The sequence below is a fragment of the Calonectris borealis genome, chromosome 4 (assembly GCF_964195595.1).
Source record: "Calonectris borealis chromosome 4, bCalBor7.hap1.2, whole genome shotgun sequence".
In the NCBI taxonomy this organism is placed as follows: Eukaryota; Metazoa; Chordata; class Aves; order Procellariiformes; family Procellariidae; genus Calonectris; species Calonectris borealis.
The window spans coordinates 57,198,828-57,270,916 of NC_134315.1; the positions used below are offsets into that span (position 1 = coordinate 57,198,828).

Consider the following 72,089-nt stretch of genomic DNA (forward strand, 5'->3'; position numbering starts at 1 on the left):
AGCTGTTTGATAATATTTTTTAATTTCTGTAAAAGGTATAGAAGGTGCTAGCACAATTAGTCTGAGATATTGCAGAATAGATCAGTAAGCTGCAAAACTAAACTTGCAAATTATGTCTGTTAAAACCATTTACCTGAATAGTTGTTTTTGAACTTATATTTGCCGTGTCAGTGGGGGATACTACTTTCTCCTTTGGGATGTAAAGCAGCTAGGTCTCTTCCTTGGACAATGTTATGCAGCTGTAAATGCTAGTACAACCTGTAGCCAAACTGATCACGGGTATTGCCACCAGTTATCCATTTTTAGTGCAGTTTGATAAGCTGCCATGATGACTGAGAAGTCAAATGCACAACATCCTCTGACTCTGATGGTCTGTAGTTTCTCTGGTGAAAGCTTAATCCATCTTTCTGTGATGTCTGATCAGTGCTTGTGAGGAAGTGCTAAGAGGATGTTTGACCAGTGGCACCGGAGTATTTTGAGGGCTGATCTCTTTTGTGATGAGGGAACATCTATAGTCTCCTGAAACCATCCAACATTGCCAGAAGGCAGAGTGCTCTGATCACGCTATGTGAGACACTGACACAGAGCAAGCTGGGCTAAATTTTGTATTAAATAAAGGCTACCTCAAAGAAGAGTCCCCTCAGTGCCTCCTGTGTTTTGCCTCAGCATCAGACCAAAAGGAAGGGATTAGAAGCCAGGATCTTAGATTAATATGGGAAAACTATTGAGGAACCACAGGATCTGGTGGGGAAAAAAGGAGACTTATAAATGTCTGCTGTGGGGAGAAATATGTATGGTTTATGCGATACAAGTTCACAATAATTAAATATAACTATACCCAAGGTTTTCCCCGATTATTCAAGTTGTTCAGACAAGGAGAAGATATTTAGCTGTGCTTGAAACAGCAGGGTTTGAGGGTTTCACTTGTTCATTCGGCTTGCCATGTTCACCTGGAGACCAGACTGCTGTGGTGCTCTTTATATGAACCTTCTTGGGCTCAGGATGACCTGAACGCAGTGAAAGAGGAAGCATTTCACTTAAGGAGAAGTCTGGGAGAAGGCACTGTGTGAGAGAGATGTTTGCTAAAACAGTACTAGGGAGAAATGCTGGAAGTTTCTGAGAGCATGGCAGGTGGTTACACTGATTTTTTCCTTAGTATACACTAAGACAATAACCACTTTGTAATGTGGAGGTAGCTACACGTACTATGAGGGGGGTGTGTGTGATTATGGATACTAGAAATGGTCCAGCCTTGGCAACATGGGCAAGTTTACCCATGGTAATTTGGTAGTTTGGTAATTTCAAGGTAAATTTTAGCCCTCACAGAGCTCTATGTTGACATGTCTGTGCTATTTTTTGTACCTAAGCTCATCTGCTACTAGCTCCAAAGTGTCTTTACATCCTATTAGTTTTAGGGGGGTTACAAGCCTAAGAAGCTATGAAAAGTAATTTTGGACCCAAGGACAAACTGTTTGGCTTGCTGTCTCTTTCCTCTGACAGTACTGGTCCTGCTGCCCCATACATATTAGCTGTTTAGGTGACAGCAATGGCATTGGTTAGCGGCCCTGAGGGTGCTGGGGTACAGGGCATAGGGAGAGAAGTGAAGATCACTTCCTTTCTGCCTTGTTGAAGTCACTAAGCCCCAGGAAAACTGTTCCAGGTCGGTAGCTTCACCTGGCCCATCACTTCTTGGTGATACATTTGCCTAAATATTTTTAAGGTTCCAAACTCAAACAAAATGAATGAACACCGTGAACATATTAGAACACACTTCTGAATACAAAGCTTGCTTTCTCTAGTGTAAGGTCCTACTGAGTAGAGCTTCAGGCCAAGGAAAAGCAGTGCCTTTGATCTTTGAGGTGTTGCTAGCTGCCTTAAGTTTTTCAGTTAACATCCAAGAGGTAGGTTTCAGCACTGCAGACAGGAAAGAGCTGCTGGCTGGGTTGCTCTGTGAAGTTCTTTAACACTGGAACCTTTCCCTGTCCTTGGCTTGTCAGACCTCATCTGGCAGAACCTCTGCCAATCTGGAGACGCTCTGCACGAAGTTTTCCCTTGCATTCAGGAAGGAGCTTGCATGAAGTCTTGGTGTGTATAGCATCTATGGACTTGATCTGTTGCGACTGTCATCTGCATATGAATTTGTGGGCAGTGTTATAGACGAGCTGAGCATTTCAAGTGTTAACAGATTTGTAGTGTTCAGCTGGTGAATGTCTATTGATTAAATGATTAGGTTTTTTAATAATCTAAAGCATGTAAATCCAAGCAGGCTGGGCAACATGAATTTTCAAAGTGAGCGTGCTTTGGAAATACAATTCATGTGACTGATGCTGGTGTCCCTTTTTGTTTGCATCACAAATATTGCAGTGAAAAACTTACTGCTGGGAAACTTGGAAATAGTGATTCCAGAGGCTATGTTACAGAGTGCTTATAACAGGCAAGTCTGGTATTTGTAAATGTAACCATTTGCTTTGGGAAATCTGATTCCAGTTGTAACCCAATATGCATGTTTCAGTCCTGTAGATAGGAGAGAGGCAATCCAATTAGCTAATAACAGTATACCATGTGATATATGAACCCATCTGAAACAATTTGAATTTAAATACCCACAGCAACTGCTCATGGGCTGATAAAGAATTATCTTTGACTGCACTCAACCAATCGTTTTGAATTATGAACATAGAACCACTTGAATCTGCTCATGGACGGGAAGACTTAAATAGAACTGAATGCATTATTTAATACAAGGAACTCACACAACATTTGTAAACAGTGGTGTATCCTAAGCAGTACCTCCTGCGTCTTTTGTAGCATATGTGGAGGTATTCATTAACAAACAGCACATAGTAATTGGGACTCTAAATTTAAAGCTCATCTTGAATTAGAGGAAGTAGTACAGCAGATTTAAATTTCTACCTGAGCTGGGGCAACTTCAAAAGTCTTGAAATAAATGCAACAGGAACAAGTGTTTCTATAAACTCTATAGTTCCTGGAGAAAACAGCCTGAAAGGTTTTGAAATTTGTATCAGTGAAATAGGAGGTTCTTGTTTACTGCTGCAAAAGAAATTCACCGGTATTAAAGGAGAATCCATATCCAAAACACCTGAATGTTTTTATCTAGATAAAAAAAAGGCAACTTCTAAAACTTGTGGTTTGCTCTTCTTTTCTATACTAGTTCCTTTTGTATGTTATTTTTGAAAATGTATATTAGTATTGGTCAACGACCTTCCTCAGTGGACACATTTAGTTACCAGATGTAAACATGCTGCAAATAGCTCATGCCGTGCAGTTCTGCCAATGCCTCCTAACCTTGACAATACGACTTAAGTGGACTGGAAGGGAGGATGTCAAGGGATTCCTGCCAAATAGCTACAGGCTGCAATCTACAGAATGCATCTTGTATGAGTACCCTGAGCATACTCGGAGTTCATTCTTCCTTTCAACATCATGCTTTGATATGGAAGACTTGAGACAAAGGTATTATAAATCTCTATTCATGAAATGAGTTTTGAAGATCTGTGTTTAAATGTGGTCATGTTTAGCTTTTTGTCACTCTGGCTTTTTTTTTTTTTTTTTTTTTTTTTTTACAAGTTTAGCCAATGTCAAGGGAATTACAGAGAAAACTGACGCTGAACATACGGTCTCTGGAGATGTGAAAGTTAAAGCTGTCCTATACTAAGGGAACCTCACTGCAAAATGGCAGTTCAGGAAGCAATGAAGTCTTTTTCATCAGATAAACATTTTAGAGGAAGACTCCAGAAGGAGCCTGGGCTGAACTAGTAGGAAATCTTATACGTGAAAAGGACTCATGTCTCAGAAGATGTTCAAGATCAGAAGATCTTTCCTGATGCTGTTGAATTGTAGCTGTTTTAGAGTATTATTATGCCCCTCTCAGTAGGAAGCTAGCTGTCTGTTTTCCTTAACTCACCTCTCAGCAAAAGTAAAGAACGTGGATTGAAGGTTGCAGCGCAGATATGAGACTGCTACAGTGCTGCACCAGCAATCACACAGAAGCATCTGCACTGCATGCAGGCTACTACTTTGAGCAATCTTACTGGCACAAACTGAGGATGACCTGATTTCCTCTACCTTCAGTGAGGGGCGTCAGGAGGCCTACAATGAATTTTATAGTGACCAGGACAATTATGGAAAATGTTTGCACAGAAATAGTCATTCAAGTGCACAGCAAAAGCTGTGCAATTTGTTTAACTGTTTAACCCTTCATGTTTTTTGAGGCTGAGACAGAGAGATGGTTTGCACCATGTATCGTTGTAATGTTTTGTTAAAGCAATGCTGTGATTAAGAGCACAGGTTTCTTCATTTGTTGTACAGGAATATCCTGTAACTTCAGAGGAGAACTACACGAATGGTGAGGTTGTTTTTGACACTCCTACCCCACCAAAATATAGTGAGTTTATCAATGGATTACTTCTCCAGAATGTCATATCCTAAAACACTTAGTAAAGTGAAATTGTTTCACTAATTAAAGACACAGGTGTGAGGAAGACACCATTGCTTCCTCAATATTTGTCAATCTAGGATCATAAAAGTTATATGAGGATGATGTTTTGTACATTTGTGATGCTGTATTTTTATATACAGCTTTTTAAAATTTATACTCTACGTTTAAAAACAATAAATTAATCTCACTACAACCATATTGTTCAAGCTTACGTTTGTATATTGATGTTTACCAACACTGGTTTTGTAATAGCCATAGTTAGAAAAGACAGTTTATTTAACAAGTATACATTTTCTGTATGTATGTTCCTCAAAAGTTGTACATGAGCAGACAGAGGACTTTACAACATGTTTGTAATATATCACCATCAGGTTAATATGCTTAGTTCATTTTTTTGTGTGTGCGGCTATCCTGAATCTTCTCAGCAGAGTTGTTAAACACCTGTGAAAATTTTAAATTCTTAAAACAGAGTATTTCAGGGGAAAAGAGAGAAAAATATTTTTATAGGCATTGCATGACACTTGCTAGATTACTATACACTTTTTTTTTAAAGGAAAAGTGAGAGTACAACTATGGCATGATGGAAAATAGAGCTGTTTTTTCAGAATTGCAGACCGTTGAGAATCATGAACTGGCATTTAGAAGGAAAGCCATTAATGAACAGAGCTCTTTGCTTCAGTGGATTTAAGATCAGGCCTTGGATAGGAAAAGTGTGAGTCTTGGAATTGTGATACATTTTTATCATTTTTATCAGAGTACAATACTCTATGACCAAGTTCTTCAGTTATTCCACATGTGGAGGGTTTGCTGTTAAATACCAGATTTACTTATTTGAGGATATTTGACCTTACGCAGGATTTTGATTTAGCAGAATGATACAGCAATGCACTGGAATCACAATACAAATACGAATTACACTTAGCAGAATATAGCAATTGACTTTACAGATCAATCACAATACAAACATGATTCTCATTACTAGTCTCTTATGATATGCTCACCATCACAATGCTGGGCATCCCCAGTTGCTCGGAAGCAATGTGGACTAAAGCCAGCTCAAGCCTTTCTCTCTTCAAACTTCTCTTTGTTAATTGCTCAGCTTTGGTACTGTGTTGGGTTGAGCCACGTATAGACTCCCCTGTGCCATCTGGCTAACTCAGGAAGACATTCACACTCTTTTGCTTAAGTTTTGAATAACTGTTTGAGAACAAACATTCACACAACCAGTTGATCCACGCAACTGATATAGCCATTTATCTAAAAGACTGCCCTCTGGTCCCTTTTGTATTAAGTTCAGCTTTCTTTGCAACAGTTGATGGTCAGTGGATTTTGACTGAATTGGCTGGGAAAGTGTCTGTGTAATAATGCCTAACATGTTTTCAGATGCAGACAGAGGAGTATTTTTACATGCATCTAGCTACGGAAAATTTGGGACAATAGCCCAAATATTTTTTTTCCTGGTGAAGGTGTTTCATAGTGAAACACGTTACTGTATCTTCTGCAGAGAAGAGTTCATTGCCACAGTGGTATTTTTCTTATATGTGAATCTCCAGTTTAAAATCTTTTGACCTTTCTAAAGTCAATCACAAAGCTCGTGGAGGGTCACTGGAAGAAGATCTTACCCTTAGCGCTAAGATACAAAGCTATAGGACATTCATCTAAGCAATACATCCTCCTGGAAGTACACATTCCATTGGAGTCTAATGTTCACTAATATAGAAACTTTGGTAGAATTTAACTTACTCTTCTAGAGATTTTCTCCTTTTTAAAAAAATGTTTTTCATATATATTTGAAAAATTGTCCTGTTGCAGACAGAGCTGAACTTCATTCACGTGAACTTCATTTTGTCTATTTGCCTGGGAATAGGTATAAATTGTAAAACAACTGAATAGACTTGGGGCTCATTAGGTCTTCATTATAAAGAATTTTTTTTATCAGATATTATGTAATTTTGTTATTGTAGAATTAATACATTCATAATAGAAAACATTGTACATTTCAGCTTCAATAAGTAAAGGAGCCTGTTACATTTCAGTAAGTGAAACAAATGCCAGAGGTCAAATACAGCTGAAACAATGTTTTTCATGCTGTTGGCTTATTTTAGATAATCCCTACAAACATTGTCGTGTATAAGGTGCAACTGTGCTTTCGGACTGATGCATACATATGTCTTCAAATTCCTTTCTCTCCAAAGCAGAAAAGTAAGTGATGCCTGAAAGTCTCACGATATTTATAGCTAGGGTTCATCAGTGGAATTATGTTTGCTTTCCTGTGGTATGAATATTTAGTCCCAAAGCAGGAGAGCATTGTCCAGTGCTGCCCTTTTAGCAACTGTCATCATGCAATGCTTGGGAACAATCATTTACTGATGTGTGCAGTGAGCTGATGAGACTTGAGGCTGTGGAGACGGTCTTGGAATTCCTCCGTGAACAGCCATTGAAACTCGTGTCCCTCGGAGCTGCTCTTTTCTTACGGCTGGCGTGGGTGTTGTCTCCATCATTAGTGTCGAACACCACTGTCATGCTGGACTCCATTCTGGACACAGCATATAGGCTACTTTGCCGGGTGGGATGAAACCTGGCTGCCTTGAGCTGTAGCTCATCATAGCTGGACACCTCAACGAAGGGGCACCAGCGGAAAGCTCGCTTGAAGCCAGCTCGGAACCTGGGAGGAAGGATGCTCGGTGAAAGCCTGTGCTTCCGAGAGCCAGCCACAGGCCTTCATCTGAAAACATATACCATGCTGACATGACACTGACTGGGCTAATTATCTTGCCTCTAATCCTGTTTGTGGTGAAGTTAGTAGGAGTTTGCTTGACTAAAGTCTGAGTAGGGTAAAAAAGACAGTGGTAACAGCTCATTTCTGTTTCTGATTTTCTATATACTTTCCCTGCATTTTAACATTGGTATTTTCCTGATACTCAATTTCCCTTTCTTTGCCTGTGCCTAAATAAACAAACACCAGCTTTCATAGCACTGTCTTCACAGAAATTGTTTTGACTTGACCTATGATGAAATCTGCATCTATATTTTCATCTTCTCACAGCAAGAAACTTTGTAGCATTCTTTTCTCTAAAATACCATCCCAGCTTCCAGATTCCAATATTCCTTCCGTGTTTCCCTCTCTAACAGAGATGCTTGAATGGGAATGATGTAATGACTAATAATTGTTCATACAAAATATTTGGAAAATAACTTGTAATAATTAAACAAGATCCTAGAAAGTTAAACACTGAATATGAACAATGTATAAAAAGGAATATTGAGGCTTTAGCGCATTAGTGCTTGCAATATTCATACATTACTGGGTTACTTTTTATTTCAATTCAGAGGCAGAGATTTGCTATAAGGACTAGGATTACTTTTTGTGTGTATGCATTTCCAGAATAGAAGTTAAATATATTAGAAAAACAATTTGCTGTATATTTATGTGTAACCTGAAAAAGAAGACCTTTTCACCTAGACCCTAAAACTTATCAGACTTTCTCACTTGTCTTGCTTCTCTTGTTTTTGTTTCAACAATCAGCTGTGTTGTTTATTGTGTCTGTAAGCATTTTGGAGCAATGATTCAGCTGCCACAGTGATGACTACAGATAAAAATCTAGATTAAGTTTTCAGTGAAAGTTGACGGATCTCACAGAAATAACTTTCTTTTCTCCTCAGTTTTTTAAGTTTGCCACAGAGCTGTTACATGATGACAAATGAGCAGGTAGCTCACTGTTCAGCATTCCTCTGTTTAGATGCAGTCTACGTTACAAAAAATATAAAAAGAACCTTTGATGGAAATGGATTTAGTGAAGGAAGCTGTAAAACCTAAACATCTTTAGACTGTATTGTTTTTTGTCTCACCTTCTATCCTCTTTCTCATTCAAGGCATGTTTTTTTTTCGTCTTGAAATAATGCTCTCTTTATCCAGATATGTAAGTAATATCCTAATTAGCCTGGAAGATGAGGCTGGGAATAGGTGGTATAACTCTGCCTGATACTAGATCCAGCAGAGATAACAATACTGGATGAATTGATCTGACTCCCAGCAACAGGCTGTATTTTCCTACTGCATGAAAAGGAAGCAGACGTTCAGGCTTCTTGATTTCAATATGGAACTTAATTGTAAGAAAACTTTCACCAATATTTCATTCTTGCATTAAATTCTGAACAAGGTGACCTTTAGTGTGTCTCAAAATTATGAAACCTTTGTTGATTTGTATTCTTTAATCCAGACGTTTAATTTTGCAGTGTACGAGTATCAACATAGGCCACATCAGAGAGATTAATTTTTTATGAATAATGTCTTTTGTAACTCTGCCATAAAAAGTTTTTGAAGAAAATGGCAATGTTTTAGAGGGTTTATGGTAGTAATTGAGACAATATGAGGCCTGGGTCTCCCTCGCCTTTGATTTTGCAGACACTGGACACCCAGTGAAATCTGGTTTCTGTTGAAATCAATGGGAAATTTGCCATTTGAGTTAGAATTTCGTTCTGGCATACTAAAACTTTATCTCTTCTTTAAACAGTTGTAAATGATCAAAAGGGGCAGAAGGCTGTATGAAATCAGGCATTTAAAATTGACATTTTAAAAGACTATGAGTGTTAAGCATCATAAGCTATCCTCATCAAGGAGACAGAGTCCAGTGTTTTTACACCAGTAAAAACTCAGCAGGATTTGGTCACTTCATTTTTTATTAGACTCCTTTTGGCAAGTATTGCATGATCTTTACTGGGGTTTTATAAATATTTAACAAAATTGGTATAAAGCTTGTCAGCAATTAAACTTGACACTGGCTGCTCATTCAAAAGAGATTTCAAATAATATTTAAGATTACTTATTCAATACTGATTCATACTGATTGAGTTTGTGAACTAATTCATTGTTCTTGGTGGTCTTTATCCAGTAATACTAGAAGAAATACTGAAAAATAGGATGGCCAGGATGATGTTTGTTTAGATCCTGGTACTACAAGCTGAAATGAAAAACATGAGTTCATTCTGCAATCCAGTAGCCTCAAACTGCCAAATATCTGTAAAATCTCACCAAACTCAACAAGTGCAGTGCCTTTGAGATTGAGAGCATAATGCGTTGCTATCAAACAGTACTGTAATTTACTATTGAGTAATGAGAATATAAATATTCGTTTTATTAGCCTGTTACAGACCTCAGAACTCAGTAGAAATCTAATGGTGAGGTATAAAATACACAATAAATCACATTTTATATTACATCCTTCCAGCACTGCAAAACAAATTTGTGGCTACAATTAGTTAGTGAACATACAGTTTGCACTGTATATCACTCATGACTGTCTTTACTTCTTTATTTTAATGTTTTGCAAGCCAAAAATTACTAAACTGCTATAGATTTTAAATTTTGCATATGGAAATGGGAAGGGTTGGTTTCTGAATACTGAATTTTGCTCTGAAATTTTAAGTAGCACCAAAGTATTTACTGGAAGTGCACATTTGTTTTCTTTGGGATTAATTTCAAATACAAACCTAAAGGAAGTCTTTTGTTTTGTTGTGTTTCCTTTCCCACCAACTGAAAACTATTCAAGTGAAAATTCTTTGTCTTTTATCCCATTTAAACCATTTATATTCTCATTGAAGTTATGCATACCACCTGTTTCACAACCAGCTCTTACCTCTTATTAAGACAGCAGTAGATAATGGGATTGTACATTGTAGAGCTCATGGCAAGCCAAAAGCTGGCCAAATAGATTTGCTGAATGTATTTCCACCGATTTAATTGTTGATAGATCCCAGTAACTATGAAGTAAATGTGGTAGGGCAGCCAGCAGATGGCAAATGTCAGCACAACCACAATCATCATTTTTACCACCTGAAAGAAGGAAGTAATAATGCTATTTTATAATATACATTAGCCTTTTTTATTTGGACTAGCAGTTCAACATCCATTAATAATTTTCTTGCATTTGATTATTAAAGTTAGTCAAAGCAAAGATGAATATGCCTTTATATAGTTTTCCTTTTAATCTGACTTTCCTAAATTTCTGTTTATTTTTCTAAGGAAAATAACACGAAAATCTTCTCTAACTTTATTTGCATTGATTCTTCCAAGAAATGTATTTGCTTTTATTTGTATTTATATTTAGCTGTCTAAAATACTACTTTTTTCTGTACACCTAATATGGAATAAGGTTACAGGGTGTTGTATTTGGACACCTCATTTTGGCCTTTATTGACCCTGGTGTCTTTTTCTGTTGTGGTCTGCAAGTACATGCCTTGTCCTCAATTATTAGATGTGATTTGAGTAAACATTAGGTTGTAGGAAATGAGCAACTGCAGTATCCTGTTTAATTTCAGAAGCTAACAATTTCCTTGGCTGGTGATCATTATTTGTTGTTTTCTGCAGGCATCGTAACATCTGTTAGCTTCCATAGTTTCCATTAAGCACAAATGAAGAGGAGCTCTGTTTTGTGCTTGAAACGCAAGAAGAAAAGTTGCGAGTCGTAAAATTTTCACTCCTATCTTTCCCTCTTCAGCTGTGTTACGTACTAGCCCAGCTACCATTTTCAACACAATATGTCACACGTTTACATAACAGATTTTCTTTTTGTAGGTAAAATGAAACCAGACATGATAGGTCTGTGCTGAGAGGTCTCTTGTTTATTTGTACTGTGAATACTGAGGAGTAATAGGGGTTGCTATCAACAGTTCCTTTCATTTCTCTGTACAAGGCGCTGTTTCCTACTGTTTGTAGTTTTGCCAGGAAAAAAAAAAAGAGAGCTGAAATTTCCCATAGCTACATGTCTTAGATTGATATTTTTATAAAATTTCAGCTAACGTAATTAAATCATTTTACATATAAATGTCATGGCACCATCCTTAACTCATATTGCGTCTTCCAGTGGGAAACAAAAGAATTTTTCGTTTAGTATCTGGTGCAAGTTTACAAGCTTTCCTGCTGGCTGGGACTGTACTTTACAACATTTTGTTTATGAGAATGCTTATTATTACTGATACATATACCAATCATCACTTAATGATATAAAAGGGGCATCTGTCCACACGTACAACAACATAATTAATATTTGGTTCTTCTAAAGCACTTTTCATCAGTTAACTGTAAATCATTGCAGAAGGAAGATCAGTATTATAAGGGAAGGCAACACACCAAAACGTATCACTTTCACTTTTGGTGAGTGTACATCTGTATGTCTATATCTAGGCATGTGTAGATGTATATGGGACTGTGTATGAGATGTTTTTTGGGGGAGGGAAGAAGTTGTGACTGTATGTGAATAGACATTTCTGGACTAAATTATATATCTGAAATGATGCCATAAAAATATATTGTCGAATCACAGTCTATCACTACTCCTTTGGACATAACTTCCACTATTCTTCTGCTGGGGCTTTATACCTGTGCCTTGCACACATTGTGCAGGTAGAGGACTTAACTCCATAGTTTTACCACAATACTTAAGCTCTCTGTCCATTGATTTACAGGTGCACTTAGCTTGTTGCTGTGTTTTTATACCTGCCAGGAATGATAAGTATTACTTCAAGACTGTTCAGGATTTCTGTAATTTCAGAACACTTGAGAGTCTAATTACTTGCCTTGATATTTAATTAGCAAGTCTTGCAATACCAGCTGTGCTTGTGAAATTATTCCTAGAATTTTTTATCATTGGAATATCATAGGTACTAAATGGAAGGATTTGAGGCCTGATTTTTTTATCCAAATTTGCAAAGTGTAATCAGGCAAATCCATATTTATACTGAACATTTCATCTGTACAGTGCTTAAGAATTGAAACAGTGGAGCTTTCCAGCAATAAATGTAGTTTAATCTGGTTGAACATTGTGTCACTCATGCCCCAGCACTGCTAGAAATCACAGTAAGAGTGCAGGTTGCCAGTTTGGCATACTAAATTGTGTTAACAACATTTTCAAAAGAAAGTTGTTTGTCTTTTTTTCTGACATCCAAATTCTCATTGGCCAGTTTTCTGTGTTATATCGAAGGGCAAGGCACGCAGTGCTTCAGGAGTCTGCTTAAAGGTCTCCTAAAGCTAATAAACCTTCACAGGCTGTACAAATAGTAGCTTTTTGATTTCAACTGCTGCACTCAAAAATTAACACAAAATGAATCAAGTTTTGGTTTAACCCAAATGTAATACTTCAGGTTTTCTTCAGTGAAACAGAAATCCCAAAATAACTATTTACAGTATGAGCCAAAGAACATCTTCAACTAAAAATTTTTTGTCACAATTTCAGGCAATTTGATTCTTACTTTAAACCTTTTACCTTTTTTTTTTTTTTAAAGTTTTTAAATGAAAAATGCCAAATCGCCCCCAGAAAATGACATCATCTCCTGCAAGGTTACTGTTTTGTTTAAAACAAAACACTAATCTTTAAAAACCGTGAAATCAACATAAAATTTTCTTCTTGCTGTTTCTGTCTGGAAATCCATGATTAAATATTAAGTCATCATCATGATGAAAGCATAAATTTCTGAAGCAAATAGTTAAAGTAGACAAGCAAAAGATGATTTTAGGTGGCCAACGGTGTTTGATTTAATTTGTGAAGTAACAAGCCACTGGAATGACAGACAGTGAAGCATACTACATTCTTAATCATTCAGGTTTGCAGCTGTTTTTCATAAATAGCAAAAATTACCTAAAAATTTAAAGTATCATTTTCCTCTCAGATAAGGCTGTATCAGTCTGAGTTTCACTGAAGTGAATGGTAATATACTGATATATGATGTTTAGGGGGAGACATGCAATTGGGTTTCCTTATTAATGTGTGAAGTATTTTTTCCTGGAACAAAAAAGTGCTAATTTTTCCAGCAAAAAGGGACATTTAAGAAAAGTCAAGGTTGAGTTGTCATTCTTTTGAGTATTTACATAGTACAATGCACCCATTGACATATTACCTAAGGAGAAGACAAGTGAGATATTGCAAGTCTGTGTGGCATAAAATTGTTTGAAACACAGGGCAGTTACAGTTGAATTTGAAGTCAACCCACAGAAGTTATGAGAGGAATCAAAAAGCACTGTTCTGTCCTCGTTTCATCAGCTAGGAATGAATATGTGTTGGCAGAAATGGAGGAAAAGAAGAATAAAAGGAAGCTGAAAATGAGGGAGATTACTCCCAATTTCCTTTCCTCTGTCAGAGACAGGCACGCACAGTGTGCAAGGCCATACCTTACAGTTTACGGCTGCAGTTCTTGTCTATCCCCTTGGTCTTTCTAGTGTTAAGCTTCATTTCTTGATGATATCAATAACTATGAACAGAAACTGCCTTCAAGGTCTATAAACCCAGGGCACCTTGATTTTACTTGGTATAAATCCTGATGAATGAGTGTCGGTAAACTGTTAAGCTCAATTAGGGCACAAGAAAAATAAGTGAAACAGGCCAAGTGTGAATTTGCCACAAAAGCCTGATTGTCTCTTCCTAGTACACTGTGATGTTTCACTAAAAAATCTCCAATGACACTTTGCAGGTTTAACTGCAGAGTATCAAAGAGAGCCTCAATGTTTTTTTTTTTTTGTTTGGAGTACTTAGACCTGTGACTCTGACAATACAAGTTTTTTTATTTTGTTTCTTTTTAATATGCCTGTTCCATTGTGGTTTTTTTTTTTTTTTGAGATATTACTGTTATTCAATTGCTTTCTCCTCTGTTCTGTGTTGCATAGAGTTCATTAGCAAGGGTTTGCTCTTGTGCATTAGAAAGCATTTCTGAAGCAAGCAATTCAGAAAATTACTGAAATCAGTTGTGCTTAATGTCTAGCTCTGTTCCTCCCACCATTTCACCATAGAGCTTTCCAAAATGTGTGATTACAGTGAACATCACCAACCTTTGTCCCAGTAGCACCATTTTCCCCTGGTGTTCTGTTCAATCTCCCTTTGTGTATTGTGGGCAGCACGGCCGGGGGAAAAGTTTTTTTTTCTGTTCCCATGACTTTTGTTAAAATGAGTTGTACTGAGTCTCTCAGTTGTACAACCTTTAGGCAAGTCTTGTGGCTAGGTTTAGAATATGATGGAAAATCAAAGTATTTTATATTTTGATTTTCATCAACATGTTCTGCTGATATTGATGTACTTCTGCCTATGTCTAAGAAAAACTATGTTTGTAAAAAAAGGTAATTTATGTGCTTTGTAGTCTTGCCCGTTCCTTTAAATTCTTCCTCTCTGAGTAAGAAGCATTCTTTCATTAATGAATAATATGTAATGAGAAAAAAATGGATTTAAAAGAGCAAAACAGGCATAAGTTCATTGGAATTGGAGTTTGCAGGTTTGCTTTTTTTGTGAAACATTTGAAGCAGTAAAAGTGAAAAGGAACTAACAGATTCTGCTACACTCACAAAAAGCAGCAAATACGTTTTTTTTCCCTCCTGTTTTTATTTTGCATGAAAAATAGCTAGAAAAATGAGTCTGATTTAGAAGTAGCATTGAGAACAGCTCTTGAAAGATTAGGAATAAAATATGCTTTTATGAGAGACTCAGTTGATGGGGGGGGGGGCTATAGCAATTCACATTGCAAGGCATTGATTTGCCAACAATACCTAAGACTTAGGGAATCATTTCCTTTTCAATCTGCTCTGCAGCTCCTTATTGCCTTTCTAAGTCATCTTTGATATTGCTGATTCTACAAGGTCAGGAATTTGGCTTCTGATTTCATTTGCACCAGTATCAGACACTATAACTTCATTAGTTCCAGAACTTTTACTCTTAGGTGTTATGCAGGTGTAAACGGGAAGCAGCACAAATACTTTAAGAACCCATACAGTGTAAGAATTTCTTGGTTTACCTAGTAATGGATATTATTTGTCCATGTGAATACAACTTAAACACAGTTCACAGATAATCTCTGGGAGTCATAATGTGTTTCTCTTTCTGCTCTGTGCTCTTTTGGAAGAAGTAAAATACCAAACTAACATTGCACAAAGTATTTCGTACAAAGTGCTAGAATACAATCAGTAAATCCACTTCCCAGTCCTGGGGGCATACACTTGTGCACTAAGCAGCAGAGAGAAGGGAGCACCATTATGTCTTTTGCTTCTCCACACTTAATTGGAGTAAACTATTTATCTTTTGCAAGAAAATTAGGATTCAAAGGTAACTCTACTGTTAGTACAGAGATAGGACTGTTTTCTGAGATACCAAGTGCTGTGGGTTTTCATACAATTTTGACAAGCTCAGGGATTTTCTGTGCTCTTTTAGCCCACGGAAGGGATAGATTCATAATAGCTGAAGGAGATGCACGTTTAGGAGGAGAAAGAATCGGAGAGCTTGGAAGTCTTTCAGTCAGGTAAGGTACTTGTCAATTCTGGTGTTCGACAAATCATTTTATTCTGACTTATACTTTCCATCCATTTTTTTCTCAGTTGCTTGAAACAAAGAAACTACTTTTCATTTCAGTTTGCATAATTCCTTGCTGCAGACAGAATTCGCAATCACTTACTTTAAGCTGTAAAGTTGAAAAAGATATTCTGTTCTAGTGTGAAGTAGCTTTGAATCAGATTGCTGTCTTACAAATGCTAAAATGTGGGGTCCCCCCCAAATCAAAGCAATTCTGAGATTTTTCATGAACAGTCTTAGCTACTGCTATTTTTAAATTATACTTTTCTAATGTTGCATGGAAAACAGCTTTGACAGTGACTTTAAGAGTCTCTCAACATGTCAAGAAATATCTATTCCACTGAAGAAAAGGGGTAAATCTTCTGCTCAGGCTTTTTTCCTTGAGAAGACATGAGTTTACAAGCATCTGATTGGGCGCAAGGAGGAAAAGTTGCCACAAGCCCTATGTTACTTTACCTAAAAGAGATGTCTTAATTTCTCACAAGAGATTGTTAGATATTAGACAATATGCTAATGTCTGCTGCTCAAACTAAGAGTTTTTTTCTGTAACCTAGATGACAAGTAAAGGTAGGTGGCCTTGTATCATTGCCTTGGTCTTCAGCATGGAGTAGCATAAGAAGTTTATGTTCTTCAGAAAATGACTCTGAGTGGCTGTTGTGGCATTACTGGATATGGTTATCCACCTGAGATCTAGTGCTGAAAAAAAGTGAAAAAGCTGATCTAATGCTTTTGTGCTTAAAATTCACAGCATCACTTATTTTACAATAGTTTCCTTCTGTAGATATGACTTGGAATGAGTGATGGGGCACACTTCACTTCCGTGCTTCCAAGCAGAGATGAGATTTGGTGTGGGGGAAACAAAATAATCATATCTTCTTTTGTTTTCCCAATAGGAGTAGTTGGTTCTTAAGTTTACTTTCTGCCACAATTCTGAAAATGTTCTGGGACCTTTAATCCTCATTGAAGGCTCTCCCAGAACCATGTCAATGTTTTAAGACTCACTTGAATTTTCCGTATAAGACTTCAGAAGAATTAGCACATGTGAATTTTTTCTCTTGGAAACTAGACCTTATATTGAACAGTGCAATAAACAAATAAGGCTATGCTGAATTATGCCAATGAATTATGCAAAAGTGTCCCTAAACGTGGTCTGCTTTGTGGGCTCCTATCAATGGAAACTGCCCTCTTGAACCTAAAATGAGATAGGTACCTTTGGTTATCTTCAAAACAGGAGCACAGGCTCTTATTTCATATGAAAAGCTTACAGTCTTTTGGATTGTTTTATTTATTCACTTAGAGGAATTAAAGAAGTGATTTATATAATTAGAAACCATTTTAATATTTACCATATTTCTCTATAATTTTGGCACAAGAACATCATGGGGAAGAATGCAGATTATTTAATATATATTTTGAAAAACCTCTTTCTTCTCTTTTCTGTTGATAGGAATAAAATGGTGATGCCTGAAGATGAAATGAATTATTCCTGGGCTGTACTTGTTTAAAATGCATGGCAAAATTATGTTCAGAAACAAAACAGTTAACGCTATTCTTTTATTGCCATCGTAATTATGCATTTGCAATGGTAGTAACATCTTTCCTTTCAAAGGTGGAAGCAAAATTGTTTATTACCACCTAAGAAACAAACAAACAAACAATCAAATGTCCCCAAGTCCTATTTTAATTCGAATTGAGTTGAAAGGAAACTGTTAATGTCAGTGATACCTGAGGCATATTTTGCGTTTGATGCACTTAGTTTATTTTTGTTATTCCATAAATGACTGTACAAAGTTATGGTTTTATTAGGAGAAGTAGACTTGTAACTCATGAATTTTGGAAATGTTTGGTCAGTAAAAAGGTGTATATGCTCTGGTCAATTATCCTTGCTCAAAAGTATCAGGAGTGTCATTGTCCTGACAACATCTGCTATTTCTGCTTTTGTACAGACATTTTAGCATTGCTTCAGGTATTAAAGTATCCACACTACTTGGCCATAATGTTCAACACACTGATCATTACTGCACTGGTTTGATACTCCTGTGGAATAAGGTATAAGCTGGCCCACGCCAGAGTGGCTGAAACTGTTTCCTAGGAAACTGCTCCAAAGCCTGTAGAAATCAAAGAAACTCTTTCTATCCACCCCAGAAGATGAGTAATGACATAAAGGTGCTTTGAATAGGTGGTTTACAATGTTGCAGTACAGAAACTTCTAAAGCATGAAGTACTTGAGTTAAAGGATTACATTTGTTAGGTGAAGGTGTCAATAGACATAACACAGACACCCCTTTTTCACCTGCTTCTAAAAAGCACATTTGGAATATTGTAGGTTCTCTGCAGCGCAGCTCCTGCCACCATTTGTGATGTCTCTGGGCTGTTTCATCTGGTTTCTTCTTCGTAAGTTTATGCTGTAGCAGGAGTTTAGTGAGGTGTCTCACGCTAAGTCTTAAGGAAATAGTCACATAGCCTTCTGCTTTAAATCAGAAGAAGATGTGCTGAAATTATGTTTTGTTTTTACACGAATAGCAACACGTAACGAATGTAAAAGTGTGTAAGTGAAATACTGGAGCTGCAGTTCTGCTCTGCTGAATATACAGCTCTCGGCACCGCAGTCCTCCAAAATGACTGATCTCTGTCAGGTTTCCTGGACTTTTCACCACACAGGTGCTGGGCACCATTCCAGAAAGCTCAACAGACCTAAAATTAATGCTAAAATTAATTTGTTCATCACTTCCCTACAGGGACTCAATGAGGAAGGGGCTTCTTATGAGCTTTCCCTTATCTGTGTGTATACATATACACACAGAGGGCTATACATGTGATCACAATTTAGTATATATAAAGGGATAACTTTGACTGCAGGTTAGATGAGACACATTCAGAGACAACAAAAGGCCTTTTGAGGTTTTCAAGGTTTGTTTGTATGCTGGTGAAAGAATTTGGAGATCATTATCTCCATGCTTAAAATTTAAATTCTGAAAAAGAGACAGATTTGGTTTTCATTTGTCTTTCTGGTAGGTATCTTGGTTTTATTATTAAGGAACGTGTATAGTTCAATTCAACAATGCATTTAAAAAGACACTGAGTTCACTAACATTAGAGTGGTTTGTTGAAATTTTTGGTCCGTTTAGTCCACTGTTACTTCCGTTCTTAAAAATATGAGGCATTACTAAACAGAAATTTTTGCCCTAGGACTGTGACTAGATTTAATATTTCACGTGAATTTTCTGCCACAAGTAATCAGAAATATAGAAATGCAGAGGAGAAATATCACAGAAATTCTAAGTGCACAATCCTGAGCCTACTCGCTGACCATGCAGAACCAGTCTGTTAACTCTGCCCCTGACCTGGAGTTGTTGCCAGCTGTTCTGCAAGAAACTTTTAAGCAAAAAACTTGCATCAGTCTGTCAGTAAATACTCACACTGTGCAAGGTTTATGCACAGTATAAAGCCATTTTTAGAATTTACTGTTCTTTTACTCCCCTGTGGTTGCTGCTTGAAGCACGGGCGATGAGTGTGGAGTGATGTGATCACAGTTCATAGCTGAGTTTTAGGAAAACTTGAGACAATGAATGGAAGCTGGTATTGTTGCTGAGTGTGCTGTAACTATTGGTAGATAGAGAGCAGAGCGGGACAGCTTCAAGTAATCTTGTTATATTTCACCACTTTAATGCTGTTCAGAAAATGATCAGGAGGTCTGACTTTATTTTTACCTCAATAGAAACACTTGTTCAAAATGTGGGCAAATTATTAAGAAGAGAACAAGTTCCTGGGAAAAAAAAATCCTGAAAAGGAGAAAGGATGGATGCTGTTTTTCCAAAGGTCTAAGCCCATAAGATAGCTCTGTAAAAAAAAAAAAATTTTTTAACATGCAGTGAAAATAATTCCCCAGTACCTCATCTCCCAGTCTTTCCCTAGGCAACTGCTAAGCATGTGAAGAGTGAGACTATAACATGAAAATTATGATACACAACATTAAGAATTACTTTGCTCATTCCCTACATTTTCAGTAGGTATTCAGTCCATATACTTGGTAATAGAAAGGGTTTAACAGAACTTTTTAAAACTTAAAAAAAAATGTTTTCTCAGAGTATTAGTTATGCTGCTTTCTACTGCTGGAAAAAAGCCTCTCTGTGTGTATGTGTTTAGGGAGTGGGTCATACATTGTCATTAATGTGTTGATTGTGCAAGAATTTAAGAATTTAATGAATGGTAAATAAAAATGCCCAAATCAAGTTTTCCTGTCAATACTCTGTTTGTATTCTTGCTGAGATTTTTAATAGCTATGGGAAGGTATTATGGGTCAAAATAGGAAAAGATATCTTCTTCTGATAGTATTTTCACCAGACAGATATTCATATGATATCCTGGCCCTTATTACCCTTCAGAAACTTTTGTTAAGCTTATGAGAAAATAAGGTAAAAAAAAAAATCCCTATTCTGCAAGCTTTTAACTGTAATAGCAATTACTTGCAAGAGTGACTTTTACTATCGTGTTAATAGCAATCCGGTGAGTCTGGCAGGGTATCTGTCTTTATGGGTATGGGACAACTGCTCAAAACGTTGGTGGAACACTAACGTTTGCAGTCTGGTCCAATAATCTACTTCATGACCAGTGCTGACTCACCCATGCAGAGCCATAAAGAAGAACAATAGACAGAATTACCATCAGTGCTTCATAGGAAGCATGCTAAGAAGCATGCTACATCCCCTTGTGTGTAACTTCATCTACAGTGTTACAAAACCAGTTTTAGGCATGTGTAACAGTTTGTGAAGTCAGGCTCTAGCTTTATTAGGATTGGTTTTGCATTTACCATGTTAACAAGGATATTTCATGCTTCCCATAAATTGAAAATTGAGGATATCATAGTAAGAGGTGCCCTGAAGCAGAATCAGAGGAAACCTATCTTTACTTATTAATTTTTGCAAGGAACTTTTACCTGTTCCATTTCACTACTGAGCACCATTTGGGAAACACTTTCCACTGAAAAGGTAGTGGAGAAATGTTTTTAATTAGAAAGCATTTAATACTAACCTCCCTCCAAACCAGGATATATTCTGTAAGTGCCAGTCTTGAGATCAGCCTCATTTCACACATTTACTGAGGAGTTTAGTACAGAAGAAGAGCATGCCAAATTGGTGAAAACACACTTTTGTGCAGCTTTGCTGCTACAGAGGCATAGCAGAGGAAGAACTTGGATGTTGAAGAACTGCAGGAGCAAAAATGCAACTTCAAAGTGTTAATCATATACTTAGTGTGGTACCTGTAGTGATTGTGTCTCTAAGTGGGGTCATGGCAGTGACAGATACCACAGAGCAGATAGAAACTGCTGGATTGGTACTGTGCTAGTTTTGGGGATTGTTTTACACTGTTCTTCCATGGGTAAGATCATACTCAGAAAAATTCTGGGATTTGCTGAATTAAGGACTAATAAAATTTTCTGCTGTGTGTTGTGGAATGAACTGTTGTGAACAGATGTATTGATTCATTACAGCATGACCAGGTCATCAGTTTAATGAAAGGAATAAATGAGATATTAGGATGTTCGAGATGAGACATTTTCCGTGGAGACAGGAAAGTGTTATTACCACTGTGCAGAACCATGGTGAGCCTTCATTGCTGGCATTCCTCGACTGGTTTTGGTCACTTGTTGCATACAGATGTTGTTACATAAAAGAAGACCAGAAACACTAGTTTTGTTTATGTAATGAATGTAAATAAAGGCTGAGAATAAAGGCTATAAAAACATCTGTAGAAGTGGCACCAGTGAGGGATAATAAGTAATTAGTTAAGCTAAGAGAAAATAATGGCATAAATAGAGCTCTTCATAAATAAATTTAGCCTGGAAACTGGAACTCTAGGAGTGGTGAGATTTTTAAAACACTTTCCATTAGATGTAGCAATCAGAATGCAAAATGGTTTAAAGCTGGAGATTTAAGATGATATCAGAGGAATTCTGTTAGGGCCTGTGATGACAGGTCTTGGGCCCTGAGGCTCGTTCTTGTCCTGTTTTCATTTAACATTTTAATATTGAAAGAGACAAACTGACATTCAAGGAATAAGTGGAGAAAGCTCTGGACACAGTTCAACATCTTCCAGTGTCTGGCAAACATGGGACGAGTTTGCTTTTGGAAGAGCCTTTAAAAGCTCCTGAGAATTCCTTCTTCCTGGGTTGTTTTTTCTTTAGTTTAAGCAAGAAATGTGACAGTGTCAAACACAACCACAGACAAAACTGATATTTAAAACTTGCCGTGTCTCGTTGATATGAAAATCTTCAAAGGGATTTAATTTCTAGAGTAGTTTCATAAAGTCTAAGATATATGACTAGGTGAGTCTAACCTCAGAGGAAACTGACTTAAAAGTATGAAATTATAAAGTTAGACTCGTTTTACAATAAGGAAAACAAGGAGAGATTCAGAGCTAATAACTTCAGAAACTTCTAGTTCAATTCTTTGTATTTCATGTAGAGGAAAGACATTGTATGAGCATAACAAGCTGCCACTTTGGGTGGTATTTTTGTCACACCTTCAGCTGCCTAAGGAATAAATCAGAGGACATTTCCACATAAGGACTGGAATAATTAAAAAGCATCTGTGGTTTTTTTGGTTGTTGAATGACAACAAAGCAGTGGAATATACAGAACTGGTGCTAGCTGGGGTAAATTGTCCTTCAACCTGATATTACTTAGTCTTTTTGCTTTTTGAATGTGCTGAACAATGCTTGCTAAATTTATGAATGGCTGCACTGCAGTACAGCTGTGGTTTTCCACCTCTGTAAAGCTTTGGCCTACAAGGCACTCGTAATGTATCAGCATTTTGGATAAATGATAATTTAACTGTAGCTATATGAAATTTCAGATAGTCAAGCAATATAGCCATCCACACAATATAAGCCATAGTGCTATGTCTGTTAGATCAGTGAGCCCACCTGTTCTTAAAATAGGGTTTAATTCTCCAGCTTCCTCTTCTCTGTTGTTTCTGTTCTAGCGTACCCCGGCCTTTTTTTCTCCATTTTATTTTCATTGTCAATCTCTGCACAGTCAAAGATTAGACCCATTTGCAGAAGAGAATTACTGACAGACCAAAAAATTACACAGGCACCTATTTTTGGCAGGAGGTATATATTATTCATAACAAATTGAATTTCTGCACCTCATTACCCCACGACAGAATGGGTAGGTTGTTTCATTTATCACTCTCAGAAACGTAAAATCACCCAAAGGGAAGGGGTACCTTCCCAGGGGAGAAGCACACGTGCCCCTTTGTGTATGTTTGCACAGTTCTGGAGTGGGCGCCTTGTCAGTACGTAAGCAAAGTGCTCCTACATCACCATGGCAGTCATTTCTGTCCATGAAGCGCAAGCACAAATGAATCTACAAGATGAAACATTCATGCTCCATGAATAAATAAGTGGTGGGAAAGGCACGATGGCAATACGTGTGTCTTCCACAGTCTGCTGTTACATGGCCAGTTTGGATGAGCTTTAACCCAGATGCCTTCCCCCTGTATCTGTGTGCTCCAGGATTTTGTTCTCTTTGCACACGTAACATGGAGAAGTGAATATTTAGACATACGTGCAGCCTTGGTAGACCATTACCTGAATAAAGGCCAAAAAATTCTGTGTTTATTACTGTTTGATTTTTAAAAAACATTCGTAGGTGATGATTCAGTATAGACTAGGGTGTCAGCTGTGAAGATTTGGCCGTCCCTTGAAGTCTGTAGTACAAAGCTGTGTAGAGTAGTTGATTGCAGCTGGTGTTTTTAATGGAATTTAGGAAAATCAAGTTATGTTGACTTTCTGTTATATTAAACTGTTTGACTCCCTTATGCCATTTTGAAAATGGAATATAAATATAACATGTAAGTTATTAGAGATTGGAATGCTGGACCTCATGCTCAGAAAAGCTAGGAGAAGATGGATTGCTTAAATAACTGGGAAGATATTAAACTTACCACGTCTTTGTGCAGTCCCCTGGGATAACAATTACTTTCCAACCTTGAAGAAGTCTGATCAAATGTCTAGGATGAAAGTGGAGTTTCATGATGGTGTTGGCAGGAAATAGGAAGTCACAAGCAAGACAAATCCTTGGACCCAGAGTGTCAAAACATTTTGTTTGTTATGGCTGGATGCAAACTTTCACATGAGGTTTTATGAACGGAGCAATATTTAACTAGTCTGTCTGTCTAGACCTGGTGGTTGCTTGTTAACAATAAGGATCTTTGATTTCAGAATTACTTACCATGTGACATGTGAGTTTATAGTGTAATATTCTCATCATCTCACCTATTTTTGATGAATACGCTTTATATTATGAGTATGGTATTTTTTTTCCAAATCTGTGTCAGCCTTTGTGGGTGCTCATAATTAATTCAGTGTTCCATGAGTTTTGATGCCACACTGTAATGTTTTGGGCTTTGACTGTCTTGTTTTGTTTTTGGTTTTGTTTTTTTTTTTTGTAACTTAACAAAAACTGCCCCTTAATAAACTACTCCATAGTGAAACAATTCAGCTTCTTTCATCCTGACCTGGTCAGCTACCATTTAATGCCAACAAAAGTATCATTATTTCTAACTAGTGCTTTTCTTATTTTGTGCAATGTAGTATAAAATGTATATTAACATGATTTCATGTCATGTATTCATATGTGGTTAAAAAAAAAAGAAAAAAAAAGAAAATCTGCCTTTTTAGTTGCACTGAAAGTCAGTGAGAAATCAGGAATAATATGCTGAACTATATTTTTATAGCTGTATTGCTATGTGAAAAAGGAACATAAGGACATAGGACAATTCCTCCTGAATCAGACATTGTCCATCTATCCCACTATTCTGTCTCTGACAGTGGCAGTAGGAGGTGCTGTTTAGGGAGATCCCATGAACCTGGCTATTTTCCATCTTCTATTTTCCTAATACTGCCCCAGCATCCAAAATTATGTTAGAGAGGGTTGCATCCCTGCTTCATCCTTTCAGTATCTATTTATGAATTTATTACCTGTTAATTTGCCTAATCCCTTTCTGAACCTTCTGAGATCATAGCATCTGAGTCTCAGAAGCTCTTTACCAACTCTTAAATTACTCTCTCTTAAAGTACTCTGTCTTCTACCTGCTTTAAACAGCTCTCCTATTAGTTCTTGTATTTCAGGATTTGGTGACCAACAGTTCTTCAGTTGCTTTATCTACCACCTTTGTGATTCTGTAACCTTGATCATCTCATCCCTTGGCCGCCTTCTCTCCAAACTGAGAAGTCCAGGCCATTTTAATCTCTTCATAAGACCTTTGATCATTTTAGTTGCCCTTCTTTCAACTTTCTCTGAATCCATGAAAGGAAAAAAAAAGAAAAGAGACAACAAAACAGAGAAATACATGTGAGTGGCTACGTGTGAAGTGTTCATGCAGTAGTTCTCACAGACACCATTTGTTCAGATCCTGTCCTGTTGCTTGCTTCTGTAGTTGATGAAAGAGGGGAAATATTTCATGTAAGTATTTCAGAAAATTATTTAAAATTGTTGGGATGTCTTTCTGTAATATTTACTTGTAGTCCTTTAAGACTTCAGCTGGATATTTCTGTTTAGCTAGTAAAAGCTTTTCACACAGTAATTTTGAGTGATTTTTGAATTTACATGTAACCGTTCTCACCCTGACTTGGAAAAGTGTGTCCTGTCATCTTACTTGATTTGGCTTCTCACATTATGTAATATTTCAAAGTCTTAATCAAAAGTGGTTCTTGTGACATCATTATTCCTACAGTTCCACATTGTTTTGAATATTATTTTTTTTTCGGATGGAAGTCTTATGTTTTCTACTTTTTCATTTTCTCTTCCACTGTGTTGCATATACTGTATTAACTAATTAAATAGATGCATTTGACTGTAAATGGATATGGGATGTCTACTTTTGCTGTCAAAATACATATATAAAACTTTGAAAATTTCCTTATGTATTTAGGCTGGTAAACCTGACCATCTCTTTTGTGATTCTTGTAATACTGTGAGTCACTAGCAAACATACTGGTTTTTGTTTCTATTTTTACATGCAAATTTGCAAAACAATTCTGGTATTGGAAAAATGTGGCTTTTAATCTTCATTGCAGTAAGAATTTGAGATGACACCTCAAGCTGTGTTAGGAGAAGCAAAGAATAGGCAGAGGCATAAGTATGGAGGAATCATGAAAATTGCTGAAAAAGATGCACAGTGATGTATTGTCATAAAGTTAATAGAGGTAAGGGGAACTGTAAAGAAAAGAGAAAAGTTAAGGAAAGTATTTTCTGTTCTTCTGTATTCTTCCTATTGAGACAAGGCAATGGCATCTTCTGTTGAGAGAAACACTATTTTTTCAGAAGACAGTTGTATCAGAACTGCATCTCTCAGCAAAGACAACAGTAACTGATTTTATTTACAGTACATGATTATCCCCTCTTACAGGTTAAGTAAAGTTGGAAGAGGGATTGGAAGAGAAGGTTAGATAGAAAAAACAGTGTGTGGAGACAACATCTGAGAGCAAGTCTCTAACTATTTGCATTGAATATAAAGAACACTTCGGCCTAGTATACTGATAGTAACATTATGAGCCACCTATATAAACTTCAGTTATGTATGACAGCATTGAAACTATAATTCCATCTTGTGAAAATGGGAATTGCAGGAGAATAAATGATGTTCAGCTGAACATCAGTCAGTCTCATGCAGGAGCTTTAAGAAGAATGGACAATGGCTGCAAAGTGCCCACATGTAGTGAATGTTCAGAAGTTCAAAAGACTGATGTCAAGCAAATTTAAATAAGTCAGTCTCTGAGACATTCGATCTGTCAAAAACAAAAAGCAGTGGTAGTGGTCTCATGCAGTCCTGAATTCTAAAAATTTCAAGTCTTTGACCCTTAAGAATACTGAGTATGACTTTGTGTTGCCCAACCTGTAGTGCATACTGTGAAATTCTTTGAACCCTTCGTTCTTTGATGTGGCTTTCAGAAGAATTCAGGGTGCATTGCATAGTCACACATATGAAATGATAAGACTATCTGTCAAACTACTAACAACTTTCTCAAGCTTCAAATCTTTTCTTGATAAACATTGTTTCTTTTAAAGGTCTTACATGAACTGTTCACTACTTTCTTAACATTAAATACCATTTCAAACAATCCTAATCAAACATCCTTTGCACTGTAGCATTCCATAATACGAAACATGCAGTCAGCTATTTTAGATTTCTCCTTCATTATATGTGCAGCCAGTACAGACTTTCTATATATCTGGGTATCTGCATGCTAAATAGCAAGAAAAAGAGATGATTTCTTTGTTTGAATAAAGGAAAAGAAATAGCTCTGTTATCAGAGGCAGGCTGAGTGATAGCTTTATTTGGATTCCAGTCTATTAGTTCATCTCCATGAATGACCAATTATGATTCATCCTTCCAAATACCAGTTATTTCATAAATCCTGCCGGAGAGCACAGCACTGGAACTGTCATGGAGCTCTGCCAATAAAGTCACTGATGCAGTTAGAATATATCTGCACGTAATTTAATCCCCTTGTTGCATGTGTTAAAGGCATGCATTCCTCCTCTCACATTTAAAATCCTTTAATTAAGGATGCTACTCCTTGTCTCTTGCATGTACTTAGAGTTCTAAAGAGGTGCTGTTTTTGAAGTACTCAAGGGATTTAATTGGACCCTTCATAGCATATAGTAAAAGCTAGCTTTTCTCTTCAGAGACCTTTAGTTTTTATGACATAAGATGTTTATTTTACTTAGTCATTATGATAACAGGTGCTGAAGTTCTGGGATCTCCTCGTTCTCCAAGTTAGCTTTTAAAATTCGTCTTTCCACGCTTGCTTTTGCAAACTGTGTCTGTTACAGAAAGTGATTCCTCAGTTTGTCTTTACAATCAGACTCTGGGCACCGTCCACTGAGTATTTGCTTCCTTTTTTTCACTGGCTGAAAGGGCAGTATTGGTAATAGCACAGTTAATCGACGAGTGAAATCTTTTTCTGCTTATGCTCTGTGAGAAAGGGAATTTCGTAACTTTGAAAATACACTTTTGGGTAAGTGACAACATGCATGGCAAAGACTGTAATGGTAATGTTGGACTTTTATGGATAATGTTAAAGAGTGAAAAGCTGATTTTTTGAAATGCTTTCAGCATTTCTGGAAATTAGTCCCATAATTTCATTTTGGGGCAAATAGGCAAAGCATGCTGGTTAGTTTTCCATGATGAATTTTCATCATTTTCTCTCTGTTCACATTCCAAATAATCTTTAAACTGTTACAAGGCAATATTAGTGATAATACTAGTCAAGCTGCATTTTGCTTCCTCAAGAGAGGCTAGCATTTTGCCCTCTTAAAAAAGCTATGTAAAAGCGAAGATAAATAACACCTTTGGTTTCATAGAAGGCATTGCGCATCATACTGTAAAGCTACCTAGGCATGTCTACCATTCAGAAAACTGAAACTTGCCATAGAAAGTTTTGCACTTGTCCCTTAGGAGTCTGAAGATGTATGAATGAGAAAATGTTCCTAATCTTTCCGTTCCTATATCCTCTGCCATAACAACTTTTTCTGTGTAGTATGTGGGCAAAAAACACTTTCATATTCCTGGCAGTGTCTTGAAAGAAATGGAAACATCAGTGTTCTCCAGTATTTGCAGAAGATCTCCTATTGTCTCAGGACCCAATACGCTGCATTCTGCTATTGCTACAGTGTGGTAGCATATACCTCTGTTCAAATATATTCACAGTATCAGAAAGCAAACTGAGCAACTGAAAATGTGCTTATCATTGTAAGTTAGAAGTCCATGTTTGGGTACCATTTTTTCAAATCTGAAAGGTTAAATGCATTTTAGTATGAAAAAAATGTCAGAAATAAAAAGCAGAAGGACTGCCTTATTAAAGCAGAAAGGTTAAGAAAAAATGTTATAAGAAAGAAACCTTCATGGCACTACAACATCATGAAAACTGAACTGGAAATATTCAAATAATCAGCAATTCATAAACAATCCACAGTCCTGTTAGATTAGGCGATACTTACAGTGGAAAAGATGGAAAGAAAATAACTGGGAAAAAATAGTTTGTATTTCTCACCAAAAGGTATTGATTTAAACACCAAATTATTCAAAATGAACAGGCCGATCAGTGCTCTTCTCAAAGATTCATGGGCCTGAAATTTACAGCAAGATTCACTTTTCTTTCAGTAGGGTGAGAATCTGGCCTAAGAGGAGCTAATGGCCTGCTAGCCCATTGTTCAAAACTCAATATTTTAGCTCTGTAAAGGCTAAACATTTGGGCTTATTTTCCACATATTGGACACAGTCTATGCTGCTACATGTGGAGTAAGAAGTTAAAATCCAAATGTTACCTTTATTTAATGACGAACAGTAAAGTAACAAAAACAACAGCTAGTGAACATAGAAGACAACTTGTCAAACTTAATCAAATTTTTTATTGAAGTAGATCTCTCATTACTGTTATTTCAAGACTTGGTGTTTCTGAAGGAATATACTGTGATACTTTGCCACACAATTGTAGATGATGTTATCAGGATTCACTTAGTGAGATTTAATGGAACAGTACCTTTCTCTTAGCTTTTAGCTGCTCGTGATATTTGTCGGATGTGTCGCCTGGTATTTCTCCTCCCCAGAGGGTAATTCCCACTATGGAATAAGTGATGCCCATCACAAGCAGTGGAAAGCAGTAGACCAGCACAATCACAATGACATGATACCTGCAATGAGAAAGCGTTAAGCTGATAAGTGCTTTCAGAGGAGCTATACCAATGGAATGGGGTGCTAGAAGTCAAGAGTGCTACTGTAGCACAAAGCATGTTTTGTATTGACTGTCTAGTCCTTGGTGTTTTCACTGTCTTTTTAAAAGTCTTGAATTGCACTGCAAATTTATTTACATTTTAATGCAAGTGCTCTATGGGATTTCTAGTTCTGAATCTGAGCACTAGCATGAATTAAGAATGACTCTATAGTTATCATGCTTAGTGACTGCAGAATAAGGTATGTTTGTCCATAGCTAGCTGAATTGATTTAATTATTGCACATCCAAGTATCCTAAGGGCAAGCTAGATGTTTTGAGCTCTAGTCTGGACCATAAATGAAAGAGGAAAATAAGCATTTAAATGGTATATTTATACAAAGGCCATGATAATTGTCCTGTGTTACCTAACATACTTCATATGGCAGATCTGTTGCACATAGGCAACACAGATCTGTTGCCTATGTGCAACATAGTCATCGCTGCTGATGTAAGCACTGGGAAAAAAAAAGATAACTTCTTTTGCCTCCTGTTAGTTCCTGGTTAAATGCTATCTTCAGATAAAATCCCAGCGAATGATCAGTGAAGAATCCCCAGCTGTCACTGAGAGTGACCTCACTGCCCTAAAAAGAAATATCTGTGCATGGCTCCTAAAGTGATAAAAATTATATATGACCAGGGCCTCTTTCACCTGCCTGAAAGAGAGCAAAAGGTCAAATTTGATGCTGGATGGTTATACTGACTTTCAGCATTGAATGCAGAGTTCATCTTAAATGGCAATGAAAACATGAAAAGGCAGGTAATGTTTCTATGGCTAGGTAACCACTTATTCTGAATTCTGCCAGAGGCGCAAATAGGATATATTCAATTTAATTGACTGTTATTCTACGCTTTCAGAAACTGGAACCAGTTATAGGTTGTATCGTTTTCTTATTTGGACTGATATGTGTGATAAGTGATTGTGATAGTGTAACAGAATGAAGTGGGAAAACCCAACCCTCTCATGAAGAGATCCAGGGAAAAAAATCTGATTAGGACAAGGACAGGCTGGAAATACTTGTTTTCCTGGTTAGGATGAAAAGGAAGCTTGTTTTGAGTTGCATGTTTTATCCCCATTTCTGACCATCTCTGTCTGTATAGAAGTAGCCATCTTAAGTAAAGCAATGATGGTAAACGTGCAGCATGGGATGGAGAACACTTGTAGAAGTGGAAGAGAATAAACGTGTTCCACTTATCACTTAAAATGCTCTATCTTCCTAGCTTAGAAAACTTGCTTTACATTTCTCAGTGATCAATGCTGTTAGTTATTCTGCATGTAGACTATCTGCGTGATACTCTACAGCTTTTGCCAAGTCCATTGCCAAGTGTAGACACCACCATGCACAAGTTTAAAAGAACAAAAGCTTACGTAAAATGCTGTTTTGGACCACCTGGCCACGCTACATAGCACAGAGTTCTCCCAGGCATCACCTTGGTTACGGAGTATAGGCACTGGGGAAAGGCCAACAGGAAAGCCAAAATCCATATGCTCCCAATGACCACCTTGGTAGCAGTTGCAGAGAGCCTAGGTTTCAAGGGATCAATAATGGCCATGTATCTGTAAAAGAAAGCAAAAACCTGTGCATAAGAAACCTTCAGAGATTAGGATGTGTCTAGAATCAACCAAAGCTTGGGGTTAGGAGAAGGGTAAAAGCAGACATATTTGTCTTCCTGGAGTTCTGATGGCATTGTGCTCTTTGGGTGGTTCAGTCCCCATGAAGGTAGTGCTGGAAGAAAAAGAAGGTTCACTGAATATTATTTTAAAGCTGTGGGACACCCAGTTAACCATATGTATACCAGTAGAGCAACTATTTCTCAAAGAGTTAGTTAATCCTGTTACTGCACAACCTGATTGAAAAGCAGCAATACAGCTGGATCCTCTGTTACTCTGCTACATAATACAGGGTTTATCTCTAATTAAAAAATTAACAGCCAAGCTGTCAGGATTATTAGTCATCTGTCCAAAAGCTACAGGGACCTGATAAGTCCGCATGCATTTATTTCAGTAGATGTAGACTGACTTCAGATCATCTGCCAGAGCCCCAGACTGCAACTGGTTTGTACAGAGATTGAGAGAGGAGCCATATGAGCATTTCCTCAGGCAATGTAGAAGTGATAAAAGCACCAAGAGAAATAGATGCATAAAGCATGAAAACATCTCATTTGCTTTCTCAGTTCCTGTGTTCTCAGGTAGGATAGCATTCTTCTTGCTGCCCTATAATTGTATTGGCAATCCATATATGCTGATAACTTTACAAGAACATGCAAAAAAATCGTTAAAAAGTTTTCTCTAAGTAATTACAATTTAAAAGCTTAGGAAAAAAGAGCAACAGGAAGGCATCAAGACAGACAGTAAAAGAAAAACAAGTCTTGTTTTCTGTCTTTTGAAGCAAGGAACAAGGGAGACAGAAATTCTGTATTTTATATACTCCATATCACATACTTCCTGTGTTTTTCACATGATTCTTAGCATGACTATGCTTTGATTTCTGGGCTAAACCCTGAATTAATCTATTTTCCACCAACTTCCCTGATCACACTATTTTGTTTCATTTAACAATGACCAAATAATGACTTGCAAAATCATTAATCATATTAATTAAATAGGAACACTATTCAAAATTTCTTCCACTATTAGGGGGAATGCTGATAAATATCAGCCAGAATCACATTTAAAGAAATTTTTGTACTTCCGTAAAACCAGGGAGATACTGGTTATATATACGTCCATATTGTTTTACCGATATAGCATACTGAATAACTAACTACATGTTCTTTAATCTGACATACTAATGTTTTCCAAAACAACACAAGGAAATGTTTTTTACATTAACATTTTGCTTCAGACCCAGAGGGTTCCCAAAGTACATTAAAAAATCCTTTTATTCATGACTGAAACAGAATACTGTTTGTGAGTTAATGTAGGAGTTAATGGATCAGCAATTTAAATCAAGAAATTTCCATGAAAGTATTCAGTGTATCTGTGCTTATTCAGGAAACTGAAGATCTGCCCTTCTGCAGTTATTGGTACCATTGACATTCTACACTGTGTTTCTGAAACCATTGCTTTTCTGAAATCAGAATCAGAATAGCAATGATTTAGAAGCTCCTCAGGAATAACCAGGGCAAGTCAAAAGGAAGCTAACAAAATTAAAATATTCTTTTCTGTGTTTCCTTGTGATTTTTTATTTTCATATTATATGAAAACACCTGAAGCAGATAGAAAACTGGGATGAATATGAAAACCAGCTTGAATGCTTTACTAATGAGAGTTTTCCAAATTTCTAGGCAAATGTCTGAGTTTGTCATCAGTCACAGGGATTAGTACTAATTCTGGAAGAAGCAAACTCATTGCCAAAGAATAATTATGGCCCATATACTTTCACTCTCTTTCACAGTACACATGTCCAGTTACCTGATCATCTTTGACAAGATTATTGGAGTATATCAGTGATTTCCTAAAGGTCCTCTTTGTTTCCATTGTGGGTCTCCAGACTTCATGCCTGGTAACTGCCCTTGTCCCTGTCTGTTTCAGGGTTTAAATAAAGTTAGAAAGTTAAACCACACCTATTCCAGCCTACGTGTGTAGAGAAAATATTTTCAGAACTTTCCAGTATTGCTTCCCTCCTTGTGTCATTTATACCTTCTAAAGGAATTGCAGTAAGTAAAAGATGTACTATGGCTCTTCATCTATTCTTTCTCTACATTTCTACCTCATATAAAGATGGATTGGGATAGATTCAGAGACTATTTTCTGTATGGAAAATTACAGGCAGTAAAAGGCATTGTATGGCAGGACTGTGGAAAAAAAATCACTTTGTCTCATCAGCATTTGCAGATTTTGTGCTATTGTTGAGACTTTAGGTGTTGCTGTGGGGCTTAGAAGTTATAAAATCAGTTTACTTTACACTCACAGAGAATGAATTATTTTGTAGGTAAGCAAGCATAAATTAGTAGATCCTATTCCAAAGTGACACTAATATGCGATTATTGTTATTTGTCTTGTCTATGTTTGTCCTTTCGACATTCATAGCTAAAAAAATTTCAAAGCCATTCATGATGTTTACTTTTTGTGTTCTCATTTTCTGCCTTGGCTTTAGATCATGAGAACCCTTCTTATACTGTTAGGTGACTGCTTGCGTCTATGCTTCCAAATCCAGGCAGGATTTGAATTGAAATCCATTGAAATCAATGGATAAGCTGCTATTGATTTGAATCAATCCTTTTTTGGATGAGTAAGTTCTGTTCTGCTACAATTAGAAGAGTAGCACTCGTTTAAAATGAAGGAAGGTGTGACATGTCCTAATTGTTACAGTACACATCTGGGTTCTAGGCAGATTTGCCCAAGATTTTTAGGTACAGACATTAGATACAAGACAATAATAATAATATTCATAAGATAATGCTCCTGATAAGAATTTGTGCAAGTAATCTTCTGCATCCATATTTACCTGCTATGGCAAACAAATTTCATTCACAATATTCCTACTTTTTGGAAATTTCATACTTGAGAGATGGGTAATTATAGAATAGATATTTGTTTTAGCAAAAATAACTGTTTATAGTTAACCATCAAATATGTGATAAATCCAACATCTGCCATCATAGTGGTACTCAGCCTCTAGTAGGCACGATAACTGTGCTAATACCTTAAAACATCTAAATGCTGTCAGAAACAGAGTGTGATCTAAAACAACTTCAGTTCTGAATCATCAATTTCCATATCTAGAATTTCAAGCCTATTCATTTTGCGTTGTTTTTACTGCACTTACATTTTTTTTTCCCCCAGGGTAATTAGTTCCCCTTTCCTTTACCTGCTTTTTGGTTTTTTGAGCTAAACTTGTGCTTTTGGTATTACATGCTAACTATGAAATAGCTTTATTCAAATGCTGGGTGTCTTGTCCTGAGAGAGCAGCAGATCTCATGAAAATATACATCAGTTGGATTGTTGCCCTCTACCCCCTAGTTCCCTTCTCCTCCAAAGAGTAAGGACAACTTGGTAATGAAGACAAGTTTGAAGTCATGAGTCCTGTCTCTCAAACTGAGCTATCTTGAGCGTGGGCTGCCAGATACTGTCCAAAATCCTTGATGATCTTTACCTGTAGTAGGTGATAACCCATAAACCAGTCATCATTTTCACATGCTTGTGGGACTCTAAGACATCTCCTCCTAGCCTGGAATCATGCCTTTCAATTGCTAGTTTTCTTCAGATTGCACATTGACATTATTACATTTACATTATTCTTATTCCCAGTTATATTATTCCCAATAGGTACCAGCAGTAATTCTCTTTGGCTAAGATATAATTCTGTTGTTTTATCTCCCTGTCTGGTGACTGCCCTTTAAAGATGTGGATTAAAGTGAAATGACTCATACAGCTGTACTGATGGAAATTTTAACTATTGGCTGTCTGAGAGAGGTAAGCCAAAGAACAAGGATCAGATGAAAAGCAGACTACTTGTCTTTCATGTTGAAATTTGAGTGATAAGACAACAGCCTAGCTTTCGCACAAGATAGATTACAAAAACGTAGCACACGGTCATTCTAACAAACAAGATGGAGAAGGGGTGGAGGAGCCTTGACCATTCCCTCAATAATACCTTTATGCAGGAAGGACTTAGATGACCAGAGAGTATTGATAGCTCTCTACTACTAAGCCTTTGATAAGAAATCTAATTTATTCTGATTTGCCAGTACACTAACAATGAAGTATCTAACTTGTTCCCTAAGTGGCTTTTCTTAGAAACAAAATTGCTTAATTAACATAGTGAGATATTGCTTTATAGCTGCAATTGTTACTCTCACTCAAATTTGTCATATAAGTTTGGTAGCATTTTCCTAGAGAAGCCGTCATTGCCATAATTAAGGATAGTGGAAAATGCAGAATGACTCTCAGTTGCAGGTTAAAAACCACCTCCGTAGTTGAGCTGTCTCTGCATGTTAATCTCTGTAGCCAAAAGAAGCCCAGAAAAGAATTGAGTCCTTCCTGCACCGTTAGCTGTCATTTGCGAAGGAGGCTTAGGCACTCCTGCCTATAATTTTGTTTGCTGGAAATGTTATCTTGCCATTATTGGTACCTAAGGGTGGTAAGTTGTTTGTCTATATCTCTTTAACCTCAACCTGAAGGAGCAGTAGCTAATTTTTCAGTTGACCCTTGCCTTTGATCTCTCTCCACTTTGGCCAGGGTGTTTCCTTCAGGAATGAAAGCTCCTGCTAGCACAGGCTAGAGGTTCCATGCTTAGGTGTTGCTCAGAAAATTAGTGAGGTGAGAAGGCTAATTATGGGATAATGTGTATGTGTGATGCAGGATATTGCCCCTATATGTTCCAATTACCCATGGCTGACAACTGTCTGTCATCTTTCATGGTGTAGATCTGTCATTAGGGCTCATTTCCTTACTCTGTTTGATACCCTTACATATATTTTGTATGGCAAAGTGCCAGTTACAAGGGGGAGCAGCAGACATGCTGTCTGAATTGTGCACTGAATGGTGGTGAACATGGTGTAGAAAAAGGAGGATTGTGTGAGTAGGTGAGGAATGAAAGGGAGAATGAAGAGATACAGGACCTGGAGCAAAAGCAAAAGAACTGAGACTGGGGAACAGTTTGCTGAATGCAAAAGTAGGAATAGAAGTGAAACAAGAATAATGAGAAACTAATAGGAGGAGAAGCAAAGAAAGGAGAATTGTAGAATAATAGCAGATAGAAATTGTGTTGAGAGAGGAGAGAATAAGAATAAGGGGTGATGTAAAGGCAAAAGACGTATGAGAAAAATCAGCCCTAGTGGACCAGAGATTCCGAGGCAAGTAGAACTGTTAGAAAAGCACAATGTTTTGACAGTAGGGCTCTGTGGTGGCAAGCCCTTTTCCCTCTGCAGGTGTATGGAAGAGAGCTCCCAAAGAGTTGTTCTCTCTGCGATCAGGCAACCATAAACTGCATGCAAGGGGAACAGATGGACTTCTCTGATGCGCCGATGTCATCTGTCTTAATGACTGTTCTGTTTCTCCACTCTTCTTTCAAGTGGTCCTTCTGAAGTCAGCGAATGTGGCCAGTGCTGAAGCCCTTGTAAGTCCACCATGTTCTGTGATATTTATACACAGACCTTGGACCGCCCCATACCTCTGTCTCTAAGGACACCAAAAGATGGTAGGCATTTGAGATAAGGAGGATTTATAATGGCTACAAGCAACTGAAGATTTGTTTCACCGCTGAAAAGCGTTCTATAGCCGCACAAACATTATTCAGTGGGGTGCTGTGCCAATTTGCTTTGCAGTCTTTGGACATCTACTGTTCAGTCGGTCACCAGGCTGGAGCAATGGGACCCCCTGCCAAACAAAGGGCTCTGAGCTCTCACTGAGGTCGTTTGATTTTCGGATTGGACTTCTAATGCTTTCTCACTCCAGTGGGAGCTGCTGATAATGCCACAGATAGCTTGTTCCACACAATAAAGCGGGGATGCTGAATCTAAAGTATGTATCAACTGAAAAGAATAAACTTATTATGCTCATTTATCACAACAAGCAGAAACCATCATTACCCCATCCAAAATAAACACTAACACTTGGAAGATAAGATGGAATATGCACATTTAGAAATTTAGGGATGTAAGCATGTGCAGGCAGAGACGCAAGCCAACACTTGCAAGAATGTGGATTATTCAACATCTGCACCATGTTCTATGTATTACTCTAAAACATTTTTAAGTAGCAGTTTAGTTTCATCACTAGAATCATTAGCACATGATTTTTTTTTGCTATGATCATGCTATATCCCACTGTCATAGCTTTTCTTCCAGCTTTGGCTTGTGTCAGTCTTTGTCCCTAGCTAATTACTACTGAAATCAGCAAGAGTGTTTCCATTGAACTTAGTGAGAAATCAATCAGGCTGCAAGATATAATGGCTGGTGCATCATGGCATGCTTGCTGCAGCACTCTTTTCCTTCAAGACTGTTTTCTTATCTGCTGGGGTCAGAATAGATCTAGTTTCCTTCAGAACTGCTCAGTTTGGCTGGAGTCTACAATTTACTGTTTGGTACTTATTTCTTGGGTTCATCAAATCAAGAAAATCTGTTTTCTCTGAAACGATAATAGAGACAATCCTCATTTGAATAACATTGATAAACTCTTTAAGCCAGTGGTTATAATGACAGCATAATCATGTAGCTCTGTTACAGTTTGCAAATAACATAAGAGACAAATAGCTGGTAAGTACTATAAAAGCTCCTGAAGTTTGTGTATTATGGTCCTCACAGTAGAAAAGATAAAAAAAAAATCTTAATTTATCTTTTGGTAAAACAGCGTACACTGACTAATATAGGCAGGAAAATCTTCCCTCTTTAACACATTATTTAGAAAATTGTAGCAAAAATACATAAGACGTTTTTCAAACAAAACGATGTTCAAAATTGGATCCTACAAATGCCCATCTGGAGACACAGTTGGAACCCTTTAATCATCCTAAGTGATTTGTTTCACCTGTTTACAGTGTGTTTATAAACTCAAATGGGGATAAAAGTAATCAATTCAGGCCCAGATTGTGACAGGAAATTGGGACTTGTCAAAGGAAGAAACTGAGAGAAAATCATAATGCTTGCATATAAGTGGCTCATCAACAGCAGACAGCAGAGTGCACTTCCTTCGTGAATGCACGGGTGCTGTTATTCCCTCAAAACAGAAGCTGGTTTTGAAACTTTGTATTTGAAATCAACTGGTAATTAAGAAACTTAGGTAGGGAAATTGCTATGATTCCCTGCCCTTATTTAGAACATTGCTGTGGAAAATCCTACAAAAGGTCTCTGTAAGGTAGATACAGTAGACTAAAGGAGATGGAATGAACTGTGAGATTTTAGAGGCATTTTTTTGTATGACAAAACCCGAATCTTTAACTTTTGCATTCTTTAATCTTTATCTTCTACTTACTAGTGCAAGGCTCTGTCTTTTCTTGTGGGAGTAGTCTGTATTCATTCATTTAGACTGACTTTCTCTGCAGGAAGAGTGGCTACAGGCATTTTTGCAGGACTATCTCTGACTGTTGAATAAGACTGGTTTTGGTGGCCAGAAGGATCTACAGTGAATAACGTTACTGTTACACAGTGATCACCTTAAAGCTAACAGCATAAAGAAGGAGTGTATGACAGCATGATAGATAAACAAACATGTTGTACACTTGAGACATCAGTGGGCAATATCCCAGAGGGAAAACTTGGCCTTGATTTACCCAGAGGCACATGTGCTGCTCTTGGTGAATGGCTGTCGTGCTTTGAGCAGGGGGTAACACTGCAGTTTTTCTGAAATCAGGACTAGCATGCAATGCCTTTCTTTTGGGTACCTCTTAACAGAAATATTGAAATTCTTCAGTTCTGAAGAGTTCTTATACGCAGCGCAATGCTTTCTACTTGAGGAACATTTTGGTAACTGGCAATGTGCTAGGTTTTTTTAAGTATGCAACTGATTTTACACAACGTTTTCTGTACCTATGCATATTGCTAGAAAAGGGATAACACTTTTCTTTGGTCTGTCTCATAAAATGATAGACTAACTGACTTCCCCTGACAGAAGGGCTTCTGTTTCTCCTGTTCTTTGATCTACCTGGGCTGACAAGGACCAATATCAATGCAAAGTCTGCAGAAACAGCTCCATCTGCACAGGCTACAGCCCACTCAGTTATTGCCTACAGTTTTGGCACTGTCATCTGAATGGCTTCCTTCTTGTTTCTGCAGTTATTTTGAAATAATTTTATTTTAGGTAAACACAAATATGTGAATGATAAAAATTTCTCTCCTGGTTGGTAAATCGGTCAGAAATACATGCATATAGGCAATAATACTCAAGGAAAAAAAAAAAGAAAACAAAAACCCCCAACCCTTGACTATCTTTGAAAAGTACTGCAAGCTACCTTACATAGTAAACCACAGATAGATCTTTTAACAGTTTTCATTAAGCTATAAATAAGGGCACTGAGAAAAAGTATTTAAGGCTAAGACTCCGTCTAAAATGAAGTTCTCATTTGAACTTACCAGATGTTGTTTCCTGCCTGGAACAGGAAGACTTGGGGCTAGTCACTGTTGTAAATGTTGCTTATACTCCTCAAGATATTGGCCTATCAACCTCTTTTTTTTCACTGCATCTTTTGAAAGCAGCTTGTTAAATAGAGTATTTACTCAATGCAAAACAAAGAGGAGAAAAATAGCTGTTATGACTATATTTATTCCCAAACTGTCCTAGTATGTTATCAATAACTCTGACATGAATTTTGACCAAAAACCAAAAAGATTTTGTCTTTTTGCCTGATCATTATGAGTTTGTACCACAGCAAGAAATGGATTATATTTCTTATGTCTCTGGCAGTCTGAATCTTGTAGCCATTGCATCAGGATGTTCTGCAGAAACTATTTCACCTCTTTTCTCAAAAAGAAAGAAAGAGAATTGTCAAACCCAGAAAGTCATTTTAGGCTCCCAAGTCATAGTCCTTTATGTTTCACCTCTTGATTTTTGAACCCATAATGCTCTCCCCTTCAACTTTTTCTCTCCAATTCTGAGGACTAGTATTTTTCAGAGGGCAGTCTAGATACTGGGATCCAGAAATATGATGTGCTTCACCTTAAAATGCAAATTGGGAAACACAGAGAAATGGGGAAGGGATTTCCTATTTGAATTCTATAGTTTGACTGGCAAAGTAATAATAGTGATAATTTTAAAAGCGTATATTGCATTTTTCCCTTCATGGTATGCAGTGACCGAGGCTAATTCATGAAGTCATGATTATGAAGTCATCCACTAGTTTGGAAAAAAGATGTATTGAAATTTAGTTTGGGGGTAGGGCAGGTAGTGTTTTGTGTAGTTATGTGACACCAGAGGCAGGTAAAGCTAACTGGCAATAAAATGGCATCCTGTGGAAAAAACAGCACAGTGAGTTTACAGAAACTCCCTTCATCCATTTCTTTGGATGAAAATATTCTCAGATATGAGGGGGAGATCTCTCTGGGGAAAATAACCTGTGAAGCACAAGAAACCTGAAAAGAAATCCATCTAGCTCTTTGTTTTTCTTGTTCCTATGTTCATCGCTCTCTCTCCCCGGACTTCAGTACAAATTCTCTCTTCTTTTACATGGAAACCATTTACTTTGCTTGAGGGAAGGGGAGTGAGAGAGGGGCCAAAGGCTGCAATTCTGTTTGGGCTGAGGTCTGTGCAGGGGACGGCAGCTGGCTGGGCGATGCAGGTTTCCTGCCTGCCGTTGCTTCAACCTCCTCTATTCTCTGGTGAGCCAAGCACAAAACACTTGGTACCAAGCATATGTGCAAGAATGCAAGTACCAGTATATATCTTTTTGGTGTGCATCTTTTGCTGACGCCACTACCATATGACCACAACATAGGGTCATGCCTTGTGCACTCCATATCCTAACCTGTTAGACATATTTGAGATCATTTTTTCACATACACATCTCCCTATACTTCAGTGTTTCTGAGCACACAGGACAGGAAACGGATACTTAACTCCCAATTCAGACAATGTTATTCTACGTCAAAGATGGTTGTGTATAGTTTGGCAGGAGTATCAGTTTAAAATGTTTATGGCACCGGAAGGCCTTGAGCAATCTGTCCCAGGAATAGGAACTCATGCAGAGACAGATACCAAAATGTATTCTACTGGAAAGATAACACATTTTTCAATGTGCCAACTGCCTGCTTCAGAATTTCAATAACAGATTCATTTATAGGGCTTGTGGTACTACTTTGTGACAATAATAACTACTCTTACAGCATGCACTTGAAGAGAATGAAGAGCCAAAGTGATATTTTGAGGATCTGAGTGTATACACACGATGAATTTAGGTTTCATTTGATACATTGAATCATGTGTTTATGCCTCATAACTGTTACAAGCTTGTATCATATTACTTATTCTGGAGTCTAATAAGTGCATAGAGGGATTATTAACAGCCATCAGTAACTGAACAATGTCACAGAAAAATAAAAAACTCACCCAGTATATGTGTGCTTCTGTAGACAGAAGTCTAAGAAATAAGGTGGGAATCTAGAATGACAAATTTTGAATAAGGATATTGGTGTAATAGGCATACTAGAAACTAGGTAGGAGGAATGTAACACTATATTACTAAGGTTCATAAAAAAGAGAGGAGATTGTGCAAGAGGAGGAATAAAACTAAATATTAAATATAGTTTAAAATCAAGTCAAGTAAGACAAATATATTAATGAATAATATAGAATTTTATGGTTTGAAACTCCAAGCATGACTCTGAAAAAATAAATTTCAGGATTATACACTCAGCTAATTCACAGTAATAATGGTGATATGCCAAAAGAAATTAGAAAGGCTGTGATAGCAGATAATGCGATAATAATAGAAAATAACAGTGACTTCTGTGCACACATAAAATATATTCTTGGTCAACATTAGTGACTGCTCTATGGAGCATCTACGAGGAGAAGCCCAAAGTAAGCAAGAACCTCTTGAGTTGGTCCTGAACGGTGTCTATGGTCAGGCTTAAATGTTATTATTCTTTGAATAGTATCTAAGTATGGCTGGTTTTAACATCTCTGCAAAAACATTAAAAGCCCAGAAAAGCTATGGTAGTGTTTCATTTAAAAAGGAGGAACTACAAAAACTTCAGGAAGCTTATTAGAAAGAAATTAGAAGGGCAACTAAAAGGAAACAGAGACTGCTAATAACAAGAATCAAACATATTCTGAAACATGGAGATTCTCTAATTATCTAATATTTTATTAATGAATGTTAATTTGATTTTGAGTCTGATGTTCAGCAAAGTGAGTGTAGGGGTGTTGCGAAAGAGAAAGCTGGGCCCATGGCTCTTGGATTCTCATTCTCATTCTATTGCAAATTGTTTGATTGTTTGATTATTTTATTCTTCAATCAAATTTTTAAAAACGTCCATCCTGATGTCAACATGTTACCATGTCAACAACATGATGCTGTGTAGTCATACTTAAGTGAGCTGTCTGGGATACCAGAGGTAAGAGTGGTAATATACCTGTCTTTTAGCTCTAATTTTGATAGCCTTATTCCTTCTAAAAATAGAGTTGCAGACGCAGTTCTGTGGAATAAATACAAGTAGGAAGTTTCATAACAGCTCTGTTGGACAAGACAAATATAGAATAAAGTTCTGTATCTGCCTGTAGGTCAAAAAAAAAGGCATTTCGTTCTATCAGAAGGACCAAAAAAGGGGGAAAAGATGAAGTTATTATTGAAATCATAATGGGACTTCGGGACATGATTGAGTTTTAAGTTCTAAAAATGATGGTTCACTTAGATAATCTCCTGATTTGAAGTTAATTTTTGGACTGGCATTATTAATGGCTCACTGAGGCAGCAAATTGTAACAGCTCCAGAGTTTACATCAACACAACATGTGAGGAAAGTTTTGTGATTAAAAAGAAGTGCATGAAAGTGCATGAATTCTCTTTAACATTAGACTTTATTTTGTCATTCTTTTACTGCAATACCTTTGACTCTGCAAGTAGCTGAACCGAAAAATTAGCTGGGATTTTTGCAGGGTACAGGGCTAGGAGAGATGGGTAACATTTGGCAGAATCTGATCTTTAGAAAGGAGTAGGTCAAATCCATCTTTTTTCTCTTTCCTAATAATTTGTTTAAAAAAAAATTTACATAGGTCTTTTTGATGCTATTATGTTGACCCATGTTGAGCAGCGGTAAGCCTTGTAGGCTGTTTTGCAGTAATGCAGAACATTAGTGTATCATAAATGTAATCTTATTTACATTTGTGTGAAATGTTGGCATATATATGTAATTCTTTTCAATTACTTTTGCATATAAAGAAATCTAATATATATGTAATAGCTCTTCAAAGACCAAAAGTTTACCTGCATACTAGGAAGAAAAGAAATTGTAAGATGTGAGTAGGATCAGCAACTACTCACTGTCATTTTTAGAATACCTTGCTTAATTCCAGAGCAGTTGTTTTTATAAAGAGTTAAACTTGTTGAAATGAGGAAATCATTATGGAATTGCAGAGAGAACAATAACTGAGAAAGTCATACTGTAGATGTGCTAATAACAGGAAAAAATGCATAAAAATATATTAAGCGCTCTACTGAAGGCATGTTATTTTATGCTATATGGCTACATCTCCAAAATTCCACTTTAACCATCAGATATCTGCAGAGAATTTCTAGGCCTGAACACAGAACTGGTTCTATAATGAGGTAATCTTGGGGTTGGAAATTGATTGCCAGTGTACATGACCACCTCTTTTGCATGCTAAGAACTAGTAGGAAGGGACAGTGGGTCTTCAATGGGCAGGGGCAGATGGCTTAAATTCTGCCTGAAGTTACTGTCTTTAATATGTCCACAGCCAGTAGTCACAGATGGAGTTAAGACACATGACTCTTTAGGATCATGCACTGGCCAGTGGCAAGGACATATTGGCTCCAGAACTATCCCCTATTCAGTTTATCTTAGGCTATTTTAAAAGTTTATCCCCATAAGGTAGGTAAAGGAACTATTGCACTGGAAGCAATGTAACTGTGGTACCGTGCAACATGAGCCAAAGAATGAATGAAGCCTATGAAGCAGTATAGTGTAAAATCTGTGCTGCTTCTGATACTTGAGCTGGCTTGGCTAAAGCTACTTGTGGCATCTCTGCAAACAGCCTGTTGGAAAAGAAGCAGAAGGCAGGGGAAAAAGACCACCAGGAAGGGGTGGTCAGAAGTGTGAATAAACCCACATAAATTTGAGTCTATGCTCAATGACCAGGTGGTCATACAGCAGTCTTGGACACTTTCATCCTCAGCTCCAGATGCAGCACACCCCACTGCAGGAACTGCCTGCTCCACAGAAGTCTCTGTCAGTCCAGTAATTTCACAGTGTGCACAACTTAGACAGCATGGCCTACAGAATCAGATGTGAAAGGAAACATGTACTGCCCGTGATCTCTGTTCAGTGATGTCTAGAATCACAGCGACTCATTCATACTCTGTGAACATTTGGATGTTCTAAAACGATCAATGGAGCATATCACAACACACTTTTTAGTGAGTTACAACCCATGACCTTTCAGTATTTTGGGATGTTAAGAATTTCTACTAGAAAATCATCTGATACGATCCCATCATTTCAGTTCCCTCGGTAGCTTTATCCTAATTTGTAGCTTTTTGTTTTTTTAATTTTTAAATGAACATGAACGTGTAAGGATGAGTTTACTGGGTCAAAACTAAAACAGAGTGTCCTGTCTGAAGCACTGGCTGAACTTTTACAGAAGGCAAATGGGAACCAAAGTTTTAAAAAAAGTCCACCCAGCAGATCTGTGCCCTGGAGTAGGGCAGTCTGTACATCTGAGGACATTCCTTGGAATTCACTTTGAACCTCAGTTTTCCTCTTGACTCTGCAGAAGTATTCTGTAGTTCAGTACCTTTAACCATTTCCTGGCTACCTCTGCAGAATACTTCTGCAGGAAAGCCAGGAAATGGTTAAAGGTACTGAATGCATCAGGTGTGATTTGGTATAAAAGGGTAGGGAATAGCAGTGTGAATAGGGAAGGAGGGATAGACTGCTCTTCTGTTTGTTTTACATGATGCTCCTTGGTACTACAGCAAGCTCACCTAAACACAGCCGTGGCATTGTTCACTGTGCTCCCCCAAGGGAAGATTTTGATTTGTCTTTGGGGGCAGGTGAGCTTGGAAGATGTGGTGGGGTGGAATTGTGATTTCTTCAGGGGATTTTCAGACAAGAAATAGATCAGAGTGAATAACAGTAGTAATTGACTCACTTCTGAGCACCAGTGTCTCACATTGCTAAACCAAGGAAAACATTTCCAATATATTTGTACCTGACCATTGCACTTCAGTCAGTGTGGAGCAGAGCTATTCTTTACTCACTCCGGAAATACACCCTTTGGATTCCCAAGGGACTGTATTCACCTTAGTTTCCAGTTTCCTAGCATAAGTTTAGGAACTTTCAAGGTAGTAAGAACTACATCTCTGTGGATGTTTTTGTCAGAAAAATGAAAAACCTTACTCGGAGCATCCTAGTAACTGCTTCGCTAATGACACGATCAGCTGCAGCAATAACGGTTAAATCCTGAGCATCACCTAAAACCCTTTTATCTTTCTGAAAACCTCAAGCTAGATGAGAATCTTAAGCTAAACCCAAATTGACAATGGAAGAAATCTTTGCCTGGTTAAGGATAGTATCACTGGCTTTACACTACCTCCTCCATTATTAATGGGAAGTAACAGTTGGGAACAAGATACATCACTGGCAGGAGGAAAATGTACTGATTTCCTCCTGTCTTCACCCATCCCTGGAGCAGAGAGGTAGGAGAGTTGCTAAGAGTCTCATTTTCTCTTTCATTTTTAGCTTTATAGAACAGAAATGCATCTGGCTGAGAATGCCACCTAAAATTTGCAATTAGTAAGGCCAACAGAAAAACATTTTTATGAACTTGTCGACAGCACAGAAAAAAGGTACAACACCACATTTCCCAATCTTCCAATCTTTGCACTTGCAAATGAGAAATAATGTTTCAGAAGATGAATTGAACCTTATAAAATCTTAACTACCATCACCGGAAAGTGCTGCATTCTGCCAAGTCAATTCAGGCAAGACGCATAATGTGATTTGAATGTGTAGAAAGGAGTTCTGTGAGTAATTTCAGTGCATTGCTAAAAGGAATGAAAGATCTGAAGTACAAAGCGATCTGTTTTTCTGAATGAAAATTCAGGAATTTATTTGATTTCTAAAGCATGGGGTAAGTTATCTCTCTAGAACAGCAAATGTGAAAATGATCATAAAGAAAGGAATATTTCCTAGGGGAGACTCACAGCACGTTCTGAGAAAGATGGTCCATCAAAGCATCTCTGTTGGAAATCTGACAACTACATCTCCCCTTTACTCTATGGAGACCGCAGCTGTCCTATTCCATTATTGTCAAGAGCACAAAGGTAAAGTTTTTCCCCATCCTGTTTTCTTTCACAGTCACAAAGGCTTGTTTTGCTGCAAGTAATCAGAAAAAAATCAAGCACTTTGAAACCATGTTCTTACCAGACCTCTGGATATGCACAGATGGCAAGGTAAATAGTCTCATTAGTTAAAATCAGGATGAACCAAGCAGCTCAGCGCTGTCTGTGAGAAGAGCTAGTAAAAAGAGAATCTGAAGTGATTTCTGAGGAGGAGGCAAATGCCTCTGCCAGCTGCAGAAATACAAAGAGGAGGGAAATTTGAAATCCTCTCCCTTCACACACAATCTCTACAATTCCTTATCAGTATGAATTAGATAACATTGACTGAGGGACAGATACTGTTTTCACAGGTGGGGAAGCAAAACCCTGAGCAATGGCCACTGTTACAGAATTAGTATTAAAAGACGGAGCACAGAGAGCAGCTGAAGTCAAGCAGAGAGAGGAGGTGTTTGTTGTAAAAGAAAGCAAGAGAGTAAAACCAATGAAAGGCTGAAGGAGAAAGACCAAAGACAGGGAGAAAAACAGTGTGTTAGGGAGAAATCTTAAAGTACAGAGGAGCACAATCGATGAACTATTGAGGGCTCTGCCTCTCATCACTTAATGATTGTTATCTCTGTATTTTTATTTCAGCAGAGAATCTAATCTCAATCTCTCACCCCTAAACTTTTCCTCTCTTTTCTCACCTGTCCACAGCTATTGCTGTCATGGAGTAGATGCTGGCGAAGACAGCTGTGATTGGGAAGAAGTTGTGGAAGCGGCAGTAAGCTTCTCCAAAGTACCACTCGCTGTGCAGCGCATAGATGAAGTTGATGAGAGTATTGAAAGCAGCCATGGAGGCATCGGAGAAAGCCAAGTTCACCAGGAAGTAATTGGTCACCGTCCTCATGCGCTTGTGAGCCAGGATAATCCAGATGACAATGAGATTTCCAAAAACGGCCACTGCCACCACACCACCATAAGCCAGAGACCACAGGGCAATGCGCCAAGAGGGTTGTACGAACTGATTGGAGAAGTTGGCTGCTGAGGATGCTACAGGGGGAGAAGCGTTTCCAGCTGGTGGTCCCAGCACGTGTCCCTGAGGATCGCCCACTGCAGCAAGGCTTACGTTCCACCTGCTGCTCATGCTTACGTTCCAGGTGGCTGTGGGGACAGAAGTCATCTTGGATGTTCTTCTCCTCTCTTCCAGGAATGATGTGCCTTACCCACCTCCCTCTCCCAACCCTCCAAAATCCCCACTAACAGATAAGAAGAGCAAAGAAAGAAAAAAGGAAGTAAGGCAGCACAGCAGGTACTGGGAAGGAGAATCTGTCAGAAAAAGCTTTGGCTACGGTGTTCAAACTGTTAGAAATGCTGTACCAGCTGAGCCAGGAGAGCTACCTCTGGGTAGAACAGCATCCCATTCCTCCTCTGTACAGCCACCTCTTGCTTTTGGTTTTGCTGAAGGAGAAGGGGACTGGGAGCCAAGGCACATTTTATAGGCTTGTGAGTTCCCAGCGTCATGAAGGGAGTGGAGGGATAAGCTCCGTCGGCTGGTAAGATAACACCTCTTTCTCCCTGTTCTCCCTCCTCCCCTTTTATTTCATTCATTGCCAGCAGCAGACACTTTCAGGAGCTGTGGAGAGCGCTACGGGGAAAATGAATTCTCATCTTGTTTTTGTTGAGAGATTTTATATTGTCTTTCATTAAGTTTCATTATTGTGCTTCCTTTTTAAATAGTGTTTTTGCCCTGTCTTTGCAAGGTTAATTAGCTGGCTTAGTTGAACATCCCAGGACTAAGACTGCTTTTTATTAAAGCGGTTTCCAGATGAATTTGTGAGTTTATTCCAGATGAATTCAGATCTGCTTTTTTGCTGCTGTCTTTTCATTTAGTTCATTTAGCTTTCCTTTTAACCATTCTGTTAACCACAGATTTGGAATAGTGACCTCTTTCAGATAAAGAAATACATCCTGCTGCTCCCTAGTTTCACTTTTCAATCTGTAATATGTAAATGACATCAAGAAAGATTTATAAAATTAAAATGTGACTATCTTTTTCTTACAGCACTAACTTTGATTTCTGTAAAGCCATTTGCATGTTCAGCAGACACTGATTTTTGCTGAAACACTACGCAGCCCTAATCATAGATGTCCTTAAATATGGGTAAAATGATAGGGGTTTGTTTTCTTTGTATTTTTGAAAAAAAAATTTTTTTTCGTTCTTTTTACTTATTTGAATTTATTCCACACTTAGTACTATTACTATTTTGAGCAAACAATATTTTTAAATGCAGTGATTTCTATACTGGTAGAAAAGGTAAATGAGGAAATTTAACACCGGATGTTTTCACATCCAAGAAATCAATTTTCTTGTTAATATGTTAACAACAGCTGGCATTGTGAATGTATGCTTTGTGCAAGCATTGATTGCAGGCGATTCCAACTAACAAACCTTTGTTATTCAATAGGCTGCAGCCTTTAGGGATAAAGTGTTTTAGTGCTGATCTGCTCCATGCTTCAACGATTTAGAGCTTCTACTTGTCATCAGCAGAGATTTCAACTGTATCACAGCAGTGATACAGGAACTATTCAATACCCGTATCAGGATTGACACATTCTACATTTTTTTAAACAAAAGCTTCATACAAAAATAAAATATTCCTGTGTGCCACTTCCTCCCTGCTGTATTTACCCAGTGGAAGTAGTGTCTGCACTTTCATTGTCAGGTCTTCATTGCAGTTTTAATTTGAATGACTGCAATTGTGGCCATTTCTATATGCTTTTCAGGTCTTACCAGCTGACACGATCCCAAGCAGTAGGCCCACCACAGGCTTAGAAACTGCTGAAAACCACCCTTTGCTACAGCATGTCTAGAACCTGCCCATACGCTGCAGGTCCTCATCACAGGAAAACCACTGGAGTTAATCCAACAGTTCCATTTCAAGTCCCACATCTTCCATCCGCATCGTCTTTCATCCTCTCCCTGGAGGTGAGTCTGAAGAAGGGAACAGTAGTTCACACACCATTTCCCCAATAGGCTTTGTGCCGTGTTCTCAAGAGATCCCATAGTAAGAAGCACAGAGTCAGCAGAGACTGAGTAGTGCTGAGTGGGTTGAACCACTCTTTAAGTTAACTTAAACTACAGTGAACTGTAGGATATATTTCTCTGCCTTTTGGGCATGTATAGAGGGGACTTTGGGAAGGCAGTGAAGAATAAGCAGTTGAGTAATTCAGGTGCACTCTCCTGGTAAAATCAGTGGGGTGCTGGCCAGAGGGTTAGTAGCCGGGGCTCCTTGTTGTATCATATTGTCCAAAATAGGCCAGTGGGATAGACTGAGAGAATCTTATACTTGGGCAAAGAAATCTGACTTGTAATAAATGACCTAAGTCATAGGCAAAATCCAAGTAAGAAATTGAATTAACTATGGTAAAGAAAATATCTGTGAGTCTCAGTGTTGAAAGAATTCAAACGGTGGTTTCCAATGAGTGAGGAATACCGGACTGACTAGTTATAACAGAGACTTGGACACTCAACTCTTGATTCTAGAAGCTTCACTCAAAATTTTCATATGGCTGTGAGCCAGAAAGCACAAACCCAGCCCTGTGCCCTATACCTTTCCACCTTTATGCTTTAACTAGGAACCCCGGACTGTATCCTTTTACTCAGATGATGTGTTTTCCACATTCCCACACCAGCTGCCCAAGTCCTTGTGTCCCACCTGCTTCTGTTGCTTCCACCCAGCTCTCCCAACCTCAGCTCTATTACTCCTTTTCCTCAGTTTCAGCAGAGACGCAGGGACCTTACTTCTTGCACACAGTACTGCTAGGTGTGCAGCAGAGTGCAAACCTATAAGAACAGCATACAGTATAGCACCTGCAATAACTTCCCCTGTACAGAAACATCTGTGTTTGAACTATTTGCTCTGCATAGTTCGTGGAGTCACATTCTGGGCTTGTGTGCAAATTCTGTCTCAGTGGTGAATTCCCCTAAAAAATGTGCAATATGCAGTAGTTCTGCACCAATGCTGCAAACTAGGGGCCGTATTTTGACTTTGAGAGGAGGAGTCTAATTTCTTGTTCCTCTTTTCTCACAGGAATGAAGCTTGTTCTAGCTCTCTGTCTTGGAAAATTGCTTGCCATTGCATGCCATGTGTTCTGGAGAGACCATTCCCATACGTATTTCCCTAATCCTCTACAGTGCCCCCAAGAGAAATTGTTCTCCTCAATACATTCCTCGTCACAGTGTGAGAAGTTAGTACAAGTCAACACCTCATTATGCAAGCAAAGCTATCAGTAAATTGAGTCCTTGAGACTTACTTTAAACAAAAATCAGGAAGCTTTTTGTATTTCTATGTTTGTGAAATGTCAGCCAGACCACCAACACAGTACGTGACCAAAAGTGTCAGCTTTGCAGTGTAGAAATGACAGTATCATTGATTCCTGTCTTCCTCTTCAGGGGTACCCTGAGGAAATATTCCAATCCTGTAGAGAACTTTTTATACACTGTGCTTTTCCCCATCCCCTCTTCTCCACGCGTGAGGAGAAGAGAAACTGTGGTGTACCATTAGCATAGTTCCATAATGGACAACCTAGATTTTTCATTAGTCACTTGCTCAGTAAGCTGGATGTTATCTGTTGTGTTGCAGCAGGTATCCAAATCTGGCACAAGAGGTGGCTGAGTATCTGGAGATGTTTTGTTTTGAGAAACTGAACACTGAACAGCACAGGGCAAATGTTGGGCAACTGGATCAGCCTCCCATGGGGAACATTTACAATTCCTTTTGGAGATGACTGTAAAAATTTGCTGGAATGAATTTCTCTGTGCTCTAGCTTTCATTTTTATTGAAACCCTAGAGGAGCAGTCTGGTACAATCAATTGGAGCAAAGCCGGGTCCTCCTACATCCAAAAGACTACAGCAAAGAAATAGGTGCCCTTTAGCACCTGTCTTGCTAGCATTTTATTTAATGAATTAAGGGAAGACATTAGGCAGCCAATAATTGGCTCTTGCCTAGAGAGGAAATTCTTTTGGACAGTGAAGTCAGCTGTGCTTCTCCATCAAAATTTGTGTTGATTATACATGTACTGATTGAAATTTGGTCAGCTGAAGGTCATCAACGTTCATTTTCTCAAATAAGTTCCACAGCAACTTTGGTGAAAACATTTGTATTAATAACTTCTGTGTAGCAAAACCTGCCTGACTGTAGTCAAACTTAGGCAAAGGACCAGTACAAAAGACAAAGATCTGTGTTTTTTCTCAGTCTCTTGTAGAAAAATAAGGTAGTTGTAGAGGGTAACCATTCTCGCATTTTCTTCTAAAACTGTTACAGGTACATGATTCCTTACATTAACCTTTGCCCATTCCAGCTTATGCATATTCACAGTGGGAATGTTTCATTTTCCTCTAGGTAAGACTGTACTCAATTTTACAGTGACTGCTTTCTGGTCACCTGCTATTTGCTGTTCTCTTTGACCCTTCCACTGATAGCTACTTTGTGCTTGTACAGTCAGCTGTGGTTAAACTTGTGGCTATTAGCAGTTCCCCATTCCCAGCTTCACAGAAATACTTAGAAATGTGAAAGAAATATCCAAAGTGTGATCAGGAAAGTAGTTGTGATTGTTTGTAGTTCTTCCTTTGTGTTATTGTCATGGTTTAAGCTGGCAGGCAGCCAAATACCACGCAGCCGCTCACTCACTCCCCCCCCCCCCTCAGCAGGACGGGGAGAAAATCGGAAGGGTAAGAGTGAGAAAAACTCATGGGTTGAGATGAAGACAGTTTAATAGAACAGAAAAAGGGAAAATAATAATGATAATGATAAAATATACAAAATGAGTGATGCACAATGCAATTGCTCACCACCCGCGCTGACCGATAACCAAGTAGCGATCGGTACTTCCTGGATCACGCCTACCCTTCATATACTGAGCATGACGTCACATGGTATGGAATACCCCATTGGCCAGCTGGACTGGCTGTCCTGATTATGTTCCCTCCCACCTTGTGTACCTAGCTCAGTCAGTAGGCACGGGAGCTGTCCTTGGACTAGGAGGGCACTTAGCAACAACTGAAAACATCAGTGTGTTATCAACATTCTCCTCATACTAAATCCAAAACACAGCACTAGGAAGAAATTTAACCCTATCCCAGCCAAAACCAGGGCAGTTATATAGCTTGAAGCTATTTTTTCACAGTTCCAGCAAAACCTTTCCTACTGAGCCCAGAGTGGAAGGTAAGATCTTGACTTAGCGTCTTCACTACAAGGTATATTTAGAAATCATTCTTTGCTATTTATGAGACTATGATTTAATCTTCTACAGGTCTTCTGGTGTACTTGAAGTTTTCATCTGAAGTCACTCTTCCACTAAATTCAGCTGTGTGCTATGGGAAAGAGAGCCAGAGAATATCAGCAGTAGTGCACAAGTAGGAATTTGTAGCAAAATAGCCGCCTGCACAGCATATCTATTTAGCATGAGTGCTAACTGTATCATTGTTAATTACGTCAGTTCTGTTTCACAGGACCTGTCCTCTGTGGTTCTTTTGTATATAGCACTGAGGGCATTGCTAAGTTTGCTTTTGTTTTTGGATTGCTTGCTTGATTAGGCTTAGCCTAATGATCTCATTCCCTGCCTCCTTCCTCCAGCCCCCACCTGGAAGAGATGATCCTTCAGCAGCAGCTTTGGTGGTCCAAATTTTTTCTTCAGCTTTGATATCTCCTGTTCATCAGTCACTCATGCAAAGCTTTCGCTATGGCAGGAGAATTTTTGCAATTTATGGATGCTCAACACTGTCCTATTTATTATGGCTGCTTGTTAGCATTGTGCTGCTGTCATGACAATGTCAGCCTACCTGGATTTTGAACAGTTTGCTTTTATTTGTGTAGCTTAAAACACAGCTGGAAAACTCAGTTTGAACTTGGTTTCTGATTACTCTTATGAAAGCAAAAGTCTTCTTCCTGGTACCGACTGAAAATGACTCAGTAGGATACCAGGCAACTTCACAAGCATGTGAGTAAGAACGTTGCAGCAAAGGGGTAGGCCAAAACCAGAATACTGTATGTGGCTCTTCATCATAGCTAGCGGGGGGCAGAAGGGTGGGGACAGTCAGAGCCAAAGAACTGATCAGAGACAAGTTTTCTTCTGGAATAGGATGCTGAGGTACAACTTCACTGAAACTACTTTTTGAATAAAGTAGAACTCCACAGGTCTAGGGATGAGTTATGGGAAGTTAACTAACACTAAATAGAAATGAAGACTATTCTGAATTACAGATAATATTCACAAATTATTTTATTCTTCTTTGATGAAGAAAGAACCAGTAGGATTTCTTCAGCCATTGAGAGTTTGATCTTCTGATCCTCCTGTAAGGCTAAATACACTGGGTTTCCATCGTCACCAGCAGAGTTTATCTCTCTGTTTTTTAGCTGCTGCACACAGGACATGACTGAAGGGGCTGAATAACTGGTACAGTGAGGTGCCTGTGTCAAAATGTAATTTGTAGGGCACAGTTGTTCTGTGAAAAATAATTCTTATTCATTTGCTTTCCTGGTCAGCTAGGGCTTTGAGAGGAAAATACATTATAAAAAGTCAGATACCAGCAATTTTTTGGAAAAAAATTAAATGGATTGATTCAAGTGGTTCTTTTACCTGACAGCAGTATATCTAGAGAGGAGGGGAAGGCAGAGTGAAATGGGACGTGATATAATAAACATTTTCTTGGGCGATTGTGATTAGTCGTCTTTGCTGCTACTATTCTTTTCCTCTTTACACTCTTTGTTGCAGTCCCTGACACAAATTAGTGTGAAATCTTCACTGAATTAAAATGTTTTTCTTCTAACCACTGTACATTCTTTATTTTCTCTAGTGGGGGACAAATCATTTGCAAATGTAATTCCAGGCACCTCTGCCTTTTCGTCTTTCTCCAGCTGCTCAAGTGCCTGTCTAATGTCATAGGTGAGATGAACTAGCAACTTACATATATGCGTGCACTCATACATGGTTCCCCATATTCTTCTTTTCTTTTAAATTGCTTTAATAATTCTTCTTTTTTTAAAGTTATTTTTAACAACAGAATTACAAGGTCACATAAATCAGAGATTAAAAGAATGCATTTTATTAGATCTTGCAGGTTCTGAACCTACAGCCGTGAAACTAATGGGTAGCTGCTGTTGCCACCTGAAATTCCTGCGGGTCTGTTTGTAAGTCCACTAAAGTCAATAGAAAAGACACCTACTGGCAACACAATTTCCTCTGTCTCCTACAGGGCTCTTTCCAGCGATTTGTTTCCTTCCAAACATCCAAATTAAGGGGGATTTTATTGGTGAATTTTCTGTCTCCTAGAGTTACTGCATATATGTTATATATAATAAAATGTACATACATATTCATGCATAATAAAATGCATATTTTAAGGTCTTGAGCAAGATAAGGAGGTGTGAATGGAATCATAGTAACTCAGTGCCGAGTGAAATCAGGAAATAAGATTTTCAGGTAGCTTTACCCATGTTATTCATAGAGCATCGGTGACGCATCTGTGTTTCACTACCTGAAAAGTAAAACAAGGAGGCTTCTTGACTTTGCTCTTTAATAACAGGAGATGCTCCCAAGCTATTATCATAGGTCCATAGAGGTATTCACACCAACAGAAAAATCTACAAATTCACTATGGCATCAGAAAGTGTAAGGATTATTTCTACATACAAAGAATGAAATCACATGAATCTGCTGAATCATAGAGTATTTGGCATCAAGTGTTATTTTTATTTCAATTGTCTGCTGTGGCATTCTGAGTACAGTTGTAACAGGGCTGTATGTACGTAAGTGTCTCTAAAGTTGCCTTTTCATTCTTGAATTTTGGTAAAGCATAAATCAATTACAATATGAAATAATTTTTTGGAAAAAAGCAAGAGATAAATAGAAATTTCATAAGACTTAGATACAGCTTCTTAGTTATATAATGCTGATATTAGAATGTCTGACTGAATCAGTTTGCCTTTAATAGGTATTACTGGTGTTCATTTTAAAGAATGAATGAAAATTTCAGACTTGATCTGATGAGCAGTTTCCTTATTATCTTACTATCACCGTCGTATCAAGACAGTATTCAATGTTACTTGCTTCCTTCATTAAAAAAGGATTTTTATGGATTGTTCTTCATAAAGCATTGCAGGCAATTCACAGATTTAGAATACTACTTACAGAGTATTTCTAAAAAAATAGTATAATATCTCATCCATTTTAGAAGACTGTTTAATTGGAATGCTTATATAAGACCAAGGCAGCATTGAAATAGTTTGTTGCTCTCATCTTTGTCGTACAAGGAAAAAAAGTAAAAAAAAAAAAAAGGTATACATTTACACGTTATTACTTTATGACAAATATTATTTTAAATTCTAAGTGCCACAGCAGGATCAGAGTCAAGTGAATTTTGTGGGAAGTATATCATAACTTAGTAGAAAAGCTGTAACTACAAATTGTGTAGCAAATATAGGAGGGAGCCTTTTGGCAACATAGCAAATTTTGTGTCTTGAAATGTATCTTTTTGCATTGGAAGTAAAGGATAAAAAGAAAACATTCTCAGCTACTCTCTCAAATGTGGGAGAACATTTGCTTTCTCCTGTTCTGCATTTTGGAATCTAAGATTCGTGCCCTGCCTGCTTCAGAATCCAGTTTTTCATCTGAGATGCTTCAGGTGCAGGTGGAGAGGGGATCTGAACTTGGCTTTTCCACATCCTAAACCACTGTCATGACCTACATGCTGACAATGTCTTGTCATGCTTTGTGCATTTGCTTTGTGTCTGTCAGTGGAAAAGAAACAACTGTCAAAATTAATGCATGAGGATCATTGTATTCTTATGACATTTTATCACAAACATTCTATTTCTAAATTATAGAGTTTCTTAAGCCAAAAGGTCTGCTAGTTAGTTGGTTTTCAGCAGAAATAATAATTTAATTTGTTTTTCCAAAATTCCAAAATATGATCTGCCTATGTAGAGTTTTATGGAACCCATTATTGAAATGATCATGTGTTAAGAACTATTATTTTTCAATGAAAATTAATCACTGTTGCCAAATGTAATTTTTTTCTTTTCCTGTCTCTTCTCCCTAATGCTCAGTTTCTGTTTCTCTGCTGTGTGATCTTTCTTATTCCTTTGGAATTGGAATGAAAGGAAAAACAACTATGGCCATATCAGTGAAATTCAATTTGTGGCTTCAAGAAGTCAGTTAATCTCTTGCATCTTTTCTGCAACTATTGGACCATCTTATTTCTGCTATGATATATATTTACAAAAGAGTTCTTATTAATTTCATTTCCTATATTCGTGTTGACAGAAGATTATTTATGTAAGAACAAGAGTACTTGGCATTTGCCTTTCATCATTCAGAATTAGAAGTTTTCAGCATGAGAGGACTCATTCCTACAGCCAGCCCAAGGAGTGACACTCTGAAGTTGACTGGCCGATTGTTTATTGGCTGCTGAAGATCACATACTTGGTTGATGTTCAGCAAGCTGCATTACAGTCCAAAAAATGTGAGAAAATATGACTGATTACAAATTGACTTGAATATTTTTAGGTCATGATGACCCCCCAAAAGCTGTGATAGTAAAAGCAAAAAAAGAGAATGAGCAATGAAGAGGGTAATTTTGTTCGTTTTTCTAATGGAAGATTTTCTAGAAATATGCTAACTGTAATTTCCCTCCTCCAAGCCTTCCAGACAACAAATATTTTTTCCCACAAGTTTGCTGCAAATGGTTCTGTAAATTGCCACTCTGTTTCTGCCTGCTCAGTAAACTGTTTTTTTTTTTAAACGTTCTAGCTTTATTCACAAGGCCAAAGAAGCTTACTGCTACACTCATTTTTCTATATTGCTTAGAGCTTAAGGAAAAGCAGAATAATTGCATTTTGAGGCTTTTAGAAAAAGTAAATCATCACATTTAATTTCCATAACCTCTGTGAAACAAACAGATTAATCGGAGCAGATTAAGGAATCAGGAAGAATTGAACATTACAAATAGTAGTAATAATAAAACTAAAAAGTACTATAGCACAGTGGATTATTACAGAAAATATATTTACTTAAAAAAGGGTACAGTCTAAACTCTTCACGGAAGTCACTGTAAGGAAGAATGACAGGACGTGCTGATGCTAAGTTAGGTATTCATGACAGTTTTCGATCTCACTTACACTGATGTTGATCCAGAATTATTCTGATTTCTCGGGAGTTGCTCTAAATTTCTGCCTTTCTAACTAAAGAGCAAAATCAGCTTTTAACTTTGCATCCAAAAGTAAGGTTTCAGTTTCTCTTATTATCTTAGCCATCATTTAAAATACTTAAAAGTTCCCCACCTAAAATGAGTTATAGTGCTGATAATCCAGGAAGAGCAGGTATAATTTAGATATGAATCAGGCCAGGACTTCTGTGTTCATCGTAACTCTAGGAATAATTTGTAGTGCTGAATATATTTTCCTTGCTTTGATATCTTATGTAATAGGATGTGCTACCTCGCTTTGATCATCTTATATAACAGGATGTGCTAGCTCCCTTATGGGGGTCTGATCCATCAAACTCTTAATTCTCCGTGATTTCTCTTCCTACACACTAGAGAAAAGTATTTTCTGGGCTGCATTATTCTCTCATTTATGAAGTATTACTGGAGAATTAGCACAGTTCAAGAAAGTGTTTTCTTACTAACTTCTGTGCTTCTAACATAGCAACTAATGAGTAGAAGATTGACTAAAAGTAACTTCTAATTAGAAATTATTTTCAAAACTGTTTCCTGAGTTTTTTGTTTTGGGCTTTTGGTGAAAACATTTGATTTTTCAGCTTTGTATAAGCCTTAGTTGTGCTGTGGAGAAGAGGAAAGTGAAGAGTAAGGGTATTTCTCACTTTTTGCTTCTTTTAGCACACGGTATTTTAAGTATGCTGGTACTGCTTAGTCTGTGGCTGATCTGCAGTGCCTCAGATTCTTCAGGTGATATATTCTGTAAATTGTAGAAAAGAGACCCAAGTTGTACTAGTTTTGTCTTAGCATGGGATAGTGTTCCTATTGCCTTTTCTTTTAATTGAGCTGACCTATTAAACCACCTGGCTGCTACATGTTTTTCTGCTACATCAGCCCTGTTCAGTATTCTTGACACTGCTTAAAACCAGCAGGTTTTGGTTTTGAACATGTGGAATGAGCTATATTTACCTGAAAAAATAAGTAAGGAAAAGTATATTCTTAGTTAATCTTATGCTTTTTCCTAGAGTAGTGGCAGGCAAAAGATGATCGGTTACTGAGCATTAAAAGCATTGAACTGGGTTTGTGGAAACCTGCGTTCTAGTTTGGCTGTGGCACAACACAGCTTGGAGAAATCAGTTCCTCTCTCACCTTCAAAATTCCCATCCTCCTAATCTGCTTTGTAAAGTGCTCTGAGATTACCAGTTACATCAACAAAGTATTGCTGTTAAGGTTGGAAACCAAACGCCAGTAATTTTGTTCCAAGCTTTTCTGTGTATGCCGCTCCTTGCAAAAAATCAGATTGCTTTTTTATGTACTAAATCACAAAACTTTTCTCCTATTTCTAGTGTCAGACAGGCTGATTTGGCAGAAAAAGAATCTTGTTGTAAATGAGCTGACCTTTCTCAGTAATTCCGTATGTTCCAGAGGCATTGTGAAGACAACAGAGAGGAAGGCAATTAATTTTCTGAGGTGAAATGATTTAGACTAATTTATCTTTTGTGGATACAACATGTATCACCAAATGAGTTTTGAACAAGCAGCAGCAAAGAGAGAGGAAGAGGCACGAAAGCAAAAGGTAGTAAATAAATATAATTTGTAAAGAATGCATCTTATTTATTTAGACAAGCTCCAAACATTAGCATTCACATTTGGTGACTAATTATTTTGGAACTTTGTGGAAGGTACTTAGATTTTTATCATTGTGTCCTTTTTTTTTTCTTTTTAATTAATTCTCAAGTAAACATGTGGCATTTTTTCTTTTCTGATTTAGACTCAATCTCAGTTTATTTTATGTGAAGACAGATCTTGCATGCTTTTTAGCTGTGTTATGCTCTGCTGTAGTATACTATACTAAACTATGCTGTACTATACAGTACAATACTATAGCTAGTACTGACAAGAGTTGATGGCAAAATTACTTTCCTTGTACACTCTTTCTAAAGGGACGATCATCTTTCATTTATGAGAGGTGTAATTATCATATTGCTTAATCATTGGTTGATTTCTCCATTTACCCTGTCCAGCTTACTGACTGATGTGCAGTGACTGGGCTTGTAGTCATAAATTACAATGCAAAGTGGAAACTCTGCATGGCAAATGCTTTCTTGTATTATTTTCATGAGTGTGAGCATGATTTGATTAGACAACTTCTGTTATTTTCTGTAGTAATAGGAAGATTTTCTTTCCTGTGGAAAACTTGCCTTTATACAAATTTTCTTTATTTTTTTGGCTCCTCATTTTCTGAAAAAAACCTTGAAAATGGAAATTTTTCTTAGCAAAAAGTTGAAACTTTCAGTGTACATTTCCCACAAAAACATGAAAGTTGCTCACAATAGAATGTCTATTTCTATTAAAAACTGTCTCAAACTAATATTTTGACTGATCTCTTATAGTAACTGATCACTTATAGTAACAGAGTTTCTATTGCTTATTAATTGAGCTACGCTTTTGAAATGCATAATTGTTTAATTGTTTATATGTATTTTTCAATGAGTGGGCTCACACATTTCATAGGTGGACTCTGATCTACTCTCCTGTCAAAGCAGGTTTCTCTTCTTAAATCTTTAAGGAACTTGAATAATTATGCTTATAGCTGATGGATTAACTCAACTAAGAAGCTGCTATCAATTTATTAATGTACCAGGCCAGGACCTAGAGATTCTTACTTTAAAGGTTTCCCTTGCTTTAGACCATTAGCAAGAATTCGGGAAGGACTCTCAGCTACTAAGCTGGATCCCCTCAGAACATCAACTTTTCTGTTGCTCTTGGGACAGGATAGGGTGGTAAGTTGCCTTGAAATATTTGTTTGCTCTTCTGTTTCAGTTACAATTCCCCACAAGGATTAAAAATACATAGTCAACTTTACCTTGCTCCTAGTTTCTCAATTCTGTAGTGCCTGGCTTTAGGGCATTACAGAAAAGCATTCTGCCATAAATCTTGTGTGTTCATGTATATGTGTAATAAATGTTATACACATACACATAGAACATTAATTGAATATACTATCGGTAGGAAAGTTGTCTAATGTGTTTAAGTGTAAGGGTACATCTGTGGAAAGACTGTAGTGATTGGGTACTAACACAGCTCCTGCAGGATATCTCATTCCAGTCTGTAGAGCTGCTTCTGCCTTACCTCTTCTTGCATACTACTCGATTAGCAACATCTCAGTTCTCTCATTTGTCTCTTATTTGTTGTCCATCAGCTGAGAGAGATTTTCATGCTTACCTTTTCATTTTTTTTGACATGAATTCCTGGAAAAGATGAACTGCAATTTTTCATGAGGATACTTGGCATTTATTCTTTCCTCTAGGCTACCTGTTCCTTATAAGCATCCTGTTAGGAGCTTGCTGTGGTTTAACCCCCATAGGCAGCTAAGCACCATACAGCTGCTCGCTCACTCCCCCCCCGTGGGATGGGGGAGAGAATTGGAAGGAAAAAAGTGAGAAAACTCATGGGTTGCAATAAAGACATTTTAATAGGTAAAGCAAAAGCTGCATGTGTAAGCAAAGCAAAATAAGGAATTCATTCACTACTTCCCATCGGCAGGCAGGTGTTCAGCCATCTCCAGGAAAGAAGGACTCCATCACGCGTAACCATTACTTGGGAAGACAAATGCCATAACTCTGCATGTCCCCCCCTTCCTTCTTCTTCTACCAGCTTTTATTGCTAAGCGTGACATCATTTGATATGAAATGTCCCTTTGGGATATTGGGGTTGGGGTCAGCTGTCCCGGCTGTGTCCCCTCCTAATTTCTTGTACACCCCCAGCCTGCTCACTGGCAGGGCTGTCTGAGAAGCAGAAAAGGCCTTGACTCTGTGTAAGCACTGCTCAGCAATAACTAAAACATCCCTGTATTATTAAGACTGTTTAAATCACTAATCCAAACCACTATGGAGAAATTTAACTCTACCCCAGCCAAAACCAGTACAGACCTCTATCCACAGGATCCTAGAATTATATTTTTTTAATGTCTTCCCATGTGAGTTTTTGTTTGCATACATTTTCCAAGATAGGACTTACACTGATAGACACATGCTTTCACAGTCCTTTTGGAAGTCTCTTAACTCAATTGCAGATGAGGATTTTTTTCCCTCAGATGTTCCATCTCCATGTCCTTAGATGAAGAAAGGACATACAGATCTTCAAGAGAGAAACAACTCTTATAACAGAAAGCAGCAGTTTAAAATACTGACCATGGGAGTGAGGCAATCAAAACCCAATGGGAGTAATTCTTTTGGGTAGGTTTGAAAATAAGTCCATAATATCTTCCGTTTTTCAAGACGAAAATAATATTTCAGAGATGATACCATCCATTTAATGCTATGATATAAAGGTGCAAGCTTCTCTAAAGTGTTCACTTTATTTCTCGTATTTCTGTTCAGGATCGCTTAGGGTAGCAAGTAGCTTCAAGAGCTGGGTAGCAAGTGATCCAGGCAACTGGGTAGAATTTAAATATCAAGAAAGGTGGTCAAGACCCTGAAAATTTTCATTGTTGTATTTCTATGGCCACTGTCATAAAAGATAACAAAAAATGTTTTTACAAATATATTAACAACAAAAAGAGAGCCAAGGAGAACCTCCATCCTTTATTGGATGCGGGGGGCAACATTGCCACCAAGGATGAGGAAAAGGCTGAGGTACTTAATGCCTTCTTTGCCTCAGCCTTTAATAGTCAGACCAGTTATCCTCGGGCTACTCAGCCCCCTGAGCTGGAAGACAGGACGGAGAGCACAATAAACTCCCCATAATCCAAGAGGAAGCAGTTAACGACCTGCTACACCACCTGGATGCTCACAAGTCTCTGGGGCTGGATGGGATCCACCTGAAGGTACTAAGGGAGCTGGTGGAGGAGCTTGCCAAGCCACTCCTCATCATTTATCAGCAGTCCTGGTTAACGGGGGAGGTCCTGGACAACCGGAGGCTTGCCAATGTGACGCCCATCTACAAGAAGGGCCGGAAGGAGGATCCAGGGAACTACAGGTCTGTCAGCCTGACCTTGGTGCTGGGGAAGATCATGGAGCGGTTCATCTTGAGGGCGCTCACAAGGCATGTCCGGAACAACCAGGGGATCAGGCCCAGCCAGCACGGGTTCATGAAAGGCAGGTCCTGCTTGACCAACCTGATCTCCTTCTATGACCAGGTGACCCGCCTAGTGGATGAGGGAAAGGCTGTGCATGTGGTCTACCTGGACTTCAGTAAAGCCTTTGACGCTGCCTCCCACAGCATTCTCCTGGAGAAGCTGGCAGCTCACGGTGTAGACAGGTGCACTCTTCACTGGGTAAAAAACTGGCCAAGCCCAGAGAGTTGTGGTGAACAGAGTTAAATGCAGTTGGCGGCCGGTCACGAGCGGTGTTCCCCAGGGCTCAGTTTTGGGGCCAGTCTTGTTTAATATCTTTATCAATGATCTGGAAGTAAGTTTGCAGATGAAACCAAGTTGGGCAGGAATGTTGATCTGCTCGAGGGCAGGAAGGCTCTGCAGAGGGACCTGGACAGGCTGGATCAATGGGCTGAGGCCAATTGTATGAGGTTCAACAAGGCCAAGTGCTGGGTCCTGCCCTTGGGTCACAACAACCCCATGCAACGCTACAGGCTTGGGGAAGAGTGGCTGGAAAGCTGCCCAGAGGAAAAGGACCTGGGGGTGCTGGTTGACAGCCGGCTGAACATGAGCCAGCAGTGTGCCCAGGTGGCCAAGAAGGCCAACAGCATCCTGGCCTGTATCGGAAATAGTGTGGCCAGCAGGAGTAGGGAGGTGATCGTGCCCCTGTACTCGGCACTGGTGAGGCCACACCTCGAATACTGTGTTCAGTTTTGGGCCCCTCACTACAAGAAGGACATGGAGGTGCTGGAGCATGTCCAGAGGAGGGCAACGAAGCTGGTGAAGGGCCTGGAGCACAAGTCTTGTGAGGAGTGGCTGAGGGAACTGGGACTGTTTAGCTTGGAGTAGCGGAGGCTGAGGGGAGACCTCATCGCGTTCTACAACTACCTGACAGGAGGTTGTAGCGAGGTGGGTGTCGGTCTCTTCTCCCAAGTAACTAGCGGTAGGACGAGAGGAAATGGCCTCAAGTTGCGCCAAGGGAAGTTTAGATTGGACATTAGGAAAAATTTCTTTACTGAAAGAGTGGTCAAGCATTGGACCAGGCTGCCCAGGGAAGTGGTTGAGTCACCATCCCTGGAAGTATTTAAAAGACGTGTAGATGAGGCACTTAGGGACATGGTGTAGTGGGCATGGTGGCGTTGGATTGACGGTTGGACTCGATGATCTTGGAGGTCTTTTTCAACCTTAATGATTCTATGATTCTTGTGTCTTGCTAGCATGAGTGATGCCAGTCCCCCACAACCCCCAGCTGTGAACAGTAATGCCACTATCTTTTTTTTTTAATGTTTCAAATATTGCTATGAAAGGTTTTTTTTTTGCTTTATAAAGAACAAGTATATGTCATTTGTCTTTTGAAAAGAAACTCTTATCCAGCAGGTAGGTTTTCAAATAAATCTTTAAAATATTCCCACTATGTACAGTATAAATACGTAGTAAGGAAAAGCTGTATTTTTGAAAAACTGAAAAACCACAAAAACCATATTTTAATATGGCTTAATATTCTGTTGCCAAGAAAAGGAGATTTCAGAGAAGAGATTTTTTTCATATGAGGGCTATCTCTGCTCCGAGACTGATGTTGATATGTGTCCTAAAATCCTAGTCATCTTCAGGAAGTTACAGTTAATTGTGAGTTTAACAAGTTTAGTAATCAGTAAAATGATGAAAGATCATTTTTTCCCTGTCACAGGCTTAGAGATGTTTTCCCCCAATTGCAGATTCCCTTGACTAATTGACTTCAACTTTTGTAGGCCAACCTAGGTTGGCCTTATGACCTATCTATTTGTTGGATAGCTGTTTTTTCCTAGGAAAGAGGGTAATTAGAAGCAAAACTGAAACTCTGTGGCAAGTGTAATGATGAAGGGGCTGTGACAGTTCCATAATTTGCAGCTAATAAACCACTTCTGATCCTTGTTGCTGTTTTTGGAACAAGAAAACAACTTTTATGTGGAAATGATAAAGAAGTTAGTAGATAGCACTGCTACTCCTTTCCTGATTACAGAGTCAAGGCAGGTGGATGGACACTGTATCTACATCCACAATGGGTTACTGCATCCACAATAATGATAGTTGGTCATCTGGCAATTTCTCTAACCATATTAATCTGTCAACAACATTGGTCTCTTTAAAGGATACCATTCATTTAGGGTTGGCACCCTAGCATCTCGTGCTTAAAATGCCTTCTAGCTTTGCTGGACTTTTTTTAAATGAAGGTGAAAACCCTTTCCTGTCTATGTAAACAACAAAGGAAATGGCTCACAGCCTGAATTTTTTCACACACACACACCCCCACACCCCCCGGTTCAAAGATATAAACAGATACAAACATGAATGTCCTAAAGTCAATTTTTGTACCTTGTAGTTGAATCATTACTCCAACAAGTGACAAATGATAATTAGTTCTACAGTATTATGAACTTACAAACTAAGCCTTACTGTAAAAAAAAAAAAAACAGAGGCAACTACCCTTCCCCAATGCAATGACTTTTATAAGAGAGTAGCTACAAAAAGGACTATAAAAAGAGTTCAGAGATCTGGGATTTTTAAAATTAAAATGTGAGTCTTCCTTAGCTTTCCTGAGGCAGGCAGGGGAAAAAAAAAATCTTTTGATTAAATCTCCCGTATTCCCTTCAGGCTATTGTCTGAAAATAATTTGTTCTCATACGTGTAGCAAGCAGTTGGGATTGAAGCTGTTTTATAAATCTTTTGCTCTTTTAAAACCAATACAGACGGTGCATGTTGATAAAATGTTTGTTGTCTCACTAAATTGTTCAGATAATTTAATTTTGTCAAGTAGGATTTGTAGTGGTAGGAATATGTGTAGAGGTAGCATTTGTAGGCTGAAGAAACTAATTTCTTGTGCCTGACTTAATGTGTTCAGAGTGTTATTTAATGGATTTATTTCCAGATTACTCTGGCGGAGAAAGGGCCCTTCAGCACACATTTTCTTTTATGGATCATAAAGATAGGGAAATCCTGGACTGGCATGTGTACTTCGGGTGAATTCTAGCATTGCCCTAATGAAACATCATTTCATCCCAGAAAGACGAACTAGTGTTCCCTGCTGCTGAGCAGTGTTTTTGCCTCATGTTCTTGTTTCTTACTGAGGTAGTGTGGGGGATGCCCAGGAAGGCAAAGGAAAGGGTAATTGCAGTCTGGAACTGGGGCAGTGGACAACAACAGCCATTAAAACCAACTTCCATTCAGAATAAAAAGACAGAAAACTGAAGAGAAGAACCGCAAAGGGAGGGCAAAAGGGAAAAAACCAAATCAATAGGTAGCAGGGAAACACGAGATTGGAAAGAGAGCACTGAAGATAACTGGAAGTTGAAGCAAGTTGTTTGGGGGGGGGAGGGGGGAGAAGGAAGGGCTGAAAAACACACTGTGTCTGTGATTATATTAATACTTGTATAATGATACATTTTGTCAGGCGTTCATTGTGAGACCTAAAAATATCACAGTTTTATCTGTCAACACAGAGCAGCTTTGTTTAAACCCCTGTCTTTCATTAGCAGGATTTTATCCAGCCTCCATTGCCACAGAGTCTAGATGCTACTCATGTCTCCAAAACTCAAATGAAAGCATTTGACTTGCGGACTGTTGAAATGATTTCTTTTGTGAAATAGGGCAAAGCATTTTGTTGTGGTTTTTTTTTTTTTTAATCTAAACTTTTGAGAATTTCCACTTGGGAAAAAATTAATCTCAAGCTCTATGTTGTTTTTTTTTTTGCCTTGATTCAGAACTAAAATACATATTGAAATTTTTCATGGCTGTACACTGGAGGCTGTCTTTTTTGCATGCTATCCAGCTCCTGCCATCTCTTGGGCTTAAGGCAGCCCAAAGCCTTGAGGTCAGAAAATAGCAGTTTGATACTATAGGCAGAAAATAGTATGTTTCACTTAAAGATTTTCTTTACCCAGTTGCATCTCCCTTACCCCAACTGCCATCAATCTGCAGCAATCAACTATGTTTTTCACTGCTGACACTTCTTATCTGAGAAGAGCAAACTGTTCTTTTCTAAAATGAAGTGCAACCTGGCATTCCAGGTTTATATGACTGACAAATTCATATTGATATGCTAATCAATGCATGTTGTCACCTTTGTGCTGAGCTCTTTCCTGTCAGAATGTTCTGCCGTCCCACAGGCTTTGTTTTTTGCAAGACTCTTTGCTAATGCAATTAATCAGCTAACCCAGGAATCATCTCCCACCACAGAAAACTGAAATAATCTTTTTCTGCTGTATGTACTCTGCATCTTTTGTCTATGGTGGAATCATATACTGTTAGAGAGATCTAGAATGTATTTTAGCATTATAAATCATTACTAGCACTTGCTCCAAATCCCACGGAAAGGTGCCACTACGTACACATATTTTTTTAAAGCTTGTCTATCTTTACCATTGACTTCACTGAGCAATTGGTCCAGTGGAAATCCCTCCTTCAATCCTATGATGTTAAGTCTTGAAAAGCACACAGATCCAAAAGCTCTAAGTCTAAGGTCTATACAGAGTATTTCGTGGTTAGCACAGAATCTGTGAAACTATATTTAGAGATAAAAATCTTCAACTTTTAAGAGAAAAGAAGCTCAGTGAAGTAAATTACTGTCCTGAACTCCCGCTGCAATGAAAATGTTTTTCAACAGCCACTGGCAGTTTCACATAAAGAGTGATGCCCCTGCTATGTTTTTCATCCAATAAAAGAGGCCCCAGTAGTTCCAGGCAAGTACATGTGATGACTCTGTAAAGAAGAGCTTCTGGCTGAAGACCTGGGCACCAGGTCTTTTCCAATACGAAGATGGATAAAGCTGAACCCTCTACGTGACTATGATCAGCTGCAGCTTTCTATGACAGAAACATAAAGAACCGGAAAAGTGTAATACGGTCTTTCCCCTGGTGTGCCATTCAACTGTTTTTTATGTGGTGTCCTGGGAACTTACTGCGGAGATCAGATTTAAGGTACCATGTTTAATAGCCATGCTGAGACCTAGCAAAGGTGATTTTATTTATACTTTTGGTATATATGTCATCTGGTTGTGAGATCCACAAGTAAATAATATCCTGTGCCAAAAAGTATTTCGTCTTGTCTCTTAAATTTGTGGCCTGATAATTTCTTTGGACTTTCTCTGATATCTTTATTTCTAAAACTCAAGAAATAACCATTCTCTATTCATTTTCTCCAAATCAGTTATGATGTATTAGATGTGTTTATTTCGCAAGCAGAGGAATTTTAAACCCTCTCATGTGTAAACTGTAACATATCTCTCATTTCTGTTAAACATTGTTGCCTTTCTCTGCAAATCTTCCAGTTACCTGTATCTCTTTCTCTGAACGGTTGTAGTTGCATTATAGATTCATACTGTGGTGCAATTGTGTTTTGTTCTTTATACCCTTTCTAACAGTTCATAACATCCTATTTGAATTTTGGCTGCTACTGAGCCAATGCTTTCTGAGAATATCTACATTGATACTGCCATATTTTCTCTGAATGAAGACAGCCAGTTAAAGTCTAACATGGTGGGTCCATAGCCACAGGTGTATGTAGTAAAAGCTCTTTATTCCATGAGAGTCAATACTGACTCATTTGGTAGTAAAAGATCTTTATATACATGCAGTGTTGTTATTAGAGGATTTTAAGTTTCTTTAATTAAAAAAATCTCTAACCCTTAGTTGCAGAAGGGAATTTGAAAAATTACATGCCCTGGGAAACCAGAAGGCAAATGAGAAGGCCCTGAAGATTTTTAGCCTTCCTCCCCCAATCTGAGGATTTTCAGTGGATTGCTTTGCCTTTTAAGATCAGAATCCTAATTTTTGGATCCTTGAGATGATTGTTCTTGTGTTAGAGAATTGGAAGGGATGGGTGGCCAGAGGGAGAGGATAGGACAGGCTGGCTGTAGAAATCTTCGAAGCAGCCACCGCCTGGGGGAAGGCATAGATTAGAATAAATGAGACACGGGAATTGCACTCGTGGAAGGAAGCTGGGGCTTCTGTCAATGAATTTCTTTTAGAACTACCTTTGTGTCAGCTAATGAGATATGAAGGGGCAGGTTTTTGTTGTACAAGGAGTTGATTGTTTATATCTGAGGCAGTAATATGACTTTACCTGTTTATATTTTCCTGGAGTATTAAGAGAAAATATAAGCATTCCTACAGGGCTTTTAAAAAAAATTAATTTATTTTTAAATAAATTGGAACAGCAACAGATTGTCAAAATCTGTAGAAAAATACTATTCCCTATTACACGCTACCTGTTTTTTACATCATATAAAAATGAGTTGATTTTTTTCTAAATCCTGTATGATTTTTCTGGTTGGGATGGTATTATGAATTTTTAAATTAAATTCTTTTTAGGCTTTAGCTAGAGTTTTTAGCGGTGCCTTTCAGAATTATAGAAACCACAAAATGTAGAGGAGAACTATTGAATAATGTTGGTAGGTTTAAAGTTTCCAGAGGGAGATAATCATCATGTGTAAAATTCATAGATTCTCTCTATAAGGAATATGCAGTATGGTAGATGAAAAGCAAACAACAGCTTTAAGTAATAAATCTCCAAACTGGTAGGACTATGGATTAGAAACGGATAAATGTATCTTTTATCTGGCAAATTTAGCATCAAAAAAGAGACAGAACATATACTTAATCCCTCATTAAGCATAATCAAGCTTGTTGATTAATTTGATCTTCTAATCTGCCTCGTATCTGAAAAACAAAGTCTGTGCCAGAAACACCTTGATTGCATAACTGAATGTCATTCTCTTGGGATAAAACATCTGAGAATTACACTGGCATAAAAGAAAACTGAAGACAGCCTAACAGACATGGGTGAAAACTAGCAATTGCTTCAGAAAGGCAGGAGGCTCTTTACATTTATGTCTGTCATACCTAATTCTTAAAGGTCAATACAGTTTTTCTACAAAACAATAAATTAAAAGGTATAACAATAAGACATCAAACACTGTAACAAAATATGTACCGTCACTGAAGAAGAATGCTGACATTTTGCAAGAGGTGTCGTGGGAGTCAATGGAAAACACTGAAGAAGGGAAATTACGTACTTGCAAACATTAACAACAGTTAGTGGTAATTTTTTAGTTAAGCACATACACTATCGTTCAGGAGAATGAAAGTATTTGCAGTTCAGTAATAGCATTCATTTAAGGCATTTGGGTCTAAATTTTGATTTAGAGCAGCTGATGTAGAACTGTGAGCCCTTTATCAGCCCAGCTAGTCCGGTGGAAGCTAACAAAACTGTGTAAGGAACTGCTTAGGAGTCGGTGTTTGCATCTGAGCCTGGAGTAAAGCAAAATTATTAGCAGTTACTTGACAACAGTCATTCAGATAATCTCAAAAACATCTAAATTGAGGTACAGAATTGTACTTCTTGGAAGACAATGCTGCGTTTTTGGTGATTAAATGTTTTGGTTTTGTTAGTCTGTTTTTATGCCTTGGGGAAATAGACCCCAGTCCTTTCTTTTGGAGCTGTTGGACTCCCTCTGATATGGAAGTCCATGAATAAATTGTGCCGTCTGAGAGGGTTCATCATTGCTCTTGTAATGACTTATGTGCGATGCCTCCTTGCTGAAGGAGGCATCTTTAGCTCCTTGCAGAAACCTGAAAGATTGGTGCTAATTAGAGAGAAGGAAAGCTGAGAAAATGTAAAGGCTCTTGGCTCGTGGAAGAAGCAGCTAGTGGGTATATAGAAGCACAAAGGACAGAGCTCACTGTGTAGCTACTGTGAGCTGTGCGTTCAAGTAAGCCTCTGTAAAAGTAGCAAAATTAACTTCAAAGAAGGACTCCTGCCCCAAAACAAGCTCTTATTAATATTAGTCAAACTAAGCTTTTATTAATTGTTAGTCAAGCTGGTTATTCCTTTTTGAAAAAAATGGCAATATCTTTTTCCCCAAATACAATGATATGAAGATATTTAGCTGGCTGAGAGCAGAGAGGAACACAGAGCAGAAACAGCTCATTTTGCTGTTAATAAGGTCTAGCATGGTGTCTAATTGGCTGTGCTCAGAACTGTTCAGGCTGGCTAGGACAGCAACAGCATTCAGAATGAAGAATAGCCACCTTTCACAAGGTCACCCATTGCTTGTCCTTTGATGCTGTTTGAATGCAAAGACCCTAGTTTATAGGGAGAACTTTTCAAATAGGTTAAGACAGACTATCTTTTAAATGGTTCACTTCTGCAGTTGAAGTAGAAAAATAAACTCGCAAACAATAATTTACAGTAATTATCCAAATGATTTTCCAGCAGAGATTTATGTCAGAAGTATGTAGAAGTCAAAGCATGAGACAAGGTTAAAGAAAATATCTCTGGGTTGTGTTCTTTAGGCATTTACCTAATAATGACCCCCTTTGAATGGTTGTTTTGTGAATTAAATAGCTAATGTTTATAAAGCTTTTTGGAAAATGTAAGTAGAAACACTGCGCAAATGCTCACTATTATCATTACACATGAATCATTGTATTAAGAACAACAATCATCTGTCTCAGTTATGGACCTTGTCCAGCTCCCAATGTTTTTGATAGGATGGATTTCCTCTAGGCTAATGAGTAGGCCGAAGTAATTGACTTTTCCATGTCATTTAGGGAGAAAAACATTTTCTTTCCCAATGTTATCATTATATACAAAGACTCTAATGGGAGCGCCATGCCTTTTTTCTTTATGTATAATAGCTGGTCCTATAGGTATTATTTGCTCAAATGGTGCAAAAAATATTGTTGGCTTGGAAATAAAGCTGAAAGCCCAGTCTTTCTAGTAGAGACAAATAGCTTAGGGATGACATGTCCTCCCTGAACTCAAAGGTAAATTCTTCAGCTAGTTCACACTGTTGTTTCAGAGTACTGAAATAATAGCTTTGACTGCCATCTCTTCTTGGCAGAGACTGTGAATAGAAACGCCTGCAACTTGCAAATTCTGGTTACAATTGCTTACCTTTCTACATTTTCAGTTCTGTTTCAAGGGTAGCACATGGAGGCTACCATTTCTCAGCTGTTCCTATTCTGAGAAATATTCACTACCTTGGAAACTTACTCTAACAGAGCTTTGTTTCTTGTCTTTTCCACCAGTTGTTGTAATAGTACAGAACAGGCTGTAACACAGAACCATCTTAAGCATCATGGCTTAATAAACCTTTAAGACGTGCTGGAATTCAAACACTAATACGCCAAACCTTTTCTCAGTGCAGGAGGTGAGTGACTGAAAATGGACAAGGATGGAGAAATATTTGAGGAAACTGACTTTAGCAAAGAGGAAAATACAAAGTTCTTAAATCATCCATTTTACT

At 38.0% G+C, this 72,089-nt stretch overlaps 1 protein-coding gene across 1 annotated transcript; it reads right to left on the reverse strand.

The window, feature by feature from the left end:
- Positions 1-6,784: 6,784 nt before the first annotated feature.
- Positions 6,785-47,675, reverse strand: TACR3 (tachykinin receptor 3). The gene is made up of 5 exons (XM_075150476.1): positions 47,200-47,675; positions 30,929-31,117; positions 29,332-29,482; positions 10,096-10,292; positions 6,785-7,124 (listed from the first exon to the last, which is right to left on the reverse strand). The coding sequence occupies exons 1-5, from the start codon at positions 47,673-47,675 to the stop codon at positions 6,785-6,787; spliced, it is 1,353 nt and encodes a 450-aa protein (XP_075006577.1).
- Positions 47,676-72,089: the final 24,414 nt, after the last annotated feature.

What these genes read in the sequence shown, in the direction of transcription:
- TACR3 (XM_075150476.1), bottom strand. Translation starts at nt 47,675, where the DNA reads ATGACTTCTGTCCCCACAGCCACCTGGAACGTAAGCATGAGCAGCAGG. An exon ending in GGTCCAAAACAGCATTTTAC is followed by an intron (nt 29,483 to 30,928) that starts GTAAGCTTTTGT and finishes TTCTCATTGCAG; the next exon opens with GTATCATGTCATTGTGATTG. An exon ending in AGCTAAAAGCTAAGAGAAAG is followed by an intron (nt 10,293 to 29,331) that starts GTACTGTTCCAT and finishes TCCTTCTTTCAG; the next exon opens with GTGGTAAAAATGATGATTGT.